At 54.0% G+C, this 61041-nt stretch overlaps 22 protein-coding genes across 22 annotated transcripts in view; 7 read left to right on the top strand and 15 right to left on the bottom strand.

Annotated features, from left to right (window-relative positions):
• Positions 1-122, bottom strand: part of BO66DRAFT_394029 (Arabinanase/levansucrase/invertase) — a 1506-nt gene extending 1384 nt beyond the window's left edge. Inside the window, exon 1 of the mRNA XM_025647890.1 lies at positions 1-122. This exon is cut by the window's left edge and continues 794 nt beyond it. Coding sequence (XP_025501053.1) covers positions 1-111 — 111 coding nt within the window. The 5' untranslated portion in view covers positions 112-122.
• A 192-nt stretch (positions 123-314) lies between these two features.
• On the bottom strand, positions 315-2082 carry BO66DRAFT_422355 (hydroxyacid-oxoacid transhydrogenase; the record flags this gene model as incomplete). Its single annotated transcript, XM_025650044.1, has 3 exons — positions 1478-2082; positions 1366-1424; positions 315-1321 (listed from the first exon to the last, which is right to left on the bottom strand). Exons 1-3 carry the CDS (start codon positions 1894-1896, stop codon positions 315-317), a joined length of 1485 nt encoding a protein of 494 aa, XP_025501052.1. The 5' UTR covers positions 1897-2082.
• Positions 2083-2371: 289 nt separating this feature from the next.
• On the bottom strand, positions 2372-3648 carry BO66DRAFT_473668 (kinase-like protein; the record flags this gene model as incomplete). The annotated part of the gene is made up of 2 exons (XM_025653075.1): positions 2372-2703; positions 2784-3648. The coding sequence occupies 2 exons, from the start codon at positions 3646-3648 to the stop codon at positions 2372-2374; spliced, it is 1197 nt and encodes a 398-aa protein (XP_025501051.1).
• A 770-nt stretch (positions 3649-4418) lies between these two features.
• BO66DRAFT_473667 (phosphotransferase family protein) lies at positions 4419-7254 on the top strand. The gene is made up of 7 exons (XM_025653074.1): positions 4419-4571; positions 4630-4725; positions 4787-4826; positions 5491-5786; positions 5864-6130; positions 6188-6218; positions 6284-7254. The coding sequence occupies exons 1-7, from the start codon at positions 4482-4484 to the stop codon at positions 7231-7233; spliced, it is 1770 nt and encodes a 589-aa protein (XP_025501050.1). The 5' UTR covers positions 4419-4481; the 3' UTR covers positions 7234-7254.
• Positions 7255-7967: 713 nt separating this feature from the next.
• On the bottom strand, positions 7968-10105 carry BO66DRAFT_355432 (putative MFS sugar transporter; the record flags this gene model as incomplete). The annotated part of the gene is made up of 3 exons (XM_025644853.1): positions 7968-8598; positions 8675-9945; positions 10012-10105. The coding sequence occupies 3 exons, from the start codon at positions 10103-10105 to the stop codon at positions 8437-8439; spliced, it is 1527 nt and encodes a 508-aa protein (XP_025501049.1). The 3' UTR covers positions 7968-8436.
• Positions 10106-12809: 2704 nt separating this feature from the next.
• BO66DRAFT_160789 (uncharacterized protein) lies at positions 12810-14620 on the bottom strand. The gene is made up of 4 exons (XM_025642221.1): positions 14088-14620; positions 13647-14019; positions 13471-13588; positions 12810-13418 (listed from the first exon to the last, which is right to left on the bottom strand). The coding sequence occupies exons 1-4, from the start codon at positions 14241-14243 to the stop codon at positions 12998-13000; spliced, it is 1068 nt and encodes a 355-aa protein (XP_025501048.1). The 5' UTR covers positions 14244-14620; the 3' UTR covers positions 12810-12997.
• A 1286-nt stretch (positions 14621-15906) lies between these two features.
• On the top strand, positions 15907-18195 carry BO66DRAFT_355425 (putative isoamyl alcohol oxidase). The gene is made up of 3 exons (XM_025644852.1): positions 15907-16503; positions 16580-16780; positions 16835-18195. The coding sequence occupies exons 1-3, from the start codon at positions 16250-16252 to the stop codon at positions 18075-18077; spliced, it is 1698 nt and encodes a 565-aa protein (XP_025501047.1). The 5' UTR covers positions 15907-16249; the 3' UTR covers positions 18078-18195.
• Positions 18196-18841: 646 nt separating this feature from the next.
• Positions 18842-20672, top strand: BO66DRAFT_473663 (arylsulfotransferase family protein). The gene is made up of 2 exons (XM_025653073.1): positions 18842-19849; positions 19917-20672. Exons 1-2 carry the CDS (start codon positions 19031-19033, stop codon positions 20595-20597), a joined length of 1500 nt encoding a protein of 499 aa, XP_025501046.1. The 5' UTR covers positions 18842-19030; the 3' UTR covers positions 20598-20672.
• A 477-nt stretch (positions 20673-21149) lies between these two features.
• Positions 21150-21608, top strand: BO66DRAFT_287659 (Bys1 family protein; the record flags this gene model as incomplete). The annotated part of the gene is made up of 1 exon (XM_025643146.1): positions 21150-21608. A coding segment is annotated over one exon (459 nt), but the record flags the coding sequence as incomplete, so codon positions are not given.
• A 215-nt stretch (positions 21609-21823) lies between these two features.
• Positions 21824-23314, bottom strand: BO66DRAFT_394019 (uncharacterized protein). The gene has a single exon (XM_025647889.1). It carries the CDS (start codon positions 23066-23068, stop codon positions 21965-21967), a length of 1104 nt encoding a protein of 367 aa, XP_025501044.1. The 5' UTR covers positions 23069-23314; the 3' UTR covers positions 21824-21964.
• Positions 23315-24202: 888 nt separating this feature from the next.
• On the top strand, positions 24203-25826 carry BO66DRAFT_379894 (zinc-dependent alcohol dehydrogenase; the record flags this gene model as incomplete). The annotated part of the gene is made up of 4 exons (XM_025645878.1): positions 24203-24353; positions 24405-24772; positions 24816-24894; positions 24943-25826. 4 exons carry the CDS (start codon positions 24203-24205, stop codon positions 25422-25424), a joined length of 1080 nt encoding a protein of 359 aa, XP_025501043.1. The 3' UTR covers positions 25425-25826.
• Positions 25485-27053, bottom strand: BO66DRAFT_329697 (putative C6 transcription factor; the record flags this gene model as incomplete). The annotated part of the gene is made up of 3 exons (XM_025644036.1): positions 25485-25823; positions 25873-26305; positions 26353-27053. The coding sequence occupies 3 exons, from the start codon at positions 27051-27053 to the stop codon at positions 25485-25487; spliced, it is 1473 nt and encodes a 490-aa protein (XP_025501042.1).
• Positions 27054-27241: 188 nt separating this feature from the next.
• BO66DRAFT_394017 (DUF967 domain protein) lies at positions 27242-28514 on the top strand. The gene is made up of 2 exons (XM_025647888.1): positions 27242-27692; positions 27812-28514. The coding sequence occupies exons 1-2, from the start codon at positions 27657-27659 to the stop codon at positions 28403-28405; spliced, it is 630 nt and encodes a 209-aa protein (XP_025501041.1). The 5' UTR covers positions 27242-27656; the 3' UTR covers positions 28406-28514.
• Position 28515: 1 nt separating this feature from the next.
• bipA (Hsp70 family ATPase KAR2) lies at positions 28516-31110 on the bottom strand. Its single transcript, XM_025653072.1, has 4 exons — positions 30638-31110; positions 30401-30565; positions 29239-30344; positions 28516-29185 (listed from the first exon to the last, which is right to left on the bottom strand). Exons 1-4 carry the CDS (start codon positions 30820-30822, stop codon positions 28620-28622), a joined length of 2022 nt encoding a protein of 673 aa, XP_025501040.1. The 5' UTR covers positions 30823-31110; the 3' UTR covers positions 28516-28619.
• An 805-nt stretch (positions 31111-31915) lies between these two features.
• BO66DRAFT_379884 (putative translation elongation factor EF-1 subunit) lies at positions 31916-35152 on the bottom strand. The gene is made up of 5 exons (XM_025645877.1): positions 34671-35152; positions 34504-34575; positions 33465-34250; positions 33232-33414; positions 31916-33174 (listed from the first exon to the last, which is right to left on the bottom strand). The coding sequence occupies exons 1-5, from the start codon at positions 34894-34896 to the stop codon at positions 31967-31969; spliced, it is 2475 nt and encodes an 824-aa protein (XP_025501039.1). The 5' UTR covers positions 34897-35152; the 3' UTR covers positions 31916-31966.
• A 212-nt stretch (positions 35153-35364) lies between these two features.
• On the bottom strand, positions 35365-39500 carry pan2n2 (poly(A)-specific ribonuclease). Its single transcript, XM_025653071.1, has 4 exons — positions 39073-39500; positions 37714-39011; positions 36543-37658; positions 35365-36487 (listed from the first exon to the last, which is right to left on the bottom strand). Exons 1-4 carry the CDS (start codon positions 39199-39201, stop codon positions 35557-35559), a joined length of 3474 nt encoding a protein of 1157 aa, XP_025501038.1. The 5' UTR covers positions 39202-39500; the 3' UTR covers positions 35365-35556.
• A 568-nt stretch (positions 39501-40068) lies between these two features.
• BO66DRAFT_473654 (putative glutathione S-transferase family protein) lies at positions 40069-41102 on the bottom strand (the record flags this gene model as incomplete). Its single annotated transcript, XM_025653070.1, has 3 exons — positions 40069-40737; positions 40815-40994; positions 41051-41102. Coding segments are annotated over 3 exons (901 nt in total), but the record flags the coding sequence as incomplete, so codon positions are not given.
• Positions 41103-41371: 269 nt separating this feature from the next.
• On the bottom strand, positions 41372-44222 carry BO66DRAFT_355397 (Zn(II)2Cys6 transcription factor; the record flags this gene model as incomplete). Its single annotated transcript, XM_025644851.1, has 1 exon — positions 41372-44222. The coding sequence occupies one exon, from the start codon at positions 44220-44222 to the stop codon at positions 41721-41723; it is 2502 nt and encodes an 833-aa protein (XP_025501036.1). The 3' UTR covers positions 41372-41720.
• A 216-nt stretch (positions 44223-44438) lies between these two features.
• BO66DRAFT_394013 (ESCRT-0 subunit protein HSE1) lies at positions 44439-47647 on the bottom strand. The gene is made up of 9 exons (XM_025647887.1): positions 47149-47647; positions 46988-47037; positions 46882-46916; positions 46722-46797; positions 46525-46623; positions 46336-46456; positions 45660-46277; positions 45405-45605; positions 44439-45351 (listed from the first exon to the last, which is right to left on the bottom strand). Exons 1-9 carry the CDS (start codon positions 47186-47188, stop codon positions 44774-44776), a joined length of 1818 nt encoding a protein of 605 aa, XP_025501035.1. The 5' UTR covers positions 47189-47647; the 3' UTR covers positions 44439-44773.
• Positions 47648-48585: 938 nt separating this feature from the next.
• On the bottom strand, positions 48586-51671 carry pakA (mitogen-activated protein kinase kinase kinase kinase STE20). The gene is made up of 4 exons (XM_025642220.1): positions 49392-51671; positions 49239-49338; positions 48845-49179; positions 48586-48790 (listed from the first exon to the last, which is right to left on the bottom strand). The coding sequence occupies exons 1-4, from the start codon at positions 51396-51398 to the stop codon at positions 48686-48688; spliced, it is 2547 nt and encodes an 848-aa protein (XP_025501034.1). The 5' UTR covers positions 51399-51671; the 3' UTR covers positions 48586-48685.
• Positions 51672-56389: 4718 nt separating this feature from the next.
• Positions 56390-58312, bottom strand: BO66DRAFT_355389 (putative nucleoside transporter). The gene is made up of 3 exons (XM_025644850.1): positions 57827-58312; positions 57088-57769; positions 56390-57027 (listed from the first exon to the last, which is right to left on the bottom strand). The coding sequence occupies exons 1-3, from the start codon at positions 58169-58171 to the stop codon at positions 56534-56536; spliced, it is 1521 nt and encodes a 506-aa protein (XP_025501033.1). The 5' UTR covers positions 58172-58312; the 3' UTR covers positions 56390-56533.
• A 2157-nt stretch (positions 58313-60469) lies between these two features.
• Positions 60470-61041, top strand: part of BO66DRAFT_160503 (putative RNA binding effector protein Scp160) — a 4437-nt gene continuing 3865 nt past the window's right edge. Inside the window, exons 1-2 of the mRNA XM_025642219.1 lie at positions 60470-60503; positions 60566-61022. Coding sequence (XP_025501032.1) covers positions 60650-61022 — 373 coding nt within the window. The 5' untranslated portion in view covers positions 60470-60503; positions 60566-60649. The remainder of the gene's footprint in view (positions 60504-60565; positions 61023-61041) is intronic.

Genomic DNA, 61041 nt, shown 5'->3' with positions numbered 1-61041 from the left:
TACTTGGTCTTGTTCTAAGGGGGTTTGCGGGGTGGTTCCAGTTGCGTGGGTTGGGAAGGGGGTGAGGAGGAGGGAGAGGGAGATGAGGGGGAAGGGGAGGGGAGGGCGCATTTTGTCGGTTCTGGGGGGGGGGGGATTGAATTGAGAAGAGAGTGAAAAGGAAAAGAAAATTAAGTTAGTAAGAGGCAGGTACAGTGCAGTACTACCTACTTATATGAAGAGATTGGGAATCGGTCGGATGATTTGCAGGCGTGATGGAATGCGGGGATGACCGGGGTATGCAACTAGTCATTCATTCAACCTAAGTAGTGCAGCTAATACTCCATCGACTCCTCCAACAACGCCCGCAATTCAGCCTTCTCCCCCTCCAACTCACTATTCAAGTTCGGCGCCAGATCCAACACGCGCTTCTGCGGTAGGGTCCCCTCCACTAACGACTCGATATCCCCCCGCTGGAACCCCAGATCCTTCAACCCCCGCGGCTGGTCGCCCAGCTTCACCAGAAACTCTGCCAGCGCTTCCCCCAGCACCTCGCCCGCGCTCTCCCGCTTCACGTTCGAGATGTCCACGCCGAACGCCTCCGCCGCCGCCAGGTGCCGGTCCGGGTTCGACGCCGCTGTGAATCGGAACACCGCCGGCGCCGTCACCGCCACCGACACCCCGTGCGGGATGATCGGGTGGTCGACATCGTAGCCCGCGTGCTTGTAGCCCGGGTTCTGGCTCGAGATCGGATAGCTCATCCCGTGGCACAGATGCACGCCCGCGTTGCCGAATCCCACGCCCGCCAGCGTCGCGGCCAACAGCATCTGGGACTGCGCTTCAAAGTCCTCCGGGTCTTTGACCGCCCGGGGCAGGTACTTGACCGTGCTGCGGAGGGCCTGCAGCGAGAAAATGTCGGAGATGGGGTTGGCGCCCTGGTACGCCGGGCGATTAATCGGGTTGGTGGGACGAGGAGTGCGCTCATTGTACGGGATGGCCGTCCATGACTCGAGCGAGTGGCACAGCACATCCAGACCGGAAGAAGCGTGGACAGCCGACGGCATGGTCCGTGTGTTGAGCGGGTCGCAAATCCCCAGAGTGGGCTTGAGGTTGCGGTGCGCAATCCCCGTCTTGGCTTTCTTCGAGACCAGATCGAAGATGGCGGTGCCCGTGGTTTCAGACCCCGTACCCGCGGTCGTCGGGACGGCGATCAATGGGCGGAGGGCCTTGGTGACAGGCAGGCCTTTGCCCAGTGGGGCGTTGACAAAGTCGAGAAAGTCGGCTTCGGGGTAGACGGTGTATAGATTCATCAGTTTGGCGGTGTCGATGACGGAACCGCCGCCTGCGAGGGTTAGCAAGGGATAGACAAGGAGGTGGAATACGAACCAACGGCAAGAAAGGCATCTGGATTATAAGGCTTGGCAAATGCGATCGCGTCTTTGACTCTGTATCACTATTAGATGTGCACGAAGGGACGAAAACAGTGGTGCGAGCTTACGAGCTATCCTTGGGCTCCACCCGCACTTTGTCAAAGACAGTGAACTCAATGCCCTCCCGCGACAAACCCTCGACAGCTTGTTTCATAGCATCCAACTTGGCGACATTCCCATCTGTTACAATGCACACCCGCTTGGCCTTCATGTTGGCAAAGTCCATGCCGACCTCTTTGGTGGCTCCCGGCCCGAAGCGGATGCTCGAGGCGGCCATCTCGAAGGCATATTCCTTCTGGCGCGAAGGGTCTGTCGGGGTGGCCATGTGACGACGAACATGTTCGCTGAGAGTAGGTGTGCGATGGTGGTGATGGTGATTGGGGTTGGAATGGCATGGACAGGAGGGCGGATGCGTGTACTGGACTGTGCGCAGGAGGTTGAGGGCGCGCGTGGAGGCCGAGGGGGCGATGCGGACGGCAGCGACCATCTTAGGAGGATGACTGTGTCGAATGAGTTGAGCAGCTTCGAGTGCTGGTTAAGCAAGCATGGAAGTATGAGGATGAGGGAGCTGTTTAGCCAGACAAGAAAGAAAGGAAGAAGAAGGAGGAGGAGGAGGAATCGGTGTGGAGGCGGAAATGCGGGGAATGCGGTCGGCGCGAATGCCGAGGTCGGGGTAATACTCAATTCCCCAATTTTGTGACCTTTTACTTTGGTGAGTATATCATTACTCGGTGGTTGACTCGATCTGACTGATGTCATCGAAAGTAAGTTAACTACCTCTCCTTCTCGTCCCAAGGTATAGAGGTACAGACTTTGGGTCTACATCATGACGATCTATACTAAGGTACAGTGCGCATTGCGCATTTTGGCTAGTCGCCCGATTGGGAAATGCCGAGGTCGAGCCTTCCCCTCCCAGTTCTACTATAATTCATGAACTAACTGTCTTACTAACTCATATTGGATCACCACAGTCCACTATCTACTATCCTTCTTAGTTCTGTTAAAAGCTCCTCCGCCGTTATACGACGCTTCCACTCTCCATCATCATCATGGCCCTCTTGCTCGCATAAAGATCTTGTAAACAGATTCAGCGGACCCTCTTTCAGATCACCACCAAACAAGTCTACCAAAGCTTGTTTGACCTTGGATGGCTTGGCGGCGTCGACCACAGTCCTCCACACCAGCATACGAAAGTCATGACTGGACATGCTATCGAAAGCCAACTGAAGCAGAGCCATACCAATCGCGAAGACATCAGAGCTCATAGGATCAAACGTTTTTCTCAGTAGGATTTCTGCTACGTGTTAGCGGTCTCAGCTGTTATCACGTACAACACTACCAGGAGAGAAAGAAGAAGGCAGAGTTGTCACCTACCCTGCGAGAGATACCCCAGCGTTCCCGCGCTGCCGCGAACATACCGCGAACGAGTGATCCGATCCAGGTCCGAGATCAGGACGCGCATCTCTCCGGTCGGTGTGCGGTCATATACCATGTTTCCGAGCTTTAGGTCCTGGTGCGCGAAGCCCTGTCGGTGGAGCTGGACCAGCGCTTCGACCATCTGCAGCATGACGGGCAGCGTTTGTCGTGCTCGGTTGGCGGGCGGCAGTTCGTTTGCCCACAGTTGCAGACTGCCGCGTACCCTCGGCATGACCATCGCGTAGACGGCTCCATTATGCGCCTGAGTGTCGTTGGGCTGGGGGATCGTGAAGGTAGCGGTGGCCCTGATAACGTGGTCGCCCTGCACCAGATTCATCACATGGGCCTCCCATAGCAGCCATGGGTCGTGCGAGACCTTGACTGCCACGTCCTGCTGACCCAGGAGATCCAGCTGGTGGTCGGATGCGTCACTCAGCGGTATCCAGGTGCCACCGTAGACAAATCCACTGGCGCCGTGCCCTAGGATATCCTCCTGGTCTATCTCGAGTCGGACTCCGCCAGTGAACACCGTCGTTTGGTAGGGATCCTCGTCTTCCACAAGTTCGGACGAGGGAACACGAGACTTGAGGTCCGCGACCAAGACCTTTCGGGCTGTCAAGCCGGTAGAGCTCTGGCGCCGCTGCCGATAGCTCCTGTATGTTTCCCAGGATTCGATGCACTCGGGCACTTTTGGCCCTGGTGAGATGCTTGAACTACTATGTGGCTCCGAACGTGAGGTTGACGATGCAGATCCGAGCCAACTGAGTGACAGCTTGGAGAGACCGATGCTGGTTATCAGCAGAAGCACAGACCGCTTCAGCATCTTCAGACAGCTGTAGGTTGCCTTTTCAAAAGAGAAAACAGCAAGTGAGTACGGGAGCTTGCCTAATCCCCTTTTCGGTCCTCAACAGCGGGCTTCATATGACCACAGGTCAGTCCATTATCGATCTTGAATAACCCGAGAGACCAGGCCTTAACTTATAGCCATATTGTCATAGTTCATCACTCTTGCAGGGACATGTTGATGAATGGCGCTCTCTCTTTCCCGGAAAGGTCGAGTTTGTGCTACTGATGCATCTTGATCTTTCTGAACAGGGTTGCTTGCCTTTTCGAAATTACTTGTGTCTCTCTGACGATCTGAAAACATACAGGATTTTCCGAGGTGTCAGATAGGAGAAGTCACATCCGCTGATCATCAGGAAACTGATCATGAGTCTCCGTACGCCGTACCCCGTTTTGAACTAGCATCTGCAGTCGTACGACTCGACAAGAAGATCATTGAAGTCAATCACTCGAGAGCACCAAGTACCGGTACTGTGCTTCGACCTACCGGTACTTCCTTCCCGAGTGCCAGGTGGGCGCATAACGTACCTACTGGCACGGTAGATACGGATACATATTCGATACTATGCATCGATGGGTCAATAATCAAGTATTCTCTGCATAAACTGCCGCGCGACATATTGGCACTATCTATGATCGACTTGTCATATCTCGTCGTGATAAGATTCCTCAAACATGACTGCGGTTCCTAGTATATGAAACACTGAAACTCCAGGAATTGGCAACTTCCTGCTTCACTTTCGCCGTTCACCCGTCCTCACTTCTCGTTCTTCATTGCAGCTTTCGTGCCTTTACCCACCGCCAACACACAAGATGCAGCTCGTCTATCTCGTAGTCATGCTTGGTGCGCTGGTAGCAGCCGGCTCAACCGACCCGCATGACCAGCAAGCAGACCACTCGCTGGTAAACCTCCCACGGAAGACGCCATGAGGAGATATGGAGCTGATGGTGTTCTTCATAGGTCCCTAACTCTGGTTACTTGCCGGAGACCATGGACTTGCCCTGCACCGAGGAGCCTAACATCCCTGGACCCAGGGTACAGACCGGAAAGCGATCGGTGAGTGAAAGGGGGCACAATTGAAGTTGACGAGAGACAAACATGTTAACTTTTGTAACAGCTTCTTAGTGTGAACCGGAAAAGGGATCCCCAGGTTATCAGTTTAGTGTTAAGCTTGAGCTAGCTCAAGCTCAAGGCCTAACCGCCTCTTCCTTTCTTTCTTTCCGAGCATTACCAACACGCGGATGAAGGAATCTCGTCACTGGCTGGAGCAGCGCTTTACTGAAGATTGTACAGTACCACAGAGGGAGGTGAGACATCTTACAGGGTGGTGATGCTGGAATCAACCCTTCGATCTATGTTCTGTACCTAGTAAGTAGTTAGCTATATGTAAAGCACGGAGAACAGTACAGTACCGTACGTAGTTGAATAAATGTCTGAACTCGATCTCTGAAAATTCGACGAGTGGCAAGCTTGCTTTGGTGTAGGGATAGAGAGCATGGCTGAGTGCCATGGGATTGTATATGCCACAGCACGTGACGGCATTTCCAGATTGGATTCGTCCGTTATCAACAAACCGGACAGATGAATCTACAACATTCTCACCAGAGATCCCCAAGAAATGCCAATACAAGCCAGCAAGTTTTCGAGTTTCCTGGTATTTCTCAATTGTTCAAGGCTGCATACAGTCGCACATCGATCATTGTCCACTACGACGGTCAAGAGGGAGCGCAATCCGAAACCACAAATAGCAGGTATTAACCCCCGTGTTAATTAGATGCTCTGCAGCGAGTTTCGACATAGCTCACCATCTCACACCCGTAGAACGCGACCCCGAGACCCTCTACATCTACTCCGCGCAACGCTGGCTCTGGAATGAAACCCAGCAGCTGCAGCGCAGATATCGTGCGTTTGACCTCCCTGCTCTGATCCACATCGCCGAGCAAGCCGCCGGCAACAATGCCGAGTGCGCCACCATCTCCAAACTCCCCGAAGGGAACTTCAACAAGGCACTCTTAGTGACCATGCGGGATGATCGGCAGCTCGTGGTCAAGATCCCCAATCCGAACGCCGGACCGGCCCACTATACCACCGCATCGGAAGTAGCTACGATGCGATATGTGAGTCTCTGTTCCGGATCCAATCACAGACCCAGCACATATGGTGAATCTAACGTTCACTATCAACTCCCACGAAGGCAAGAGAAAACCTCCACCTTCCCGTCCCGCAAGTCCTAGCGTATTGCTCCCGGGCCGGCGACAGCCAGCTAGACGCGGAGTACATCGTGATGGAGAAAGCCCGCGGGATCGAGCTGAGCCGCGTGTGGGAGACTCTCAAGCCGCGCGAGAAACTGTCTATCGTCCAGCAACTCGGCTCAATCACTTCTCGACTTTCTTCGGGGAGGTTTCCAGCCCACGGCTCGTTGTACCTGCGCGAGGACGTCGCCGAGTCCGAGGCTCTCGCCGTTGACGATGTCTTCGCGATCGGACCAACCACCGGCTGAGCATGGTTTGACGATCAGCGAGCGGAGGTGGACATCCATAGAGGCCCCTGTAAGCTCCACCCTCTACTAGCCCCCTATACAAAAACCCTCGCACATAAACTAAAAGCATCCCAGGGCCGAGCACGAAGGACACCATCCACGCCCTAATCCAGCGCGAACAAGCCTGCATCCACCATCTCCCCAGTTTTCCTCGAGACCACCATCAGGGCATCTTCAACGGACCTGGTGGATATCACCCCACAAAGCAAACCAAGTTATCCGTTCTACAAGACTTGCTAAGTATATATCACCACCTCCTTCCTAAAGATGAAGCCCTCAACCAGGGCATACTCTGGCACAACGACCTCCATCTGGATAACATCTTCGTGAGCCACGACCATCCCACCGAGATCACCGGCATCATCGACTGGCAAGCGGTCCCCATCTATCCGATGTTCCTGATCGCCCATCACCCGTCCCTCATCGAGTATGACGGGCTGAAGCCTGAGCGGTTTGTTCAGCCTCGGCTCCCGGAGAATATTCACGACCTGAGTCCCGCGGACAAGAAGGCCGCTGGTGAGATGTATCTCGCGCAAACCCTCTGGCTTTACTACGAGACGCAGATTTACAAGGAAGCGCCGGACTTGTTGCATGCATTTAAGTACTGCGAGACTGTGCAGTCGGATCTACTAGGTCTGGTGGGATCGATCTTCGACGATGGAGAGCCACATGTCCAGAAGCTTCTTGCCACCGTAGCCACGGACGAGGTCTGGAAACAGCTTGTTGGGATGGATGATCGTGGAGATCCAGTGATGGCGTGTCCCTTGAAGTACAACGAGCAGGACTTGGTGAGGCAAGCTGAAGAGTACGCCAGATGGGAGGGAGATGTTGAGAGGAAAGCCCGGGTGATCGAGGAATTAGGGGTGTATCCCGGGTGGGATGGAGCTGTTCCACCTGATGACTATGATGAGATGGCGAGAAGATTGGAAGTGGCCAAGAAGAGGTTCTTGGATCGGGAATCGAGGACCCCTGAGGAACGGAGAGTGTGGAAGAAAGCATGGCCGTTTGAGGATAAGGCTGAGTGATAAAAGTCTGTCTGAGTTGAGAAGTGATGACATCTAAGCTCATCCGACAAAAGTTTCATCAGGCCCAGTCGAACGCTCCAATCTAGCTACCTAGACTTACCGCTATAGACCTGCATTGTTTCGCCATCGGTGCTTCCCAATTCCCTGTCTACGGTGCTATAGTTCAATGCTCATGGACCCGCTCCCCCTCCCCCCCTACCGGGTCGGGTGTTATTACCCTCGTTACTCATCGAGGTATTTCGGTACCATCAAAGTCATGATTCCCTTCAATAGTGCATAGTGTGACTACAAGACACAGGGTACCGACACACAACACCACTAGATATCCCCTCGGAACTCAATAGACAATAATAGGTCGGTCTCCAATTTTCCATGGATCATTGACCCCCAATATCAACCGCCATCGGCCAACCAAGTCCTTTTCTCAGCTGGGATACAGAGATATATCAAGGCCCCCACCCCGAGAAGGTCAAGTTTGGATTGTGTTGCAATGCATGTACTGCGCGGTAGATGCTCAGGCTGCTGTTATTGACCACACTCATGCACTCTCTCCGAACCCACTCCCGGTCCAACGAGATACAATAGATGCGAGTGGTACTCAAGGACTTGATGTTTTACTTACAAAGTTATATCAAACCGCTTGCTTAAGAACCTCTTCTACATTAGGATTTCTGAGGGCCGTACTTTGAAAAAAAAAAGGCCGAAGGTACTTGCGATCAGAGTTCTTCGATACGGAAATACTCTCTATTGTTCCTTTATTACAAACCAGGCATATGTTGACCCCTCAGAGGAAAAGAGATGTAGACATCCTTGCTTAAACTGTTTGTTTCTTCTGTTCATCGCCTCACAAGGGTGGTATCGGACAAACGGCGAGTATCAAGAGCAATTGTCTCGGTTCACTTGATCGCGTTCGTAGTATTCAACTCTAATATCCATATTTCTGGGTTTCCAGTCTCAGCGGCAGTGAAATCCAGACCGATCACTGCGGATCCTTTATAGAAAGAGTAGCCGTACCTGTCGGGCACACTATAACTCACTGAAAGACGCGTGCGCAACAAGCTCGTTCTTTCCCTCGCAGCAAAAGCAAAGAGGATTAAAGTCCTCATTCAGTTACTGTCTAGATAATGAGATTTATCGAGCTCAAATTTGTCGATGACGGTCAGGAAGCATCCCCACCCATATGCACCCCCACTGACCCCGGTCTCATTCCACCTTCGGCGTCGTGACATGCGTGTGCCCACCAGTCTCCTCTGTTGCTTCTCCAGAGGCCCGGCCCGCCTCGCCAGTCTCTACGATCTTCTCAGCCGCAGGAGACCTATCTCCACCAAAGACATGCTGCATCTCCTCTAGGGAGTATTGCGAGGTCTACATCCGGAAGCAATGAATTAGCTTACTCGAGATCACACGCCGATTGGAAAGCCAAGAGACAAATAAAACGTACCTCTTTCAAAAATACATACGCGTAGACCACCACCGCATAATTGAAGATGGCAAACATCAGGAACATCCGCCACCCGACGTTGTCGATCGCATGCGGCGTGATCTGCGACATCATGAAATTGAACAACCACTGCGACGCCGCCCCCACCGTGACCCCGATCTCCCGCATGCGGCTGCTGAAGATCTCCCCGACGTACAGCCAGGGGAGCGGACCCCAGGACATGTTGTAGCTGAAGGCTTCGCAGTAGGTCATAAGGATCATGGCGATGCCGGCCGGGGAGGCGTGCGTAGCTGACGCGTTGGTCGGGTGGGTGGCGAGCACGCAGGCGATGATGAGCATGAAGGAGCCCATGGCGGCAGCGCCGACCATGAACGGCCAGCGGCGGCCGACGCGGTCGAGGACGAAGAGCTGGAAGACGCACACGCCAACCACTTTGACCAGCCCGAAGAAGCCCGTCACGAGCTTGCTGGAATTGCCGGCCCCGACCGCCGAGAAAATCTGGGTCGCGTAGTATGCCAATGACGTATTGCCCGTCAGTTGAGCGGCGAGCTGGATGGTGAAGGCGATGAACAGGCGGTACCGGTTGGCCGGGAGGAGCAGCTCGCGGAGAGTGAAGCCCTCCTTGATGCGGGCTTCCTCCGCGATGCCGGCCAGGATCTCGTCGAACTCCTGTTGGAGCTCTTCGGTCTCCTCGCCGCCGCGGACCCATTTGAGCGATTCCCGGGCTTGGTCAATCCTGCCTTTGGACGCGAGCCAGCGGGCACTCTCTTTGACGGCCAACATCCCGAACAGAAGGAGGGAAGAAGGCAGCAATTGCAGACCCAGCGCGATCTGCCATTGTTTGGTCGCGGACGGCTGATCCTTGGCCACAGCGTATGTCACCCAGTATGCGATCATGACCCCCAGAGTGAAGAAGAGCTGGAAGCATGCCCCGAGCCGACCCCGGAGCTCTTTGGGCGACATCTCGGCCGCGTACACTGGAATCAAGACAGTAGCAGCTCCAATGCCGAGTCCGGCGATAACACGACCAGCATAGAAGGTGCCCAGCGTGTGGGAGTTGACGACCTGCAGGATGGTGCCAACAGTAAAGACCAAGGAGCTAACAATGAGCCCAAGTCGTCGACCGAGATACTTCGCAATGGGAGTCGTGAAGAAGCAGCCGAAGAAAGCGCCCGCTTGAAGGATGGAAACAGCATTGGAATTCACCGAGGTCTTCTGAGCTGTAGTATATCCGAAATCATTCTGAAATGAGGATAAGGTGAGGACGCCGCCTGATGTAGGGAACTGTATGAGTATCCAAAGATTAAACTATTGAGCTTGAGCATGGTATCACCCACTGATGACACCGGTGTCAAAGGCAAAGGCAAAAGAGCCCATGCAACTAGCAGACACCAGGCAAATAGCCCGGAAGAGACCAAGCTTTCGCCCCATCGTGATGGCTCAATCGCTGGCCGGCTGGTTCGTGTACAGGTCGAGATCAACGTGCCCAAGCCGGAAGAATCCCGAGAGAAATGAGAAGCAGACAGCGCAAGAACGGTGGTTATGTAGAACCGGCCGAGAGGCGGGACATAATGGGAATCTCAAGTTATACCCCTGTCATTCCGTGATTGTCGCTTGCGCGTTCCTCGTGCCAGGGCTGGATTGGGCGATGATAGTAGGCTAGGAATCCGTCCATTCATCCCAAATATCTCTTGCCTGTCGTGCAATCAGATAACAGACCACGCGGTGTCAGTGCGGGAAGGCCCCTGTGTATGACTTGTCTGACCAGGCCTTGTCTGCCGTGTCCCCCGCTATCAAGTCATAGACGCAGCTCTAGTGTAAAAAAGCTGTCAGTGAGAGTTCAAGCTTGAGTCTTGATGCGCTCGACTCTGGGCTGGTGGTTGGCTCTGGATTGGCACAATCTGGGTGTCGATGACGTGATAGCCATCGTGACGGTTGCACCGAAGAGCCTTGGCCAGGATGACAGTGGTTCAAAAGGGTTGCGACGAGTTTGTGGCTTTTTCGCGTCTGGATGGACTTCCAAGCCAGAGCTTCGAAATCTTAGCCATCGAAGCAGCGACCACCTTTGGTCTGGGATTGCTTGCTGGCATCGAAAGAGATCACGATTGATAGGCTACCCCGCAATCAGAAGATCGACATGTTAGATGCACATGATTGGCGGGACTGAAGTTGGGGCTGAATCAGCTGGAGTGGATAAGAATCATCGATTCTGTAGCTGCATGTACTCCGGAGTAAGATCACTGAAATGGAGGATGAAGATAATCATAATCAAGATGGTGAAGCATAGTAGGCGGGTGTCTGGTGGCCTGGCAGGAGAAGCCTTCTTCCACCCAATCGAGGCAAAGGTCAAGATATGACTCTGTGGTTATTTGACTGTGACATCACGATAGTGAGCCAGAAGCTTCATCCAGATTTGTAATAAGTGAGGTGAAATGTCCTACAAACTTGATGAACAGTAGGGTGATTGATTGTGGATTAGTATGACTTGGGTACATGAAGGTTGCTGCCTATTTGCACATCCTCTTCCAGAAAAGGTTAAGCTTATCACCTGATCTTCAATTTTTGATGCCTAAGGCATGAAACCGCCAGGCTGCAATGGTGCCTCGGCTCAGGGGCGAGGATAAGAAAAGGTCCGCGGAGTCTTCACCATCTACTCTCTGCTCCGAGGCTGTCGGCGTCAAGCAAAGACAGTCTAGACTAGTCCGGATGCCTCCGAGAAGGACTTGAGTCTAGTCAAGCTTATTATTAATTTATTTCCTGCACGAGCTCACCAACGTGAAGCGCACCAGGATTGTACTACTGCATCCTTGCAGGTTCCACCTCTGAGAATAGCATCGTCGGGCCTAGCCCCCAAGTCCCTAAAGCCGACTGCGCAGAGAAAGCTTTGTCTACGAGGATAAGGGTGAACCAAACGGGAACAGTCAACAAGCCGAAGCCATCAGTACGGGTAATACGATGGATGCCGAGCTTTGTAGCACAAGACACTTGACTCAATAGCTCCCTGGATGGAGGCCACACTCCAGGAACGATACGATCGAGTGACACAGAGAAATTGGAAACAGTGCCACCAACAGACCGTCCAATGCTTCGGGGTCGGAGTCATCATGACTCGTTCAACATGATCGGGAATTCCGGCGCGGATCTGCATAACATGGGTGATTGACCTCAGATCCAAAACATAAACACAAATATGGGTTTGAATTTGGACGGATTGAGGTTATGTCCCGAAAACCAAAATTGAAGCAACTATGGATGAACGGTGGTTTTGAGTATGCTTCACACGCGAAGATCGTCACTTGCACCACATGGGTGCGGGTCTATCTCGTCATATCCAGTCGATTAGGCTTGAGGTGCTTTTGCAGTTGAGTTTGCCTCTGTCGACGCTTGATGCTTCCGTCCGTTCCAGAAGGCGTTGCTTCCAGAGACGCTTCGATTCACCGGCCAGAAAGACAAAGGAAATTTTAATCGGCAATTTGGCGGAACTCTTTTCCCTTGCCACCTTGCGCAAACTGGGTCCCTCGAGAAAAGAAAAAAAAGTCTCTGGTTGCTCGATCACTGTTCATTCTGTATCCCCAGTCACCGGGGAACTGAAAGCGCTGAACTCCGTCCCCGGCGAGACCGACCAAAAAAGCAGATCATGCAGATCGCAGGACAGAGGAGATAAGATAGGGACATCCTCCGCAAACCCCAAATTCAGGTCCTTGTCGAGTTGTCGCAGCAGAGACGGGCCAACATACCGTTCGGGCAAGCACCGGCCGGTGCAGAGCCGGGTTCAATCGATGGATTCATGGATGCTGGCGCGCAGTGGCCACTGCGTAAAAAGTTTAATCAGGCCGGGTGGAGACACCGCACGCTCTCCCTTGAACCTCCCTCCCTCCCTCCCTTCCTCCCTCGCTCCACGGTTCCGTATGCCAATAGATCGCTACTGTTCCATGGTTCACCACTGAGACATCCTGCTTTTCAGGGCATCGGCTGGCTGTCACTTGCTCTTGGGAAATGACACGGTGGGGGTGGCTTTCAGCCAATCCCGCTGCCATCACCATCTCAATCTCCAGGGCTGACAAGCAGAAACAGGGAAATGGCAATGTTAATGCCTCAGGTATATAAATTTCTCCCAAAAGTGAAACCAAATTCATTAAGTATAGTCGTAGACTGCCTACCATGACAGTCGTGCCCGTCGTCATCAGTATGGTATTCTAGATACCGCACATGCCCAGAAGAGGAAAGACATTATCGGAAAATAGGGACCGAAAAGGAAGAGAAAGAAAAGATAGAAATCTAAAGAGAGAATGGTCTCGTCAAAGTAGGTTGTTCAGTGCTCGATCATCGTCCAAAAGATGACCCATCAGACACTACCGAGATGTCGACTTGTTTCGTAATACCACGGCCGGCCTCCAGCGCCGAGTTCTGCTGGTAGGCCTCACGCAGGATCTGTTCGACGCTGTCGGCGTCATCATCCCTCCGTTCCTGATTCTGTGATGGCGCAGTGCCATTTTTCGTATTGCCTTTGTTGCCGCTGAAGGGTCCAGTGAGCTCGTAGGAGCGTGACTTGGCATTGCTGGAGAATTTCCTCACAGAGGAGATCAAAAGTGGTCGGATACAAGGGATGGATGAGGTCATGATGATGATCACGTTCTCAGTGTAACCCCAGCGGATCAGTTCCACGCCTCCGGACGCGCCAATATTGGTCACACTGGGCACTTGGTCGAGTTTGGTGGTTTTGATAATAGACGCAATCATAGCGCTGGTGGTGCGGTCTTAGCGCGAGCCGATCAAACGAGGGATGGTCCACTTACACAATACCCAGACTCAGCAGGATGATCAAACTGATCTTGATGCGAAGTTTTAGATTCAGGTTCCAAAAGATCACAGTAGGGAAAACTGCCAGGAACAAGTCGGTCGCGGTATTGATGGCTGGTTCAAACAATCAGTCCAGAGTTTCGGTCAAATGTGTAGGGGATCAGATGCGTACAGGACTGGAAGTAGGCAAAGTGAATGACCGCAACCGTGTTACCGCAGGTAGTCTCCGTTCCGGGAACCCACAATGCTCGGACATTGCGGCAAATACTGAGTGGTAAAACGGCGGCGATGATGTTGCAGACTAGCTGCAGCATCATGGCTGTCCAGAGCGCGATCTGGTATGGTTTCTTTCCGCCAAGGATTCCGAGCAAGTAGAGAACGAACGAGGAACGGGCAATTCCGGTGCTGAACGTGACGAGCGGTACCTGGATGGCAATGTCCTTCAACACTGCTTCCAAATCTGACAGTTCCAGAGTCTCGAGGTCTTTGCCAAAGCCATGCCGGACGGAATTGGTTAAAAGCCCCATGGAAGAGAGGGTTAGGATCTGAGACGGAGACAGACATCGCATTAGAGGTAAATTGATAGCAGAAAGGCCGCAGGTGAATCACTTACCAGGGCCGCAATCATCAGCACATCGTCAATGTGGAAGTGACGAATTTTGATTTTAGCAGCGATGCGGAGAATGAGGATGAATGTGGTGATGCCGACGGCCGCCCAGAGACCACTCAACAGGGCCGGGCCGGCATTCGAAGAACTGTCGGAACTCATCTTGACAAGGAGCACATCCTGGCAACCCTCATTGCTTCAGTGCCAGGTACGAGGTAGATATATCTCCGGAGGGTTGAAAACGCCGAATTTGGGGTTGCAGTTTTATAAGCTTTCGGGTCCAGGGGAAATACGGTTTTGTGGCCCTGTCGACGGTGACTTGGCGAGGACAAGCAAGCAGGAAGCAGACGAAGCACTGCAGTGGCAGCAGCCAACAGCAGTCATGGCAGTAGTTAAGATAATTTAAGACTGGCGTTGCCAGAGAACCGTGGCGCGGACTGGCGAGCACCCAGCCAAAATTTTCGTTCCTCCTCCAATTTCTGAGTCTAACCCTTCCCTTCCAATTCCGACACAGCCAATGTAACTCCAGCATGGCAGCTGCAACCCAGCGGCAATGCGGTCCCTTTCCCAATGGGCGGCTTGGTCCGATCGATGGGCAGGTCAGGTTCGGTCACTTCGATAGTAGTCTAGTGGTTCTGGGCTTCTGGGCTTCTGGGTTAGCGCCACGCTTGTGGACACAGTCACCACGAGGAGATGAGAACTTTAACCTCCCCCCTGCAGAAATGATCATCACTACCACATGGCATTGAATCCAGTAACCATGCGCAAATGACGCCAATCTAGTCTATCTTTAGGGCGCCGTTAACGACTAAGTTAAATCTTAGTCTTTTAGTCGGTGTGTTCGATCTGCAGTGTCTGCCTCCAGTCTGGATGATCCCTTGCCCCAAGCGTTGGCTTCGACAGGATGCTGGGTCCATGGAGAAGTGTGGGAGGGGGGAGGAGGAGAAAAGAGCAGTGGTGGGTCAAGGTCGAGAATGCGGCAGCTGGTAGGCAGACACATCGGTGACTTCTTTCGCTTGGAAGTTTTCCGCTGTCACTCGGAAGTCCGTGACTATGGGTACGTGGCCCAGAGGGAAGCTATCATTAGTAGAGATATCATGACCATGGTTTTCAAAATCTCTTTACCCCTGAACGTGAACACGAAGAGAAGGTCCTGGCGCTGAGCAGCTGGAAGTTGTGGTCTAGCATCGTGAGACAGGTGCCTTGCCCAATGCGGGTGCCGAAACCGATAAACCGATAATATTATTATTCAAGGGATGACCGGATGAAATTTCAAGCCCGCCTTAGCCGGATGGTGAAAGAGAAGCCCTAGCTAGTAGTAGCCAGCAGCCACCAATGACGCCCAAGGAGTTTGGCTTTTGGAATGGTGTAAAGCCTATTATGGCAGCATGCCAATTGTAGGGCTCGGAAGGCGGCGGAGGGATGAAAGAGTGGAATTTTGGCAATTGATGGCTCCTTGGCACAGTGCCACAGCGAGAGAGTGAGTGGGAGTCTGGGAGAGATAGACTAGAGATAGGAAGCCAAAGATGGAATGGATGGAGGCAAGAAGCAGAGCCACTGAGCCAGACACTGCACTGGCAGTGGACAGTGAGTGCCAGCCAGGTGGGCACTGGCAGACCTCGGTCACCACTGGAAATTGTCCCCACCAGGCCGAGTGCGGCGCTTTGCCTCTTCCAGTTAGCCTGCATCCATCCAGATTGAGCGACTTCCGATTTGCCGAGCTGCGGTACACCTTCTGGCCTGAGTCCCGCTATCTAACTACTACTAGACTCCTGGTAGACTCCAGGCTCCATCCAGACTCTTCCTCTACGGTCCTCGGTTCTACCACTCCCTCTCTCCTGGTTGATTTCGTTTGACTAAACTCACTAAATTCACTAACTCACTAACCTGACTCCTGCAACATTATTGTTATTCTCTGCCTGGCTGTGTGCCTGCAGCGCACCACGGATCTTCCCCACTATTCTCCGTTCCCCTCGAACTAAACGCTCTTAGGGAACATCTCCGAGATGGCCTGCTTCCAATAGCTCAGCTCGTTGGATGGATCGTGATATGGTCTGTCCGTTTAGTACTCGCCAACTAGAAGTATAAAGTACCTCTACTCCCTTAATCATCTTCAACTTCACATCCCAGTCAATCTTCTAGCAGTCCTTCTACTTTTCGTCCTCACAATGAAGGCTTCCTGGGCTTTGGCAGCAGCCACTGCTGCTCTCACTTCCACGGTCTCCGCCACCGACGCCGGCGATTGCCACTGTCTGCCTGGTGATGACTGCTGGCCCTCCACGTCCAGCTGGGATACTCTGAACAGCACGGTGAACGGTCGCTTGATTGCGACTGTTCCCATTGGTACTCCTTGCCATGCTCCCAACTACGATGCTGCCGCGTGCAAGGAGTTGCAAAGCAACTGGTACTACCCGCAGACCCAGTAAGTTCACACCCCTCCTAAAGGACATGCACACGTCTTGCCGCATCAACCAAGCTAATTCCACGCCGCTTTAAAGTATGGACACTTCCTCGTCTGTGATGCAAACCTACTTCGCCAACCAGAGTTGCGATCCTTTCACCTCCGTGGATAGACCTTGCCTGCTTGGCAACTATGTGGATTATGCCGTCAACGTCTCGTCTAGCGATGAGGTTGTTGCGGCTATCAACTTTGCCAAGTCCAACAACATCCGTATCGTCATCCGGAACACTGGCCATGAGTGAGTTTCTCTGCACGTTGACATATGACGATCCACGGCTAACAGCAGCATTAGCTATCTTGGTCGTTCCACCGGTGCTGGTGCTCTGGCCATCTGGACCCACCACCTGAACAACATTGAGTATGTTGACTGGTCCGATTCCACCTACACTGGCCCTGCCTACAAGCTCGGTGGCGGTGTCATGGGATTCCAGGTTCTTGATGCTGTCCACGCCAACGGCCACGTTGTGGTCGGTGGTGAGTGTCCCACCGTCGGTCTTGCCGGAGGTTATCTCCAGGGTGGTGGTCACTCTGCTCTGAGTACCTCGTTCGGTCTGGGAGCCGATCAGTCTTTGTCCTTCGAGGTCGTCACCGCTGCTGGCGATGTTGTCACAGCGTCTCGCACCAACAACACCGACCTCTACTGGGCCCTCAGCGGTGGTGGTGCCGGTAACTATGGCGTTGTTCTGTCTGTTACCGTCAAGGCCTACCCCGATGCCACCGTTTCCGGTGCTGGCGTTCAGTTCACCGCGGCCAACGTCACTACGGACGTCTTCTTCGAGGCCGTCGCTCGCTTCCACGAGCTGCTGCCCGCTATGATCGATGCCGGTACCACCGTCATCTACGAGATGACCAACAGCATCTTCCTGATCAACCCTTTGACCGGTTTCAACAAGACCAGCGACGAGGTGAAGACCATCCTTGCACCTTTCCTCTCCGCCCTGACCGACCTGGGCATCACTTATGCTGTCTCCTACACCGAGTACGATTCGTACTATGAGCACTACGAGAAGTACATGGGTCCTCTTCCCTACGGCAACCTGGATGTTGGTACCTACAACTATGGTGGTCGCCTGATCCCCCGTTCCGTTCTGGACTCCAACGTGACTCCCTTGGTCTCTGCTCTCCGCAACATCACCAGCGAGGGTATCATCGCTGTCGGAGTTGGTCTCAACGTGACCAGCTCCAACGACGTCGCCAACGCTATCTTCCCCGAGTGGCGCAAGGCGGCCGTGACCATGCAGATTGGTGCTGCGTGGAACGAGACTGCCCCTTGGTCTCAGATGGTCGAGGAGCAGTACCAGATGACCCACCAGGCTGTGCCGCAGCTCGAGGCCGCCACTCCCGGCGCTGGTGCTTACCAGAACGAGGCGGATTTCAACCAGCTGAACTGGCAGGAGACCTTCTTCGGCTCCAACTACGACAACCTGACCCAGATCAAGAACAAGTGGGATCCTGACCACGTGTTCTATGTTCTCAAGGGTGTGGGCAGTGAGTACTGGACCGTGTCGGAGTCGGGCCGTATGTGCAAGGCTTAAATGCCTGTACATGTGTCTTTAAGGATTGCCTTGTTTTCTGGGATGTATATAATGATCGACGTGAACTATAGATTAATTAGTTATAGACTCGGATTGCATTTGTCGAGACATTTTTGTCATCAGAGGGATTCAGTCGCTTGAATTTTCAATATGCGTAGGGCATGCTGGTAATCTATACCGTCGATCTACTCTTCCACGTGAAGACGTACTGTTCAATGCCATGGTTTTGAGCTTGAACGTACTCTGCAATCATCCAAAGATAGCGAGAATATGCCAGAATACATGGGATACGTAAGTCTTGTGCTGTTGCTGCTGCTGCTGCTGCTGCTGCTGAAGTGGTGATTAATGATATCATGGGCGGCTAGGGAAAGCATGCCGGACATGAGCTGTCAATTCCACTGCTGAATTGTAAGCCACTAGTCAATGTAATCCAACATCATGCAGAAATATCGAGTGCCTGCCTTCCTGCAACATACGTCAAGGGTCCAAAGCCATCAATAAACGATTGTTCTGCATGGTGATCAGCCTCAATTAACCGAAATGGAAGACAGGAGATTAAGAGGACAATCCATTGCGCGTCCGGTGGCCATCGACCACCAATCAAGGGGTCTAGCCCGCTCTCCGCCTACCGGAACAGGCAAGAACCATCACCGCCCGGGGGATGATCCGACAAATCGAGTCCACTCAACTATACTGCCTTGAGGCCAGTCCCTCCTCTTCTTCCCTTCTCTGTGCCGTCCCTGTCTTAATATCTCTTTGCCCCCCCCGCTTTCTGCGATGTTTTATATTCTTCTTAACCGTCGCTGTCTTCTCTACAGTTGACTTCTGTCATTCTTTCGACCAGTCCTTCCCTCCGCCCTCTGGGGATACGCTCTTTTACCCCCCTCCCCCGTATATAACCATCTGTATATACACCATACCCACAAATCGCCGATGATCGATAATCGACCAGCATGATCCGCACACTCGCCCTCGCCAGCAGCGCGGCGCTACACCTTCTCCTCTTCCTTGCACCCCCCACCGCGGCCGACAATTTCCCGTATGTCGGATACCGAACCGCGGCGTTCCTGCCCCCCCAACTCAAAGTCACCAAGACCGGCGCCACGGACCCGGGGTACATCTTCGTCGGGCCGCGGGGCAACCAAGGGCTGGGGACGGCGGCGCTGATCTACGACGAAGACGGGCAGCTGGTGTACGAGGGCCCGCCGGAGGTGACGGCCAACTTCCGGACGCAGCGGCTGTACAACGAGGACGTGCTCACCTTCTGGGCGGGGGACATGACGGACCTGGGGTTCGGGTACGGGACGGTGCACATCCTCGACAACACGTACCGGGAGATCTACACGGTGACGCTGGGGGGCAACTTCGTGTCGCCGTTCGCGGAGCCCCGCGACTCGTACATCGACCTCCACGAGAGCCACATCACGGACCGCAATACGCTGCTGGTGACCGCGTACAACGTCACGCAGCACGACCTGACGGCCATCGGCGGCGCGCCGGACGACTACATGCTGGACGGCATGTTCTTTGAGATCGACATCGCCACGAATGAGATCGTGTATGCGTGGAGCGCGCTGGAGCATCTCGCGGAGATTCCGTTGGAGATCTCGAAGCAGGGGCTCGGCGCCGAGTACGGCACCAAGGAGAAGCCGTGGGATGCGTATCATATCAACTCGGTGGAGTTGATGGACGAGGGGTATATCATCTCGTTGCGGCATTACTGGTCCGGGTTTTATATTCATAATAATGGCACGGTGATGTGGCGGCTTAGTGTAAGTGCATCCTGATCTTCGTGCTTGAGTTGAGTTCCTTCGATGTGTGAGGTCTAACCTCGTCCAGGGGGAGAAGAACACGGGCGACTTCGAGATCGACGACAAGGCGGTCTTCTCGTGGCAGCATGACATCCGCGTCTACAACCAGACGGCCGAGGGCATGGTGCTGAGCCTGTTCAACAACGCCAACACGCCGACGGAGACGGTGGCGGCGACGACGGGGCTGAGCTTCTACGTCGACCTGGTCGCCCACAAGGTGTCGACGCTGCGCGCGCTGTCGGACGCCGGTGACGTGATCCACAGCGTCAGCCAGGGCAGCTTCCAGCTGCTCAGCCCGGAGTCCGGGCATGTGGTGCTGGGGTACGGGTCGATCGCGCGGGTCAAGGAGTACGACGCGCAGGGCCGGGCGGTGCTGACGGCGCAGTTTGGCGAGGACAACGCGGTGGCCTCGTACCGCGGGTTCAAGTGCCCGTGGAAGGCGACGCCGTTCTGGCCGCCGGCGGTGGTGGCGATCCGCACGTCGGACGATCAGGCGACGGTGTCGATGAGCTGGAACGGGGCCACAGAGTATGACAACTGGGCGATCTACGAGGTGGCGACGGACGGGGAGGCGAGTTTCGTGAAGAGCGTGCCGCGGGCGGGGTTCGAGACGACGGTGCATTTGAGCGGGCTGACGAGTCGGTCGATGCAGGTGGTCGCGCGCGAGGGGAATATCCCGTTGGGCATGTCGGCGGTGATAGATGTGTAGGGTGTATAGATGCATAGCTAGAGCTAGACTCGCTGCCGCACAGTGTACATTAGACTGTACCTTTTTATTGGAAAGACACATTAGATATTGCTTACCTTTTCTGTTATACTCTGCCCACACTCCTATGCTTGTACTCCAGTATAGCTTCTGTACAACCGATGAAGGAGCACAGTCGAACCGACAGTTACAACTGACGTCGGCCATGTCGTAACCGCACATGAGTAGATCGCACAGTGATCCGAGCCGTCCGACGTGTCCAGCTGTATAGCATACGCATACACTATTCACTGGAAAGAATGAGCTAGACGTACGGTACAGTGAAGCTATATAAACACCTTCGCCTCCAGCTCCTACACAATACACAATACACCTCATTCCACCACCAAGCCCTAACCAACCAACCTTCAACACAACAAGCACACAACTGAACCACCCCCCTCACCTCCTCGTTATAAACCCAAACCGAACCCAACCCCAACCCCAAAAATGCACCCTCTAACCCTCCTCCCCCTCCTCCTCCCCCTCACAACAACCACAACAACAACCGCAACCCCCCTCCCAAACCCCCCAATCAAACCCGCCAACGCCACAATCCACAACGCATGCCTCTTCCCCATCTACCTAACGCCGGTCTCCTCGACGACGCCCCCGGAAACCTGTCTGCCCCAAAACACCACCTGGACGGAACCGTACCGCCACGACGCGCAGACCGGCAGGATCAGCCTGAAGCTCACCACCGTCGCGAACGGGCTGTACACGGGCGCGCCGCAGACCATCTTCGCGTACAACTACCTCGAGCGGCCGGGCCAGGTGTGGTTCGATCTGTCGGATGTGTTTGGGGATCCGTTTAGGGGTTATAGAGTTAGGTTGGGGCCGATGGGGCCGATGGGGCCGGTGGGGCCGGGGAGTGGGAATGCGTCGGAGATGATTGTTTGGGAGGATGGGGTGCCGCCCCGGGGTAGTCAGGTGAGGGTTGTGGGCGGGGAGGTCGGGGTGGGGTTGGGGGTTTGTGTTTGATTCTCTCTTTTTATAATATCTAGCCTAGCGGGGGTTTGGGGGGGGATGGTCTTTGGGGATGGTCTTGGGGAGTGGGGGAGGGGGCTGGGTTGTTTATTTGGACTTGGGTTATTGGGGTTTGGATTTGGATTCTTTGTTTGTTGATGGTTGGGAGGTTGGAGAGGGAGATTGATAAGTACTATAGTCTTTGGTTGTAGGAATGGATTGTGGTTCAGTCTGGTTTTGATATTGAGCTGTTGGGCGACATTACAGTAAGCAAGATGTTGATGTATGAAATACGGCAAAGGACGATCTACCTCCGTAACGTCGCTTCAAAGCTGGCTACGAAAGCTGGCTACTACGGCTACAACCTAAATGCCCGCATGCTCCGCCGTCTCAATCATCCGGTCCAATGCCTCCAATATCTGGCCCCGGTCCTCCGACTCCACGCAGCCCAGCGACCGCCGGCACGTCACGACCGACACATACCGCAGCACGGGACAGACCTCCTTCATATGCTTCAGCACCTCCGACCACAGCGTAGCACTGCCGTGGGCGTACGTCACGCAGATCTGCACGCGCTCCAGCGTCGGGCCGTACCTTCCCAGCCACCCCATCAGGTCCTCGAGGTTGATGTACGAGCCCGCGACCTCGACCCGCCTGAGCGGCGCGGGCGCACGCAGCGACGGATCCTCATCGGCCCAGATCGCGCAGCGCAGGGGAATCACGTAGGAGCGGAAGAACACCCGCGGCGAGACGACGTGCTTGAACTCCTCGAGCTGCGACGCGTTCTGCAGGATCGCCGGCAGCAACACCCGCAGGTACTCGATGGCGCCGTTGTCCTCGGGCTCGTAGACGTGCAGCTGGCGCAGCTCGGTCCAGATGCCCGAGATGTTTGGCGGCAGGTACGGTTGGGGCCAGTCGAGGAGCTGGATCGCGCGGCGCTCGGGCGCCTGTCGCCGGAACAGCACCAGGTAGCGGAGCGGGATCTGGCTGACAGCCAGCATGCGGCACAGCGCGTGCAGGCTCAGCATGTCGTCCATCCGGTCCACCTGGTCCGGCGCGCCGTAGTAGAGCACCATCTCCCGGCACCGCGCCAGCTGGTGCTCCAGGGTCTGGCCCAGCTTGCGCAGCGCCGCATCCGTCCAGAAGCTGTCGCACGGGGCTTCCGGCGGATACACAGCCAGCCGCTGAGGAAATCTGTGGTAGAACTCGTGGTTGGCGATCTCGTCCACCTTGTCGTAGCCCCGCACATCGAGGGTCATCGACAGAGTGCGCAAGCCGCACTGCGCGAAGGGCTGCCGTGCCTTGGCGCTTACCTTCCGGGATACTGTGCGGAGGCTGGTCAGGGTTTCAACCGGGAGGTGCTGCGCCATCTGCCAGAACAGCTCTACGGGCATATTCTCCAGATCGGGGGGAGGGGCTGACTCGCCCGGCTGCGGATTGGGGGGGCTTGCAGGTCTACTAGACTCCATTTTGGGATTTCTACAACACGTATGCGTAAAGGCGCCAGAAGGGTGTCGGCAGAGGTGTCAATAACAGAGGTGTGAGGGAGATGGCGATGGAAGTATGGGCCGGCGAAGCAGAGTGCTTCGGTAGCGTAGCATTTATACTCTCCATGATTGCCTGCAAACTGGGATTGATGTCTATACTGTCGTTAGTTCTTGATAAACACCGATCAACCGAAGGAGGACAATAAGATTGTATGATTTGACAAAGAGCCGACCTTTGTCAAGTTGCTGTCCCGGATCGGATCCCTTCGAAGTAGACCTTATGCTTTGTACAGCTCTGAAAAAGCCCACTATATTCATTGTGTCTAGAGGGGCTGACGTTCGTCTCAGCCATCTGCCTTGTCGAATGATAGAGCTGAAGAAAACAAAGTTGGACACAGACATAGATTGTCGAAGTTTGAGTAGATCGAGCTGAGATGTATGACCCATAGTCGCAAGGCAAGCCTGGCATCTTGATGGCTTGTGTTAGAGACAATCGTAGCTGTAGAGACAATCATTGTGTCCTATGACAATGAGCGTTGAAGGCGATGGAGAAACCGCTCAGGTCAAAAGAGAGCCATCAATTCAAGTGGCTATCGCAGCATCCAAGTTTGGAATCTCGAACCATTGCGTAGGGTGTGGGGTGAAGAGCCAGACAAGACTCCAAAAGTAGTCCTGAACAGCATGCACAAAGCCTGTCATTGCTTGGTAAGGCAACCGGAGAAAACCCTCGGAGAATTGCTGCATGATGCATGCATCTAGCCACCGTGAGGGGTAGTTCACAGATAGATTGGTAGATGGGAAAGGAGTATGATGTGCATGGAGTGAGGAGAAGAGCAAAAGGCGGGGAAGAACACGAACAGACAAAGCAAGCAACCATCAACCACCCCGTGACTTGACCTCTTCTCCGCATGCAATGCTTGGGCCCCTCGGAGAATTACACAGTCTGCAGAGCTCAATCAATGCAAATAAAAGCCAATCGGAGAAATAGCATCATAGGCCCCAAAGTCGAACCAGATTGAAGCTCAAATTGGACGACCGCCAGGTCTACTTAAACCTCCCACCAGGACACATTCTCACCGTCAGCTCATACTAAACAATCTTCTTGTTGAAACAGCAATGACCGTGGAATCCATCCCTCAAATCCAGACCGTAGCTCTGGTCAACGAACTCGGGGGCAGTGTCGAGTTCCGCGAGGACTACCCCGTCCCTACACCGGGCCACAATGAGGTTCTAGCCAAAGTGCTATACACAGGGGTTTGCCAGAGTGGTGAGTACACTGTTTCGATGATGAACCCATACTAAAATCCATGAAATGCAGACTTGCACACGAAGAACGGCACGGCTGCTTCGTCCGAGGGCACACCCATCACAAACATCAAGATCCCCCATGTGGGCGGCCATGAAGGCGTGGGACGGATTGTGGCGCTCGGCCCAGGGTGTGGAACAGACCTAGAGGTCGGAGGGCTTGTCGGAATACGATTCTCAAGTCGGATCTGCAGACGATGCGAGTTTTGTCTAGCCGGAACCGAGCAGTACTGCCTCAAAAGCACCAACCACCTCCATCATGAGGATGGAAGCTTCCAGGAGTACATCGCGTTGGATGCTGACTACTTGACGATCCTGCCGGATGATATCGATCCTAAAGTCATTGGCCCCGTTCTGTGCGCTGGTGTGACGGCTTACAAGGTACTTCACCTCACTCGCCACAAGTATATCGCTGACTGTATAGGCTGTTCTCAATGCAAACATCCGGGCGGGCAATTGGTTAGTGGCGGTCGGCGCAGGGGGAGGCCTCGGGCACTTGGCAGGTGAGTTGTATCGGAGCAGAGCATCCTCATAGAATGCTGACTGGTTAGTGCAATATGCGAAAGCACAAGGAGCACTTGTCATTGGCGTAGATGCCGGTGACAAGCGGGACTTTGTCCTCAAGCTGGGCGCTGTCGAATTCATTGACTTTACCATGACGGACCCGGTTCAGCGCGTCCATGAGATCACTGGACTTGGTGCACATGCCGCAGTAGTAACAGCAGGCAGCGCCAAAGCTTTCGCTCATGCGTGCGAGATGCTACGAGTCGGAGGGGCTTTGAGCTGTGTGGGAATCCCGCCAGGACGGCCAACCTTGCAAACGCCGATCGCCACCATCGTGATCAAAGGGCTTCGGATCACCGGCAACCTGGTCGGATCACTGAAAGAATGTATGGAGGCAGTGGATCTAGTCCGTCGCGGGGTGGTGAAGCCTGAGATCAAGGTCAGACCGTTCAAGGATTTGCCTCAAGTTTATGAGGAGATGGAGAAGGGCGATATTGCGGGGAGAATTGTGCTCCAGATATCAGAGTGAGCCAGCATCTTGCTGAAGGTGTGAATATTCTGTGCAGCATAGGTAGACAGCCACTTCAGATCAGATGACCGATTCAATCCGACATGGAGTGGTGAAGAAATCTTCCACATTAGCTTCCTCAGACTCTTCCGTCTGACAGCTCAAGATCTGCTCCTCAAGCCTGTTATCATCATGCCCGAGGCCCAACAAACGCGCAGGAGCTTTGACCAAAGCTTCAGCAGTCTTAGCCCGGAGCAACGCCTTCAGCATGGGGTCTTGCTCCAGGAAGGGCAGTAATCTCTGGTACAAAGCATGCAGAAAGTCCTGCGGCCTCCACTGCAAGGTCGAGTGCACTGCGCTCGACCCAGCCAGCAGGATGATATCTGCTAGTGAGTTCGTCACCTCGAAGCACTTCAACAACTGCCCGCTTTCAGCGTGATTCTCGGTCTCTGACACGGTCAAAGCTTACCTGATCCCGACCCAATGGGAGCAGGTCCGACTCGGTAAACCCCTGCAGAGAGCAGAGGAGAGAACGGCCGACGACTGCAGGAAAGCGGAAGGTCATGAGCTCCGTGCCAGAAGTCGACGAGAGCAGCCGCTGCGACAGTGCTTTCTGCCAGATCATCGTGCGCATCCATTCTTTAGTGATGCAGTAGTCCGCCAGACGCGTTGACGGGCCACCCTCTTGCCCTCGAGATAGTACTGCCAATGTTGCCTCGGCCTCTGCCAGACACTCCGGAGTGCTTGCACTCCCACGCCCGCTGCAGGTCACATCGAAGGTTGCAAACAGCCGGCCCAGCTGCAGTAAGCCCTTCACCTCTGCACTACCCTCGGAACCGAGATCAGGGATCACGACGGGAAGCGTATTGGACGGTTGTAGCCCTAGATGCATAGCATAGCCCCTGCGAGCGGTCAATAACAGCAACCCTTCGGCAGACAGCACCATTACCTCTCCGAGATCCAGAGCAGGAGAAACACCACCTCCTTGTTGGCAACCACATCAACATCGCAGGCCATGCCCCCGGCATCCAAACCCAAAAGCCTAGCCCCCCGGATGGCCTCCTGTATGAAGGTCATCGCCGTGTGGCGTCGGTTGATCTTGGCGTGGTACACATGCAGGAAGAACGAAGCGAGGACACTTCGCACGTCGGGGCGCTCTCGATAGGAGCTCGCGTCCCGCAGCCTCATGCACTCGGCTGCCAGGGTCGTGCAGTCGACGGTGGCGTTTGAAGTGTGCAGTGGTGACAGTTGCAACTGAGCCATGGTGGCGGCAGAGAGGGCCAGAGCTAGACAGAGAGTGTCGACTGGCGGTGCTGATTTGAGCTTCTCGAGGAGAGCGGGGGCATCGATGACCGGCCAGACGCCGTAGGAGGATTGCCGGTATAGCTGAATAACATACGCCAACGCTACCAGAGGGACTGTAGTGTGGTGCTTTGGGGGAGCATCGTCGGGACTTGGGGACTGGGGGACTGCATGTGTTTTGGGACTCGACAATCGTCGCACCTTGGGACCTCTGCGCCGGACGGGCTTGAGGTAGGTGCAAATGACCTGCTTGGGGTTCTGGCGACAAGCGTCGCAGGGACGAGCGCCGCTGCATTTGATTTTGCGGGCAATGCATTTATCACAGGCTTTTTTGACGAGGTGGCGCATTGCTACCGGAGATGATTGAGCGAAGCGTTGTGAGGAGGGGAGGAGAGGAGAGGAGAGGAGAGGAGAGGAGAGGAGAGGAGAGGAAAGAGGGGAAGAAGCGGAGCAATGCAGATGATACTATGCAACCTTTTCTTTCCTTTCGTTCCCTAGTAACGTTACTACACATCAACTTCAACTACTACATACTACACTACTAGATGCACTATTCATAGACACATACACACACAATTCTCTAATCTCACCGAAGACCAGAACAAACAAAGTCCACCTTCCAATCCCGAACCGCGGAACCGCAACTCCGACGTCATCGGCCCTGATCCACTTTTCTTCGTGTTGGACCTTCCCTCCTCCGGTACTCCTACTGCCTACTCCCTTTTCTTAGCAATTCCCCGCGGGCGAACCCCGATGCAGGCCTGGGACGTGGAGACAGGACACCGGTCCTCCGTACAATAGGTATAAAACCCCTCATCCCAGCTTGTCACTGTTGACTTCACCTCTTACCCCCCAAACAAAAAAACCCTCCCCACCAATCTACCTTGAACCTATACCCAGACCCAAACCACCACAACCACCACAACCACCACAACCACCACAACCACCAAAATGGAAGACCGACCCCTCACCCAAGTCAGCACCGACGTACGTAACCAGCCCTCAACCACCTCCCCTCAAGCCCCCAATCCCAATCCCAATCCCCCACCCTCAATCCCCCCTTTCCATCCCTCCAAAAAAAAAAATACTAACACTAACCAAAAAAGCCAATAACCCTAACCGCCCACGAAACCTCTCCGGCCTTAATCTTCAGCACCTTCACCGCCACGACGGCCTTCAACCTGGGCCTGGCCCTCCGGGACCGGATCCTCAGCCTCCCGGCCAGCTCGCGCAAGCCGGCCCTCATCAGCATCACGCTGACCACGGCGCCGCTACCCTCCGCCTTCACCGACAACCAACCGGTCCCGCCGCACGTCGTCTTCCAGTGCGCCACGGAGCCCGGCACGATCCCGGACAACGAGGTGTGGGTGCGCCGGAAGCGGAACACCGTGCTGCGCTGGGGGGTGAGCAGTTGGTTGATGCGCAACAAGCTCCTGTCCACGCTGGCGGACGCCGAGAAGGGAGGCGTGGAGGCGGCGTTCGTCAGGAAGTATGCGCTGCGGTCCAGTAATGGCGGGGCCGTGGCGGATGATTATGCCATTCATGGTGGGGGGTTCCCGGTGCGGGTGCGCGGGGTGGATGGGGTGGTGGGCGTCATTGTGGTCAGTGGGTTGAAGCAGGAGGATGATCATCAGGTGATTGTCGATGTGGTGCGGGAGTTTATCTCGCAGGGTGGTGGGGGAGAGGTGCCTTCGGCTTAAAAGGTTGTATGAATGGACTATCAATCTCAAATACAGTCGGACTTTTAGTCTGGGAGTCTAACTCTATTCATTCAAGTAACGGATCAAGTAGAGAGCATCGATGAGAGCATCTAGGATAGGTATCATATTTAAACTATCAAACCAAAAGGTTGGTTGGTCTTGAACAATCAAGCAATGCAAACTCCTTAAACAATCCCTCTAAGAATAACTTATTTTACAATTCGTCATGGCCATACGCCTCGTCATCCTCATCCGCCGGGGCAGAGCCATACAGCTTGCTAGTGATGGGGTACGCCACGTTGGACAGCTGCTCCTTCTGCTCCTCGAAGTCCTCCGTGGTGGCAGTGGCAGCGTTGTCCTCCAGCCAGTCAGTCACCTCCTTGACAGCATCCAGAATGGTCTGCTTGTCGTCCTCGTCGATCTGGCCACCCAGCCCGTTCTCGTCATTGACCTGGTTCTTCAGGCTGAAGGCATAGTTCTCCAGTCCGTTGCGGGCCTCGATCTTAGCCTTGATGGCCTTGTCCTCATCCGCGAACTGCTCCGCCTCGGCCACCATGCGCTCGATCTCCTCCTGGGACAGACGGCCCTTGTCGTTGGTGATGGTGATGGACTCGGCCTTGCCGGTGCCCTTGTCGCTGGCGCTGACCTTCAGGATTCCGTTGGCATCGAGGTCGAAGGAGACCTCAATCTGAGGAACACCACGAGGAGCGGGGGGAATGCTGGTAAGCTCGAACTTGCCGAGCAGGTTATTGTCCTTGGTCAGGGAACGCTCACCCTCGTCTAGAACCCGGTTAGTGTCCGACGGACCAAAACATCAACACGATTCAACTTACAAACTTGGATGAGAACGGTGGGCTGGTTATCGGCGGCGGTGGAGAAGATCTGGGACTTGCGGGTGGGGATGACGGTGTTTCTGGGGATCAACTTGGTCATGACACCACCAGTGGTCTCGATACCGAGGGTCAAGGGGTTGACGTCCATCAGAACGACACCACCGGTACCCTCCTCACCAGACAGAACACCACCCTGGACGGCGGCACCGAAAGCGACAGCCTCGTCGGGGTTGATACCCTTGCTGGCCTTCTTGCCACCGAAGAACTCCTCCAGGAGAGCCTGGACCTTGGGGATACGGGTGGAACCACCGACAAGGACAATGTCGTCAACCTCGGACTTCTTGACCTTGGCGTCCTTGAGAACCTGCTCAACAGGCTTCAGGGTCTTCTTGAACAGATCCATGTTCAGCTCCTCGAACTTGGCACGGGTCAGGGTCTCGGAGAAGTCCTCGCCGTTGTGGAAGGCCTCGATCTCAATGCGAGTAGACATCTGGGAAGACAGAGTACGCTTGGCCTTCTCGACCTCACGCTTGAGCTTACCCATGGCCTTGAGGTCCTTGCGGACGTCGACGTCGTTCTTCTTGTTGTACTGCTTGACAAAGTAGTCCATGACACGGTGGTCGAAATCCTCACCACCAAGGTGGGTGTCACCAGCGGTAGCCAAGACCTCGAAGACACCGTCGTCGATCGACAGAAGGGAGACATCGAAAGTACCACCACCAAGATCGTAGACGATGACCTGGCGCTCACCATCGGTCTTGTCCAGACCGTAGGCGATAGCGGCGGCGGTGGGCTCGTTGACAACACGGAGGACGTTGAGACCGGCAATGACACCGGCATCCTTGGTGGCCTGTCTCTGGGCGTCGTTGAAGTAGGCGGGGACGGTGACAACGGCGTGGGTGACCTTCTTGCCGAGGTAGCCCTCAGCGATCTCCTTCATCTTGCCCAGAACCATGGCGGAAACCTCCTCGGGAGTCAGGATCTTGGGGGTCTGGTTGACCTCGACCTTGACAACGGGCTTGCCATCCTTGTTGACGACCTTGTAGGGGAAGTTCTTGGCGTCCTTCTGAACATCGGTATCGTCGAACTTGCGACCAATCAGACGCCTAGACAGCATATTAGCACAATAGATTCCACTCAATCAACCAGACAATAAACTCACTTGATGTCGAAGATGGTGCGGCGGGGGTTGGCGGCGTATTGGTTCTTGGCGGCGTCACCGACGAGACGTTCCTCATCGGTGAAGGCAACGTAGGAGGGGGTGATACGGTTTCCTTGGTCGTTGGCGAGAATTTCAACCTTGCCGTTCTGCATCACACCGACACAACTGCAGGTCATCCGGTTAGTCTCAGTTCGCGTCACAAACACCGCACATGCTCCTTCGGTAGGATCAACTCACGAGTAGGTGGTTCCCAAATCGATACCAATGACAGTGCCGTAGTTGTCTTGTACTGACGAATCATCCTGAGCGTGTGCGGTTCCGAGGAAAGCCAAAGGCGCAATGAAAACAAGAAGCAGATAGAAAACGGTGGTCCAAGCCGTGAAGGGCTTGGCCGCACCCTGGCGAGCGGAGACGCGCGCCATGGTAGGTATGTGTGTTTGTGTATGTGTCTATGTGTGTAGTTACAGTCCTCACCACAGGACACGTAGCGATGGTTTTTTCGAGATCACAAAATGTGAAACTCCCTTTTCTCTCGTCAACAGTGCGTGCCTGTCACGCGAAGAGAAAGAAAAGAAAGAGGATGAAAGGGAGAGAGGGGAGGAGAGGTTGGGTGAAAAGAAAGGCGACGAGGAAAGGGAAGAGAAGAAAGAAAGAATGTCTGGAGGGAGCTTCAGCCAGCTTTGTATGTTCCTTCTTGTATGGGATGGCGGCGGCAAAGAAAGCGCAGCGGCCATGCTGGCCTTTTCGCGGGTATGGCATTTAAGGTTACTTCTCGTGCTGTGATTGGTGGAGAGCGCGTTCAGGGCACTGGCTGACTCAGCAATGCAGGAACACCGCCCGGGATTCTGCCAGCCCAATTTTCCAGGCGGTTCGTCGAACTTGCTAGAATCGCATTCCGATTTGTTCGCTTGCTCCGCCTTCCCGAGGTTCGTCCTTGCATGGAGCCAGACACTCGAACTTGTCCCGATCTGGCCAGTTGGTCATTTAGGTGTAGTACTAGAGACCGTATTCTCCGGTCCCAATCCTGCTCATTCCGCTCATTCTTGCGCCGTTCCATTGCTATCAACCTACAGGAATCAGACAACTGTCCCTTTTTCCTGTCCGCGGGGTCGGGTGGCTGTCCACTATCCCTACTCCGGCCTTTTCTTCATCCTCATCATCAACACCTTGACTCATAAACAAGCCACCAGGGTCTCGAGTTTGAGGAAAGTGGATACCTCTCCACTCAGGAGGCTTCCCGGCTTCCCTTGCTTTCAGTTGCGGCCACTCTGTCCAAGACCCGTGAGTCCGTGACGCTTAAGGCCAGTTTCAGTTGGTTTTGTCAGGATGACACAGGGTCTGACAGGGCTAGTCTAGAAGGGACTACGACGGCCACGGCAGTCGTGGCATCTCCGAGATCCTCTATCTAGTTCAGGCCAGGCTGGCAAAATGGACATCACACATGGATACTCAGGGCGAGTCATTGTCCAGTATACCCCCTGAGACTTCAGAAAACAGTAGAAGAAATAAAGAACTGTCTATGTAGTAAATGCTGCATCTACATGCGTTATAACCGTCTGCTTCTATCTACTCCAACAAGCCAGCGGCCACGGTCTCGCCTCCGGCTCGAAGAACAATCCGCGTAGGCGCTTCTAGAGGCACCGCTTGGTCCATTTCCACGACAATCCGCGCCACTGTACCTGGCGCCACAATCTTGGGCTTCTTCTTGAGAATGTTGCCAGATTGTTTATCCAGAGTGGCCACGAGCCGACTGATCCGTCCCGGCACATGCAGACGACCCCGGTGGATGTCCACCATGCTAGGCAGCAGGTGGTCGAAGGCCAACACTTTGCACGTAAAGGAAGTGACATTGGCAATCGGCGCGGACGCCCGGCAGACCACATCACCCGATCGAAGGTGGATGGGATCAATGTTGGCCAGGTTCAGGACGACGTTCTGACCCGCCACGGCCCAGTCACTGGGTTCTCCGTCTACTTCCAAGCTCCGGATGGTGGCAGTCTCCCCGCTGGGCATGGTCAAGATTTGATCCCCCACTTGTAAGCTACCCGCATCTATGCGGCCAGATATCGACAATGGGTTCTGAACGCTACCACGGAACACATCACCAATCGTCATTCGAAGGGGTTTGTCAACCGCATGGGAATAAGGCTCCGTGGCCTCAAGCTCGTCAACTAGGGTGCGCCCTTGGTACCACGACACGTTCGGGTCATCGCTGCGTCGGGTGACATTATCGCCGCTGATACCAGAGCAAGGCACAAAGTTGATGTTCTTGGGCTGGAAGCCGGCAGTCGTCAGGAAAGACGAGACCTGCTGCTCAATCTCGTCGAAACGCTCTTTGTCCCACTGTACAGAGTCCATCTTGTTCACAGCCACAATGATCCTCTGCACGCCCATACTCCGCACCAACAAAGCATGCTCTTTGGTCTGTCCCTTCAACCCGGACTCGAAGTTGCCGATACTGGAGTCGATCACAAGGACGGCAAAGTCAGCCTGACTGGCACCGGCGATCATGTTGGGCACAAAATCACGATGGCCGGGAGCATCGACAATCGTAAACACCGTCTTCTCCGTCTCGAACTTGTTGGTGGCGATGTCAATAGTCACCCCTCTCGCTCTCTCTTCCGCACCTTGGTCCAGGACCCAGGCGAGAGCAAACGATCCTTTCCCAATCTTCTCTGCCTCTCGCTTGTATTTATCGAGCGTGCGCTGGTCGATCGCCTTCAGATCAGCAAGCAAGCGGCCCATCAACGTACTCTTTCCCGCATCAACATGGCCTATCCTGCTATTAGCAGGCGATACCATCGAAACCGCTGGGGGCTGAGTTTACTCACCAATAACCGCGAAATTCATCGCTCTCTTCCGTTCCGCTTTGCTATACTCTGACAAAACATCTAAGTTCTTGCTCTTGATATTCACCTTCTCCTCAACGCTGAGGTCATTCATCCCACCCGTCAGGTCAGCCTGCGCTTTCTTGTTACCTGCCGATTTGGAAGCAGGCTGTTTCGATTTGAAGCCTGCACGTCCATTAGGGGGAGATCCTATATCTTGCGCCGAATAGCCAAACCTTTAGCAGAGCTTTGTGCGTTGATGACAACATCGTCGGGGCTGGGGCCTGCAAAGTCAAAGGGTTCAGCGAGATCCTGTCCGTAGATTCTGATCAAGTCAAGAGTGTTTGCGGATAAGTGGCTGGGCTCGGTCATCTTCGGCCGGGTCGCAACCCCGACAATGGCGCTGGCAAAAGTGGACGGCGGTGCGCGGATGTTCACGGCAGCCTGCTCTGTCTCCTTGCCGGTCACAGGTAGCTTCGGCTCTGGGCTCGTAGTTGTAGCTTCCTTCTCCTCCTCCTTAGGGCTTTCTTGCGGCGTCGGCTCCGGTGTAGTCTTCTTGCTCGACAAGGAGCTGCCCTGACGAGATCCTTTGCCGAGGGAACGCAGGGATTGCAGCCCCTCCGATGCCGGCTTCTGCGACTTGCCACTGGCCGCCAGCCTCTCGCGTAGAGACAACGGAGCACCTTTCGGTTCACTAGGGGCCGTCGGAGGGGCTTTCTCAGCATCAGGTATATCCGCAGCCGCAGGTGGGGTCGCAGCAGCAGCAGCAGCAGTCGCAGCCTTGTCACCCTCTTTCTTCCTGCGTGCAGCAGCCAACGCAGCCAGCTTCGACACTTTCCCTCCACCCGCGCCCTCGGGCGCACCGCCCAGAAGACCCAGTCGAGGGTACAGCGGCTCCACAAGGATCTCACCCTTGCGGTGTGCCGGGACATTCAGCCAGGGAGCGTCGCGAAAGAAGTCTGCCGCCGAGAAGTGTGCCGCCGGGGAAGGAAACATTAGGGGAGGAGCGGGATAAACCGGCACTGGAACAGAAAAAAGGCCTGTTAGAATAAAAACCGTCCCAGAGCTTTGTGGCGAGGAAGACAAGAAAGACGTCAGTTTGGACCAGTCGCACATACACCCAGTTTAACAAGAAGGACACTTCATGTACTCACATTCCAAAAGGTGAAGATATCCAAATAGCCCAGAAGAACACCACTGCTATGTGGGCCCGAGCCCAACCACCGACGAGAAAGAAATACAAAACGATTGAAGAACGTCGCAAGAAAGGCTTACCTGATGTCCCTTTCGTCTTCGGGGCGGCAGGAGGAGCGGCTTGCTTCTTCTGAAGTTCCTTGAGCTTCTTGCCTGGAGCGAAGTAATGCGGTAGTTAGTTGGGTCTCTGCAACAGAGATACCAGCCCGGGGAGGAGGAATTCATCCTCTGGCAGCAAAAACACGCACCTCTAAGGTAATTCACCGACTTCTCAATATCATCGTAGTAGTGGTAAAGTGCATCCTGGACCTCGCTGCGGGTGGCGGTGACCGAGGGATCCCCCGCACGCAGCTGGTTCAGCACCTCGGTCGTGCACTGCTCTAGAAACTCCTGCTCTTCGGGGTCGGGGGAGTAGTATCCGTCGTCATAGTCATCTTCATCGTAGCTTACAGCCTTGACGCGATGGCGCGACATGGTGAGATTGTCAGATGTGCCTGTCGAGAGAGGCGGGGCAGCTTTGCGGAAGGAGGGGTTTTCGTTCAGAGGGGGAAGGCGAACTGAGTGAGTCGGATGGATGCACCGGTGCGATGAACAGATCTAAACAGGTCAGATGTTCTAAGAACTTCGGCCGTTATTTGCAGAAAATTCTATTTGCCCATCAACAGGCTGGTTGATGAGAGTGAAGGGGGAGATAGTGAAGAGAGAGAGATTGGGCAGGGAGTTTGTGGAAGCCGCGAGCTGAGCTGAGTTGAGTTGAGCTGAGTTGAGTTGATCTGAGATCCTCCCGCAACCACGTCATTCCCCACCCACCACCAGTTCTTCCAGTCACCGAGGAGATATTCGTCAATAATGTTCCAGTTTGATGGACACGTCGCTTAGTTCTAATAAAAGCAATTACCCATGTCACTACAGCAAACCCCAATGAGAATATTGAATCTAGGTGTAATTTCTATTTCTGATTAAAGCGCGAAGCATGGCAAGCCATGTGTCAGCGATACCCAACTGCGACAGTCAATTGGGTCCCCTCAATCAAGGTCGCCTTCTATCAAGCGATGCATGGTATAAGTGTAATCAAAAGCAAACATGTCCTGATTGGAAGACCGTTGTCGCTTCCTTCAAACAGCCGACGACTGCCTACTTCAGCGGGCTGGCACCAAAAATGTCGCTTGCGGCAGGGCTCGCAAAGCTGCCGTTACTCGGAGTCAACGCGATCGAGCGTCGAAACGCTTGCCGCGGGGTTGCAGGGGCGCTGCCGGCGGGGACTCCAACGTCGGGGGTGCTGGGAGTGTTGCGGCCGCTGCCATTCTGCATCGTCACCGCAGTACCGGGACGAGAAAGGACGGTCGTGGTGCCGTTCCTGGGGGGCGGCCGGAACCCAAGCTTGGACCCTTCGCGGAAGATCTCCTCCAGAATCTGGGATACGACCCCGGCGTCTTCATACTCCTTGAATTTCTTCCAGAGGCGCAGCGCCATCCGCGCATCCTCGATCGAGTCGTGTCCTTGGTTGTTGTTGTCGGTGGGCTCTTCTTGAATGAATTCCTTGAACACAGCCCAGGCGAGGTATCGGAGACTCAGACGCCGATTCTTCCCAGGGTGGAAGAACAGATACTGCGTGTCCACCGTTTGGTTCTTGGGGACCTGAATGTTTACTTTCCGGAAATCGGAGGCCAGGCCGTGCCCGACAAACACACAGCCTAGATTCAGAAGCAACCAGAGCTTCTTATATGCCACTTTCAGTGGAACGAGATTGTGTGGGCTAGTTCGGGGATCGAGGTCCCCGGGCTTAATGCCGGAATACTGCGTAACGTAGTCCACAATGGGTTCTTTGATGTTGATGTAATCGTCGATGAACGGAACGCCCTCGCGAAGCCCGGAGCCTCGGAGAACAGACACCCGAGCCAGGCCACTCTTGTTCGGCCGTACCACCTCTTGCGAGCCGTCTGCCTTGACATCGATTTCCGCTTTTTCGAGATCGACGAACTCCGTATCCAGCGCAACAGGGGTGCCCGGAGTGGGCTTTTCCTCCTCGGTAAGTGTCACGCGCGAATCCACGGCTTGGCCAGCACTAGAGAGGGGCGTTAATGAATGAGGCGCCACCAAAAATTCGAAGGTAAACTTACTTCATAGACCAATCACGGAACAAAAGGGTGGTATCAAGCGATTTCTTCCAGGAGTCGTCCATGGAATGACGTCCATCCTTGATTTGGTAAGCCAAGACACATGGTACTTTCCACGGTTGATTGAATCGGAGGGCTTCATCCCTGTCAACCTCCGTCACGAGGAAGTCATTGAATAAATGCCACTTGTTCGTAGGGTCCGCCTCGGGTGATGATATGGAGACATTGATGAAGGAGACCAGATGAGCTTTCTGATGCTCAGGGATGTCGATCTCGCAAACCAACCCCACCAGTTCATACACCACAAGCCCAGCCATCTTGGACTGGAGTCGCAACTTGAGCTCATCGCCCTCAAAGCACAGAGCCTTGCCATTGTCGACCGCAATTCCGATTTCTTCCGGCAGCCAGCCAGGAATAGCCCACAGGCGGCGACAGATGGGGTTACTCAGTGCTGCGTTGAGCATTAGGACCGGAGGCATACGGTGTATGCTTTTCCGGATCTTCACTTGTTGGTACCGCCGACACAAATTGCACCATCCTCTATTCTGGGTTTCTCGCTCTATGCTGGCTCGCAAGATGTTGGAAAAGCGGAAGGCAGGGTTCCGGCGAATTTGCTTTAGGTCAATGGCGGGGTACACCAGCTCGTTGACCAGGGAATTTCCAGGCCTGACGATATCGTTCTGGCAGCACATGCATCGTATAGTCTCAGAGGCAACGGTGTTGAGTCGCTGATCGAGTTCTTCCGAGCTGGGTAAGATCATCCGGTGGTCGTGAGAGATTTGTGTCAAAAAGAACCTGTTGACCGCTTGGATGGCCGTGGAAAGAGACTTGGTCGTCAAGTTCTCCTCAAATAGACCCAGACTGGACGCTTCACGAGAGCTACTGAAGGTCTTCAGGAGATTGGTCGCCTGGCAATTCTGCCCGTTGGCTTTCTCGAGCATATCAAATAGATAACCCATCTCACACAGAAGACAGCTCTCGAATATGCAAGAGCTAGCAGCGTGATGGAGCGCAACATTGCGAATCATCGGGATGAACTTGAAGAGTTGAAGGAGAGCGTTGGTAAAGGAATTCGCAATGTGTGTCTCGAGACCAGAGAAGGTCGTCTGGTTATAAAATCTGAGCTACGTTAGTCCTGCATGAGAGTGTACCCAGAGATGCTTGTCTGACATACCGGAAGTCGAAGTCATCAACACCAAATCGACTGTACTTGATTTCGACGTTACTGTATTTAAGAAGCGGGTCATCTTCAGCTTCGCCGTTGAGCTTCGCACCAGCCAAGGCCTCCGTGGTGTCGCTGACGGAACCATCGGACTTGACCTTGCTCTGCTCCCTGGCCTTCTCACTCAAGAATTTGGGAGCGATGAGAGCCGTGTCCGCTGTAGATAGTGCGCGGGTGTTCTCCACCTGATACCGCCGCGTCTTCTTCGGGTTCGCCGCATAATGGCCGATCTCGGCCGGGCGTAGGTAGGCGAGCAAAGCCTGGTCGACGGGGGCCGGGGGACTACCGACCTCGAAAACGAGATGACTCGGCCACGCTGAGAACAGCCGGTCGTGGTAATAAGGCATCCCGATCATATTCAGGGGCGTTTCCGGAGACCAGTCGACCGGCGGCGCCCGCGGCGTGACATCGGCAAACTCGGTTTCCTTGCTCATCTCGTTGAAATGCACCTTCGCCGGGGAGCCCCACAGATGAATCTGGCACTCCGCATCATTGATGGCGAGCGCTTCTCCCGACGGCGAGAGGTCGATGCCCAGCATGAAAGAAACATTCGCCTGCCGCAGGTTGATCGCATTGGGGTTCATCAGATCCACGACCTGCAGCTGGCCCGTCTGGGAGGCGACAAAGCTCGTCGTGTGCAGCTTCGGGTGCATGCGCACGTAGGCGGCACCCGCGTGGAAGGGGATCGGGGGTAACGGGGAGAGGGTCTTCAGGTCGTAGACATTGGCGAGGGGGTCCACGATCGGGGCCCCCAGGTGTCGGACCGAGAAGCCGCAGGTGACCAGCAGATCGTTCCGCGCATCCATGTCGTTGACGGCGGTGCCGTGGGCTTTCCACGACTTGACGACGCTGAAGTCATTCAGACTCAGCGCGTTGACGGAGCCGGTGTCGGTGGCCGCGCAGAGATACCGGCTCTTCTTCATCATGGTGTAGTTGTAATCCGTCGGCAACTTGTCGACAATAATCCCCTTGTCGATATCGATGGTGAACATGACTTTCTGGCATCCGGCCACGATGATCCGGTTCGTTTGTGCGGTGAAACTCATGCAGCGAAGGTCGGTCATCTCTTCGTGGGCGATGTGCCACTGCGTCAGGCCGCGTCGGGTGATCATGTGTGCACTCTTCGAGGAAATCGATAATACGCCTCTCTCATGGAAGAGGATCTGTCGCACCGCGCCTTCGGACACAGGATGTGCCCGAACAGAGGTATACCTCTGCATTTCGGGACCGTAGAAGGAGGTAATTCGGCCCTAAGCAGCCAGAAGCTAGATCAGTATCGCCAGCGGTATGTCAAGGGTCGATCGGGCGTACATATTCATTTCCGGCCCACAGAAGTTCCATCACATCGTCAAAGGCTATTGTGGTCGCGACCGTCGGCAACCCGTGCGGACTTGGAGGGGGCACGGGTATGCGCGACAATTCATCCCAATCAGCTTCCATGGCTTGACATGGCACCCGGGCAGATACCCGGGCTTAAGGATGTTTGGGGGAGGTTTGAGCTGGGTCGGGATGTTCAGCAGTAGGTTTGGGGGATGTCCATCTGGGAACAGGCGACAAGGTGCATGGTTCGGCGGAAGCGCGAGTGCGGGGGATAGAGCTTTGGTGGTGGTGGTGGATGGTGGTAAAGGTTGAGAATCTGGGGTGTCGTGACACAAGGCGCAGGGGAAGAATGTCGCGTCGAGTCTGTCGAGCAGCTCGCAGGCTCTCTTAATCAACGGCGACTTAAGAGACGAAGTGCCTCTGGGGTCGAGCGGATTTGACGAGGTCTTGAGAACGGCAATGGAGGGTGAGGGAGACCAACACATCATCACGTGAGCGAGGCAGGCGGGACGAGGAATAAAGAGTAACTTATTGGCAGCAGCAGCAGCAGCATCATCCATATCTCATCAGTGAGTCACCTCGAGATGTGATCAAATATTTACTATGTTCTCGGGACATATCCAGTAAGTACTGCATACTGACATGACATCCTCCGCGAATTCTCAGTGACGATATATTGAGCCATGAGATAAGTTAGTGTATAAACCGAAGCAATCCCACCACAAAGCCGTAGTAGAAAACAGTATAAAAAGCTGCTCTGTACGTTGTACACATTAGAGCAATTCCTGGCATACCTGTGTGTATACAATGTATAAAAGGTTACATCGGTCATATACAGCTACAGGCAAACCGAATTAACACAACATGTATAACTTCAACGTGCATACATATAGCTGGATAAGGGCGGTATACTGTAACCATCGCCACGCAGCCCACCATCTCGCTACTAGCAAGAATGATAACCACCTCCCAAGCCTACAGTGTAGATCACGTCCGAATAACCAACTCAGGTGACGCCTCCTCATCATACGCCTCCCCAAACGCGCCCCTCTGCACCGCCGCCCGCCCGCCAACCCTATCCACCCACGCCGCAAGCGCAGGCAACCTGTCCAACTCCTCCTCCTCCAGCCCAACAGCCCTAAAATTCCTCACCCACGGCCAAGCATTCATATCCGCCAACGTATACTTCCCCCTCCCCTGGCCCGCCAGGTACTCCCTTCCCAGTCCGGGATCCGCATACCGTCCAGCGAGATGCGCTTCGAGGACGTGAAACACGCGGAGTAACTCATCGTGGAATCGCTTCTTCGCGTCTAGGGCCAGCATTAGAGCCCAAGCCGTCGAGCCGAACCCCCCGATTTCAAGGGTCAGGGCGAAACACTCACGATCATTCTCGACCTGGTTCCGCCGGAAATAATTCCACTGCCCCTGAACCATCTGCCCCGACGCACCCCAGAAGACCAGCCACTGCAGCAGCTGACTCTGCTGCTGCGGATCCGCGAACCCAAACTTCTGGGAATGATCGACCTGATGGAACAGGTACAGCAGGATAGCGGAGGACTCCATGACGACGTGTGGGTGCGGGGTGGTGGTGTTGTCGATTAGGAGGGGGATGCGGCCTATCTCACGCAGAATTAAGGATGAGGTTAGGGGACTTTGCTTGTTGCATGCAGTGCAGTGCCTGGTGCATGTGGAGTTTTGGGATTGTTGGGGGTTGGGGCAGGGCAAAGGCAAACAAGCAAGCAAGCAAGCTGGCCATTCGGATTCAAGCGCAGAAACCATGGTTTCTTCTGCTCGTTCGTGTCGAGGTCGATGAGGCTGATGGTGAAGGGGAGGCCGTAGGTTTCTTTCAGCTCCTCGAGGTAGATGTGGGCTTTGCGGCCGTTGGGGGTTAGGGCGGTGATGAGGTGGAGGCCCTTATTGTGTTGTTAGTATTTGGGAGTGTTTGGATAGCTAGGGAGGAGGGGTGTACGGTGGCGTTTTTGATGCGATCGGGGGTTTCGGGGGCGTAGAATGGGGGCATGGCTTTCTATCTTGTATGTTGAGGGTGGTGGTAGCAATGAGAGTGATGGGAATGTAGGTACTCGAAGGACTGATTGACTGAGATGACCAGGGTGCACAGCTTACTGCAAGCTAGCTATCGCTGTAAGCAGCGCTAATGGCGTGCTTACTGGCCTTGTGATAAGACGGTATATCAAGGAGCAATCGATGCTGATGCCCACAACATGCGCTACGTGTAGATTTTTGTTTGCCCTAAACAAGCTTGATTAAGTCTCTAAACTAGAAGCAAATGCCGCAGGAGCCTTACTTGGGTTGGGTCAAGCTTCAGGGCTATCGGTTGCAGTGCAAGTTGCATACCACCAATTCCTAGCAGTCCTTTGTTTTGGATTCTCGAGTAGAAAGAGCACACACAATCCATGTACGAAGTACGGTTGCCGATGCTGTGGCTGGGGATGAATAGGTATATACGTATACATACCTGTATACGATATCCCGCCGGATCTCCGTGGCGCGACGGAGGTTTAATCAGCCATGGAAAAACAACCCATACAAAGTCCGAGCAGCGTCAGCTTACAACCTCCTCAGCAACTAATACCGAGGACAGACATCTACACCGACAACACCATCCAATACACGCCTGCTCAATGAGAGGCGCTATGTGAGCGCAACTCCCTTAATCGCTTCGTCTTCGGTTCCTCTACCCGGCTCATCCCCAACGCACCCCCCTCCTCCACACCGCTGAGAGCGTTCGACGATCGCTTCCTCTGGCTCTCCTGGCTGCTCGGACCAAGACCACCCAGCGAGACCGACGACGGCGATGGCATGACGCTCACCGGTTGAGATACAGAATTCATGATTGCATCGTCCCATGACAAGCTAAATGGCATAGCAGTCTGGCCTGGTTGAACCAGACAGGATGGCCCAGTCACGCCGGGCAGGGAGTCAAGCGGATTCAATGACAGAACGGGGACGGGGTTGGCCAACGATGCGAGGGCGAAGTCTCGCAAGTCGGACGCCGTGGTTGGGGGGCTCGTGACGTCTTGCAAGTCCAGCCACTCGAAGTCCGCATCATGGGCGACGGGCACGAGCGACGAGCACGAAGACATCGGCGCTGTGGCAAGATCGCTCGCGGCCGGTATCTGCTGCAAAGGCAGATTGAGGTCCAATGCACCAGAAAAGCTGTGGTAGGACTGATCTCGGAAGCTGGAAATCACCCCCTCGAGTCTGCTGCAAGCGGTCTTGAGCTGACGGTTTACTGCGCGCCATCGGCAATCCTTCAAGAGAGTCTCGTGATCGAAGAGCTCTTGCATCATCAGCCCCCCTTCTAAAAGCCTGAGAAGCCTATCCCGCCAGAGCTGCTGATCCACCGTCGTGGCACGGTCCCAGAGAGTGAGGATATACATGAGAGCTCGACTGACAGCATCCAGGCCAAGCATGTAGAAATGAAGCGAGGCGGAGTCCGTGCTAACTGCGTGGCCAAAGTGATGTTGCGAGAGGGCTTGAACCGCGGGGAACAGCTGCTTCAAATCATGCATAGAGGTTGTGAGCCGTTCAAAGAGCGACTCGCTGAGGACAAGAACCTGTGCGGTGTCGTTCCCCATCTCTTTTCGTGGGAAGAGTAGATGCAAAGCAACAGCCTGGTAGAAAACACGCAGTATCGGACCACCCCAGCTATCACCCGATTCGTGCTGCACCGTCGCAACGACGTCCAGTAGGGCGTTACGGGCCCCCGCGCAAACCTGCGCCAGACTGCGGCCTTGGTGCAGGAGGCGATCGAGCCGGTGCAGTATCGACTCTTGCCACGGTTGCGGCACCGGCGGGCTGCTTTGGGGTCGTGGATAGACGGCGTACAGACGCGCGCTCAAAGAGGTGACATGTGCCAGCAGCCACACCGACTGCAAGGAAGAGAACTGCGATTTCAGGGTAGAGAGGTTCTCGGTTGCTCGATCGAGTTGGAGCAGCATCGACTCGGCCTCTGAAAAGGCAGGGAGTACCTGCATGAGCCGCGCGGGCAGGAGATCTACCAAAGGCATATCCATCTGGAGATACGACCATAGCGTGAGGGCCAAGATCACCCAGCATATGTTGTGAATCAGCTCTGCCTCGACTGCGCCGTGATCAACACCATTGATGTGCGTCTGCCCGGCTGAAGACGACTCTGACAGCTGGCACTTCAACGTCGTGATGATACGGCCTGCGTATCCCACATAGCATAATGCCCGGCGCGAGTGCCCGCGGCAGGCATGGTACCAGCCCAGAAGTAGGAGACTCTGCGCGGTGGTGAGATCCCCCTTCCCTGCAGGAACACTGGGTAATTGCGCGATGGCCCACTGCACCAGGCGATCTCCCTTGCCAGATTCCTCGGCAAAGTGATGGGCGTCCGCCAGCAGGATCGCCAACAATATCCGATTGGCCTTCTGGCTGCGCAGGTCGCGGAGAAGAAGTGACTTGGAGATGAGGATTGATAAGGGATGATTACTGAACCAGACCTCGAGATACTGGGAGGTGAGATGCGGGTTATAGTCATCCCATATATCCAGGTCTGAGGAGGAGGCCGGGGGACTATCGAACATCGCCTTGATTGTGTCCTGCAGCATGGAGGCGTGATAAAAACTCTCCCCGGGTCCGAAGAAGGGATGGCAGCCTAGGTTGCTGAATTTGACGGCGACAGTTTCAATCAACTCTTGCATGACCAGAGCTAAAAAGCCCGAGTAACTGATACTCCCTATCGGAGCGGAGGCAGAGCGCTGAGGGCTGTTGGTCCTCCCTGCCATAAGACGCCTATTAAAGGTGGCTACCCGGTCTTGGAATATATTCGATGGAGCAGGGGCAGTGGAGTCATCATCACTGAAGTTCTCGCGAAACATGACATCCAGTTCTGCTGCCAGGCTGGTGGTAGTGGTGGTAACAGCAGCAGCAGCAGCCGTAGTAGGAGCAGGAGAAGCAGCAGCAGCAGCAGCAGCAGCAGCAGGTATACCTGGCGAGGTTTTACCCAGGCGAGGACGGCCCTTGGTCCCCTCTAGGCCATAAACACATTCAATAGATCGATCGCGACATGCCGTGCAAATGCGCTCGCCAGAACAGGCGATCTTGCGGGCGCGACAGAAGGTGCAACTCCGCCGTAACTCAGCTTTCTTGACCATGATGATTGTTGAGGCCGTTAAGGTGGTGAAATTAAGAAGGCTCCAAAGGTTAGGTAGCTTCTCTTCCACCTTCAAGTGCGTAAGCACTGAGCCTTAAGTGGTTAGCTGTAGTGCACTTATGGATTGATGCAGTGTCGCGCGTTTGGACTTGATTGGGCCACTCCTGAGCTACATCCCGATTGACCTGATCGGATAGACTACTAACCTAAGATCTGCGTCACTAATAATCCATACCGAGATGTAGAGCGATGACCAGAATTCCACCCTCTACATGCTACGTGACATGTTGGGTCATTCTTCCATAAAAACAGCCACGATCATCAAAACCAAATGGAAAATCATTTGCAACAACAGAAAACAAACGCTATGGAACACAAAGTGGTATGAAACTGGAAAAGCTCAAACATCTTCTTGCTAAAGCTCATACTACTGGAACAGTTCCAAACCGCCTCTCCATTACCCGATCTCGAGCCTGATCAACAAGCAAGGAACACCAGGAGGAGAAAACCTCCCATACCACAACAGTCCGTCAACTCAATATCAAACATGCTTTACCGGTAGTACGAAGCAGGGTTGGACACATCGGTTTGCGAGGGGCTGTATGCCTGGTAAGAGCCTCCGCCGGGGGTCAGAGAAGGGTAAGGTGTGGGAGTGGATGCTGTGCCTGCCACTGGAGGAGGCTGGTGCATCGGAGCTGGTTGATGGGTGGGATAGGGGGGCTGTGCTTGGTGGTGGGGGGCGCTGGCTCCGGCTGGAGGTCGGTTGGCGTCTTCAGGAGGGTAAGAAGATGGTGGGAACTCCGGCTGCTGCTGCTGTTGTTGCTGTTGCTGAGCCGGGAAAGGTGGCTGCGCAGAAGTTGGCGGTAGGACTTGTCCGGGATACTGAGGGCGATGTTCGACAGGAGAGTCGTAGACAGAAGTGCCCAATTCTTGGGGATTGTCATATGTCGACTCGGGGCGGTGGTGTGTGGGCTGGTAGAACTCATTCGAGGACTGGCGCTGCTGTTGCTGATACGGGGCGCCCGCGGGAGGTGTGACACGCGGATCAGGGGATTGTGAAGTGGGAGGGTACGCGTGAGCTTGTTCTCCTCCATAGTAAGGGGTAGGAGTGGACTGCGCAGGTTGGGCTTCTGTTCTCATGTTAGATGGCGGAATCACCCGATGGGGGAAGTAATAGGCGAACCTGAAGGACGAGGACTGAAGTATCGCTGAGGGTCAGCCTGGGGCGGGGCTTGCGGATATCCTACTGGAGCTGGATATCCGTATGGAGCTTGAGCCGGCCGTCCATACTGGGGTTGTGCAGGGTGGGACATCGACGCCTCCAAGAGCGATTCGTAGTCGCGGCGGGCTTTGATGAACTTCTCATTGAGCTGCGTAAACTCATCTATAGTCCAATCAGCAAGTGCAAATGCCAAACACCGGGTGCAAGAACACCTACCCTTCTTCTGGGAGTATTTGCCAATGAGCTCGATCAACTTCGGCCGGATTGCCAAGGTCGAGTGGTATAGAGTCGTAATTTCCTCATTGTCCTGCACATTGAGCTCGGAACTACGAGTGCTCAGAAGTGTGAGGAGCTTCTCGACGTTCTTGATCTGCCCGAAGACCTCCCCCTCCATCTGAGCTTCGCGCTGCAACTCCTCGACCGTAGGGTCGGGCAACTTCTCGACATAGTTGAGAGGGAAAATTCCCGTCTGGCCCCTCAGGGAACCCTTCCACCAATCCTTGTAGACCGATTCCAGAACAGCAATAACATCTCCCTTGCGGAACTGCAATTCACCGGGCTCGGAGGGCTGGAAATCAAATAGTGCCCGTACCCGCGACACCGTGGCCGCGGAGGTTCCGGAGGGAACAGGCTGGGCTGGAGCGGCCACCGGAGACTCAGTGACGGGGGCTGCGGCACTGGAGCTGCTGGCTTGCGGCTGGGTCTGAGGAGCCGCGGAGGGCTTCTCCCTGATCGAGAGCGCAAGCGCCATCTGTAACTCCTCTTCTTCCTTCTGGCGATCTGCCTCGGTGATCTCTCTCTTGCCTGGTTTCGAAGGAGGTTGCAAGTTCGGATCTAGAGCCAAAGCCCATATAAGCCTCCACGTCATCCCGACTAGTTTCCCCTGACTTACTCTGAGTCTTCAACTTCATGTACGCCTGCTCCATGATCCCGAAATCGGGATTACTAGCAAACATCTCCGTCCAATCGTGCATGCGCTCCAAGATCTTCGCTTTGACCTGTTGATGTGTGTTCTGTCGGGCGCGCCAAACTCATCAGTAACTTTTCCAGCGATACACAGCAAACCTGCGATGTAACTCACCCGATCGCCCGCTAGACGTAGCAGGGCATCTGTGAAACTTCTCGACGCAAGTTCACGGTGAATCTTCGGCCCACAATTCTGCGCCAAAGCGTTCGCCAACTAAAAAATTCGAGCAATACAAGCGTCAGCATTGTATGGCTCGACCGATCAAGCCCTCCCACCACTCAGCAGAATCAACCGTGTCAAGGACCGCGAACCTCCAAAGTATATAACTGCACATTGGCATTTCTATGCGCAAGCCTCTTGATCAAAGCGGCCACGGCATCCTTCGCACTAAACAGTCACCCCCAACCCACTCGTCAGCCCCAATCCCTCTTCGAGAACACAACTAGGAGGGAAAAAGAAGCGGAACCATACCCAGACTCCTCCGCAGCGACCTTGTCACAAACATCCTATGCGCCAGATTGTCAGAAAACCTCCCGGGAGACAAAATAATCTAGCGTGTTGCCGGAGAAAAGCGTACCAGAATATACTCCCAGTTTTCGGCGGTCAGGTTCTCGTCGGTCGCCTTGGCTATTGCGGGAAGTTGTATACGTCAGCGACATCGATCAGAGAGGGCTTAAGCGAGGTAGGTGGGTGTAATGAAAGGCAAAGTGAGAGTGAATCGGACAGGCTGTTACTGACCGACTGCGTCGTCGAAAGCGTTCTGCTGTGCGCGGAACATTTTGAGTGTTGTGCCTCAGAGCACCACGGTGAGGCGATCGGAGAGAGGTAGGAGAAGTGGCGGGGATGCGCCGTTCGAGTAGCGAGTGGAAGGGTATGAAGGCAGCGCTTGCGCCACAAGGAAACGAGATGAAGTGAATGAAGTAGTAGTGGTGGTGGAAGTAGTGTCAAGGAAATGACTCGTGGTTTCGGTGGAGCGAGTGGCTTTGCTCGTTTACTGGAGTCCGAATACCCAATTGCGGGGAGGTACAGCCTCGATGATGCAGTTGCGGAAGTGTTGTAAATACGTAGTAGGTATGAATTAGGGGGGTGACGAGAAAGCGGTAGCAGTGGTTGGAGCCAGGAGGTGTAGTAGATGTATGTACCAACACTGCAAGTATGAGCACTGTAAGAAATTATGAACACCACTGTTAGGTGAGCAGGACAAGAACGGGGGAACAAAGTGAGAACTGGAAGCACAAGCACGAAGGCTGCAACCTGATGAATGCTCAGCAGGTGACGACGGAGGGATCGCGCCGCCCCAGGGCGGAGAGCTGTCGCCTAATCGGGTCTAGTGCGGTCCTGGTACTGCCCTGAGCTCCCGATGACGATACCAGTATGGATAAGTTATGCTACTACCTAGGTAGTAGTACTAGTACCAAGTACGAAGTACTACAAAGAAGATCCAGACTAAAAACAAAACACCCTCAGTCCACATATGGCACTGAACTCTATGAACACAATCCATTATTATTCACCCCACGTAGAACGGTACAAAAGGAGCCGTAGCAAAGTTATCTCGGGTTTCCGAGGGTAATATGGCTTGGAAGCCAGCCGAAGCAGCAGTAGGGACTGTCGCTATCTGAACAGAATCACAAAGCAGATCAAACAAATCGAATCGAGTTCATGCTTTTGTTCTTTTGTCATGAAGAATGGATGCCAGAAAATGCCTCATAAATCATCACCGGCCTGCGCGAAAGCAAGAAAACCCCGAGGGCACCATCGCATCGATATGGAAACGGGAAGACGCTGCTAGTACATGCAAGTGCAGACTGGTCACTCGGAATGTGGCACAACGACATATTCGACTCGAACCGTAGTTGGAGAAGCAACCCGGTAAGTTCACTAGTATGAATTTCGCACAAGGACAAATGCCGGAAGTAGAGAAATTTACAAACAATTTTTCCACCTTTCCACTGGCTGACCTGGGAAGACCAGCCATGCCGTCGAGGTACATGTGCATGTGTTCGATGGGCGAAGGGTCCAGACCTCCAGCTCCACAAGCACCGCAACAAAAGGTAGGATGAAAGAAAGATCATCACAAGAAGAATCCATCGCCGTCTAGAAAATCAAGGCAGATCCGTAGGAAGAAACAGAGAAGGATGAACAAGGCGTTGGTCATTATGCGATGCCAGCATAAGATGTCCAGCAAATATGAAAACATCGGGAGTCATGGGTATCTGAGAGAGAGAAGACAGAAGATATCGACGTATATAGTAACAGTGAAAAGTCACGGTACCTAGGCACCCCCCTTTTGAGCCTTTTCTTGCGCTCGGTTGGCTCGCGCAGCCTTCACCAGCGGCGACAGATGTGACAGAGGGGCGCAGAGGGACATGAACGGATGCTGACACTCAATTAGCAAGGGCTCAAACAGCCGGAGAAAAAACATTCGACATACTTTAAGCAGGTCATGAGCAGACGCTCTCTTCTCGGGGTCCACCTTGAGTGCAAGGTGCAGGAAGTCCCGGAAGACAGGAGACAGGTTGTGTTCGTCCTTGATCGTGGGCGTTCCGTTGGTTGCGATCAAGTACAGCGCTCGCAGAGGCGACTCGGTCAAATAAGGGGGCTCGCCCTCAATCATCTCAATTGCCATGATTCCGAGACTCCAGATATCGACCTTGCGGCCATACTCCTTTCGGGTAACGACTTCTGGTGCCATCCAATACGGCGTGCCCACCATAGTGTTTCGCTTGTTGTGCGAGTCGTTGATCTGGGCACAGAAACCGAAATCGGCTAGAAGCAAAGTTAGACAGATCGTCCGGTTAACACCAAACATGGAAGAAACAACTTACTCAATTTGATGTTGCCATCCAAAGATAGCAGAATGTTGTCCGACTTGATATCACGGTGGATGACACCTTTGGAGTGAAGATGCTGCAGACCACTCAGAGTCTTACAGATGTCAGCCTTTGAAACAACGACTAGCAACAGACGTTGTAGCTTACCTCTCTGCACACGGCAGCAATCTGCCCTTCACTCATGATGTTGAACGTGACCACATCTGTCAAGCTGCCACCTTCCATATATTCCATCACCACCCATAGGTCCAGACCGTGAAGATAACTGTCCAGGAAGTTGACGATGTTCTTGTGTTTGCTGTCCTTCATGACCAAGATTTCGTTGATGATAAGATCTTTCTTGGGCTGCAAGTCCAGATTCATCTGCTTGATAGCGACACAACTATTGGAGTTATTTTCATACGCAGTGAAAACGCCGCCCGATGCTCCCTGGCCAATCTTGTTAAGGTGGTGATAAAGCTTAGTCGGGTCGCCGGGAGTGCAAATCGCGAGTAGTCGTTGTCGAACGTCCATGATGTTACTCTGGCGGGCCCGTTGCCGAGGACGAGCAGCGGGGGCGGCGCCGACGGCAGCGGCAGCGGCAGCGGCAGCGGCAGCCGGAGCAGCACGTGCCTGCTGCATCGAAGCAGACGTCTCTTCCACGGGAGTAATGTGCTGAGGAGGTGCTTGCTGCGATGCTTGCTTCTGAGCGGCCTGCTGCTGACGCTGACTGCGGCTCCGCTCAAGCTGTTTACTGACAATCGCCTGCTGGGCTGCAGCCATGGCTTGCTCCTGTTGTTGCTGATACTGAGCCGGAGATGGCGTTGTCCAGGGCACGGGCGTACCATTTGCCTTGGAGTTGGATCTGCTGAGCGGGTGTTGTTCCTTGGGTAAGGGCTCTGCCTCCGGAATTGGGGGTGTTGCATAGGCCTGAGCATAAGCATCCTGAGCTGCGCGGACCGGTGCTGCAGCGTAGGTAGCGGCGGAAGGAGGTTGAGGAGCGGGGCGAGCTGGGGTGATCGTGCCTGTGCTTGGGGGCTTTGGCGGGGCCCGGTTGGGAACGAATCCACCCACCGATGGTGACATGGCTTGGCCTGCTGCAGGAGCACCGCGAGGAATCGGAGGTGGCGCCCGGGGGTTTTCGAAGCTGCCTTCATGGTTCTGAGGGAATCGAGGACTTGTTGGGGGGGAGACTCGCTGCGCGCCAGGACCATAGGAACCCGTGCCGGAGGCCGGACTGGCTGCTGACTGGTGTTGCGGGTATGCATGGTCAAATTTGTGCCAAACCTCATCATCACCCCGGGCATTCTTCTCATAGAATCTCATGATATCAACCATGGTCTGGGGGTGCTCTTCCTGCTCCTTCTTAGAGATACCGCTCTCCTGTAATAATCGTTGCCATTCTTTCGGGAGACCAGTAAACTGGCCGGTCTGGTTATCGTAGCCGACATGAGTGACGTGGACGGGGTTCTCCGGGGCGGAGATTTTGATGCCTCGTGGGGAGCCGAGCATACTGTTGACAAAGCTGGAAAAACTGCTCTTCTTGCTTCTGCCCGCAAATGGCCTGGTCGTTGTGTTACCCTCGTCGGAGAGACGCTTCGGATTTACCGAGCGGTCATTGTCGGTCGCCCTGTGCACAAACGTCTCCATTCGGCTCTGTAAGGTAGCCAGGCTAGCCGACTGTCTTAATCCTCGGGTTTCAGGGCTTGTGGCCGACCGCAAGGTCGGGGGCTTTTCGGAAATGGGATCAGACTCGGTCGAATTCTCTTTCAAAGAGCTGAGCATGCCCCGACTATCAAATGGGGTGCCAATCAGTTCATCTGAGCTCTGCTCACTGAGAGAAAATCGGCCGGCGGGGGGAGGGCGGGACTTGAAGGAATTATTGCTGGTCGGAAAATAGCCCGACTCGTTGCCGGAGTGTGCTGGAGAAGGATTGCCGCTGTTCTGCTCGAGGGAGGATGAGGATGATCCGTATGCGTTCGATCTCGTCCGAGTGTGCTCTCGACCTCCGGCAGCGGCAGCGGAACGAGGGTAGACGGGGGCTGAGGGGTGACGTTTGAGGGAGGTGTTGCTCTGCTGACTCTTCAAGATGCGGGACGTGAAGCTTGGAGGGTCTTTGTGAAGCTTGCTTGACGACCGTCGAAATTTTAGGGAAGAGAAACTATCGTGATTCATGACGTGCGGTTTAGGGGGGGGAGGGAGGGAGAGGTGGAGTGACAGTTCGAGCGACTGGTGGCAGCAGGGTTGAGCGACCAAGACTGAGGTTTGATTGGAGGAAGAGGGGAAGCCACTGAGTGAGGCGGTGCGCACTGTGCTTCTTCACTACCGATCACCTTTTGTCGACGATAGGTGTCGAATGGGGACTTCTGGCGGGGAGGGGAGGGGTGGGTGCAATGCTGCACGGTCAGATCGATAGCCCCAACGGGGAGAAGGAGGGGGGGGGGTTGTGAATTCTGATGGAGCAGCGACGGAGGAATCAGATATGTGAGAGGGATCCAGAATACTTGGACAGACGCAAGGGAGGGCGCGAAAGAAGCTGCCGCGGGTTACCGTCAACCAGTAGTTAGCACGTGGAGAGAGAGCATTAACTAGGCGGTGACTGAGGTTGACTGACCTGTCTTGTCTCTGTGTCTGTTTCTGTCTGACTTGTCGGTGGTGGTGGTAACGGGTAAAAGGAGAGAGGGAGATCAGACAACGCAGACAAAAGAGAAAGAAAGGTTTGGTATGGTAACAGAAACCTCACGGAATGATTCCCCAAAAAAATCGGTGAAATAAAAAAAGTATCAAGAACAACAAAACGTCAGTGATGGAATTTAATTCTGTTGAATGCAGGATGCACTGCAGATAACCGACAGCTCAGCACACAGATCTGCAGTACCAAGAAAAGTAATAACATAACAGTCACCGAGAAGGACGGCCAGCGATGACGGTGTAGAGAGGAAGAGGGAGAGGGGGGGTTGGGGGGTTGGGGGGTTAGAAGGGGGGGAGGTGGGCGATTCGAGAGCGAGGTGGAGGGAGAGAGGAGGGGGGAGGAGCAGCAACAGCAGCAGCAAGAGCAGCAGCAGCAGCAGCAGTAGCAGTAGCAGCAGCCGGTAACGTTAGACTAGACTGAACGGTGGAGGAGGGAAGCAAGCGATTGATTATTGAAGCGAGTGCTAAAACGGCCCGTCGTTCTGTATGATTTTTACAACAACGGGTCCAGCCACAGATGGCAGCAGCTGGTATTAAAAACTACGGTACTGACTTACGGAGTAGACAGGGTAGTCCTAGACTCCTGAGTCCTAAGTTAGGTAGTATAGCAGTGCCACTGCACCTACTAACTACTACATACTAAAAGTAATCGGGCGGTCAACATTCCAATCATAATCCCAGCGCCGTGGGAGGACAAACTGCCAGGCTTCTTGTTGTCCCTTGTCCAACCCATACAACTGCTGGGAGACTACTCCGTACCCCGTACCTAGTACCTATCTCCTATCAATCACAACAAGCAATGACGGATTGTCTAAAAGGGGATATCGGTACTCCGTAACGTAGGTAGGTACCTTAGGTATTTGCACTGCTGCCAGTATAATGTAAACCCTAATACATACAATACTGGCCGTTACTTTTGTTGTCCCCCCGTAAAAAAGGCGTACATCATCTGTCTCAGACTCAGATATACTGTGTAGTGTGTAGTGAGCAGTGCCTCCGAACGGGCAACCAGAGAAGAAAAATTCTAGACACGTCCTTTCGACCCCAGTTGCATGTTGAGATGTGGAGCGCGAACTGACTGATTGATGCTCTTCCCATTTTCTCTGGTACAACTCCACTCCTTTCCGTCACTTTGGACGAGAAAAAGGCCCAGGAGGGTAGGTATAGCGCTCCCTACGACTCAGGGAGCCGAAGGTCTCGAATCTGGTCTTAATCATTTCTGGGTTCCCGTCCCCGGCCGGAGACTAACAACAAATTAGCATCATCGTAATTAAGTAGGTCAGATAGATTAAAATGTCTGAGCTGCCCCGGACTTCGGTGATTCACTGGGAATAAGAAGAATGATCAGTAGTGGGAAGTGGGAAGTTTGCAGGATGGATGATGGTAATAATAATCAAACCGACAAGAAATAATGAATAATAATAATATGATACCTTATTACCTACAGGATGGAACGGTTAGTGGCGCGCTAGGAAGGGCGGGGCACAAAATCAGTTCCAGTCCAACCAAATTGTGTGCCCAACATCAACCTGCCCTTAAAACCGACAACTATTATTGTTCCATGCCGCAGTGGATACTTTTTCCCCTTCGACCTCGACGCCCACCGATATTGCATTACTTACTATTGATTGGGAGGCAGACAGAGCATAGCGTCATCGCTTTTGAGAACCAAGCTAGAAGTATCAACGTCTTTTGAGGTTGCTTCCCAACCATGTGCTGTACTCAGTATACTCTGTGACTGACATGAGTGAGCGCTGAGCTCAGCTCAGCCCATGGGGAGGACTGCGCCAGGGAGGTTTCCTACCTCAGATCTGATGATCCTGCAGGTACTGTGCGTGAATTTGAGGACGGTTGCCTCGATCATACTCGTACCAACACGACACACACGCGCGCACCACGTCCATTCGGAAATCCCATTAGATTATTGACCACTTTCCGACCCCTGCACCTGCAGCAAAAGACTTGTTCTGTTTCCAGACCAGAGAGAGAAAGAGAGAGTCACACATCTGTTTCCGGGCTGCCGCTGCCTGCCCCCTTGATGCACACCAATCTCAATCTCTGGTAGGATAAAAAGGAGAATGAGTGGGCTGAGGGCAGATCATATATGACTGATCATCATTTGAACTGACTATAAACCACGAGAAAAAAAAAAGTCCCGAGAACCCTTGCTAGGGGGGAAGGGCAAAGGCGGGCTGGAAGAATCGAAGCATAGAAGATTGTTCTATAGCGATGGACAGACGACGATCGCTAGAGCCTCGTTTGAGCAGGACATGGGTAGTCACCACAATACATTAGTAGACACAAACACGCCCCGCGACGGGGAGCTCCTTTTCCTCGCTCATTGTCATTTCGATATATCACGGCTAGAACCTCTTATGTGAAACTTGGCTGATTTCATCCTTCTTCGACCAGTCTCATTTAGACTTTTGGTTGGGGCGGGGACCGGCAAATCCCGTCCTCTTCCCTTTTCTGCAACAAAAATGACGTCTAAGTGTCCTTGATGCCAGGTTTTCCGACTTGACCATAAGTTATCGGCTGTTGCGATCGGGTGGTTTGGATGGGTTGGCTCTCATCGTTGTAACAACCACTCAGTACTAAGTTCTTGATACAATGGAAGGGGCGCTTAGACCGTCAAATTATCATTCTTCTCGCACTTGAATATTCCGTACTTTCAACTCCCCTCCCCCTTACCCCTGGAACTCGATGGCAGAGTCGAATCGACCTATGTCCAATAAAAGCTGCAGTATTTCGCAGATTATTGATTGAATGAAGTGTCACATCATACTGACCGGAGTGAGAAGCGGCAACAGCCTTTGCTGATGGTGGAATGGAGATCCAGCGATAACGTACGGAGCCTCTCGGGATTGGTGGTCGTCGACCCAGCGAGGGGACCACTTGTGTGCAGGCAGCCGGGCTATAGACCCTGACTTTCGAAGTCGACCTACCGTTGAAAGTATAAATCGCGAGGGGTTGGTTGCTCGGTGGAATAGGGAAGGGTAGGACGGACATATTGACCTTCCAAGAAAGCTTCAATGGTTGCGGTGCCAATTCGACCATGCCCGAGATCAGATACCAACGCTATGAGTATGTGCACCGTGATACTGCTGTGGTCTAGGAATTAGGGTCTAGAACTTGGGCGCCATCCAGGTACAGTACCTGGACTGCTCAGCTGGAGGTCCGGCTTTCCTCTTTGAGAGCTTTGAGCCGGTACAGGTACAGTGCTGATGGGCATTGATAGCCCTACTTGCCTATTGCACCTGGTGTGTTAAGACCACAGATGAGTACTCGATGTGCGTAGAGAGAACATGTCCGTCTGCCTGGTGTTTAGCATAGGCGTCAACCTAAACAGTCCTCTTCGGATTATCTGTATACCTCCCACGGATACACCTACCCCTCCATCCACCAACCAGCAAAACCACAACCAACATCAACAACAATCGCAGTGGTCCAGCATATCCCCAGTCCTTACACATACCCAAGAGAAATATCTCAGACGACCCAAACAAAGCCCCTTCTTCGATCTACAAAATCCAAGTGGATAACATCCCAGGCTCGGACCGGTACTGTACATTCTGAATCCCCCCGCACACGCTCGCTCACGATGATCGTACCGTCATCTGGCCCCAGGTTTCTGTTGCCACTTTGCGGAATGGAGGTTGGCGATTGAGCTTCCAAGCACGCTCCCTACCAACAACCGCGCCGTTTCATAATGCACATCTCACGTCACTTAGTGTGGACGGGGCTTTTGGGGCCTATACCGGCGGTACTTGTATACATCCATGTGTAAGTGGATACAGCTGCTGCTGCATCCCCGAGATACCTATCTTGTATGCGTATGATAGCGTTTCAGCGGTCTTTCTCTTTCTCATTTTTTTTTTAGCTCGAGTTTAGCGATGATGCCATGTTTCTGCGCCCATGCGTCACTTGCGAATACCAGGTGCCTTGTTCTCGACGGTGAGATGTGCATGGTGCGCGTATTTCTGATCCGGCTTTGTGGTCGAGAACACTATCGTCGGCACGGGAGAGCTTCCGTCGATGGGGAATTGATTTTTGACACTCGGAGGCTGCGGTAGCAACGCTATTTCCCAGAGAGTGTTGGGGCTGAAGAGAAGAAGACTTTCGTGGCTGTCGCTGTATGTACTGTACATACTTGCACCCACTGCAAGTGGAGTAGATTCAAGCTTTGCGGGGTGTTGGCCACCTGCAAGTCAGGGTGGAATGACATGGCCGCTTACCTACCCCCCGTCCGCTTTCCCCCGGGAGGAAGCGAGGGGGATAAGGTTTGAAATGTAAGGCTGTTCTGTGCTGTACATAAACGTCCTGGATGGTATAAGCTTCAATGGGGCTGGCGAGACTTGTACCTGCGGGATTGGGGAGATCCATCCCTGCCTTGCGTTTTCTGGTGGCATGCATGCACGCATGCGAGTTGTAGATGGGATGGGATGGAGTTTGAGAATAAGGTGATAGAATGAGTGGTGAATATATGTATTCCTATCAAGGTGTCCCAACCACCCTCTCGGGCATTATGTCTTCGTTATGTATGTATATATGGAGATGACAAGAATCTCTCTAAAAAAAAGTCCCAACCCCAAACAAACTCAATCCAATCGCAAAAGCCTTCACCGTCCGACATATTTCAGTTCGAGCCATCTCAATGGGATGAAGGAGATGGTGGTGAAGACTAGCGCTAGCTCGTTGGCGATATCACCGCCGTCCTCGCCGATCAGCTTCGCCAGAGCGCCGACGTAGTAGGTCTCATCCATTCCGACGATCCAGCCTGCGGCGCCGCAGAGGAAGGAGGTCAGGCCGGCGAAGCCGATGGGCATGCGCGAGGGAGTGTCCCAGGCGTCGAGGTCGTAGTTGGCTAGGTTGCCGCCGCGGAAAAGGTAGTGTTCGCAGAACAGGATGACGAAGAAGGAGGTGTTCCAGTAGCCCAGCAGCGAGAGGAAATTGTTGAGCACAGTCAGCAGGTGGTCGCGACCGGCGATACCGATGGCGATAATGCAGCCGAAGACGATCACCGTCCAGATGGTGCGGGGCACCTTGCGAAAGGGCGGGGCGAACAACTGCGCGCTGATGGAAGCGGCGTAGATGTTGATGCAATTCATACCGACTGGGACGGAGTCAGTATCGGGGTACCGTATATTTGGTACGTGTGATGGGGAGAGCTTACCATTGGCCAGAACCATCAGGACTAAGCAGAATTTCGCAAACTTCTTGGGATGAATGAGCTCCTGCAGCATGTAGCCGATGCCGCCGTCATAGGCAGCGGCCCACTCCTCGTTCGTGTCTAGCGCCGAGGCAATGCATGCGCCCAGCAGCAGGCCAATGCAGGTCGGCAGGGAGATACCCAGGGTGGTGAAGAAGAAAACCTTGACCCGGGAGGTGTTGACCGGGTAGTGCACGTAGAAGTCGGATACGATGGAAGACCACGAGGCACTGGATCCGTAGATGACACTGATCAGACTCAGGACTTGCCCGGACTTGGTCAAGCCGGAGACTGTAGCAGGTTGGGCGAGGTTGGCATGGTTGCCTGACTGCCCATAGACGATCATAAAGATGATGAAGGCGATCAGCCACATCCACTGCTCAAGGCTCATCACCACTTTCAGGCCGAAGAAGACGATGGCCAGACTGAGGCAGGCCACAATGATGACTCCCACGACGATCGAGATGTTTCCATCTGCGACGGCGACGAGAGCCTGGCCGGCGGTGATACAACTGACAGAGGACCAGCCCAGCTGTTCGACCACGTTCAGCGCGGCGATGATAGACGATGGGTAGAATCCTAGGGAATATCGAGAGATGGCGACTTGGCGAAGACCAGTTCCGGGACCCAAGGTAGCACACCAGCCCTATTGGAGAAAGACGTAAGCACTCTTGACTGCCTATCAAGAGAATGGTATGCGAACCGTGATTGCCCCGCCCAGAAGTGTCGCGCAGATGATGATGGGGATGACCTGCCCCAAGCTGAGGCCAAACTCCCACCCCAAGAATCCCGTACTGAAACAGCTGAGGTTCATGGTCGCAGACGCCCAGATCAAGCCCATGGCCAGAGTGTTGGGAGGCTGCTTCTTCTCCGGCGTCACTCGCTCGATACTGTTGGATTCGATCCCCAACTTCTTATCCAACAGAGCCTCATAGTAGAGGACCTTAGGGAAGAATCCCGCGGGTTTCACCAGGGATTGTTCCTCCACCTCAGCTGTTGACAGCTTCGGCTCGACCTTGTGGCCCTCTTCCAGTGTGGGGTACTCCATCCTTTGGAGGCTTCTTCTTGCTGCTTGCTGCTTGCTGCTGTTTGGGGGACAGTTCGACCGCTCGCAGCAAGAGGAAGAAGGAAAGAAACTTTTTTTTTTCTTCCCCAGAAAAATGCCAGGGCGTTATTTATATGTAGCACGGCTTATTCCGAAAAATTAATAAGAGAAACTGGTGTATGGCATTAAAAAGAGTCCCAGAAACTGCAGGCGGCGCTAGCCGAGGAATGGATGGGACCGTTTGGTTCGAGTCGGCAACTCCCAGGCACGCTTTATCTTTTGCCTTCCAGAATCTTTGGAATGTTATTTGTGGGACACGGTTTTTTCTCTTATCAGTTGGCGATTTGCCCCCCCTCAGTCTAACCTCAAATCAGCAGAACCGCGGATCTCATGATATTTCTTGGGTGATAAGAAGATGTTCCGCCGGCTAAAATCCGTTGAACTTCCCGAGTCTAGGGTTGGGGCAGCACGTGGCAAGATACCATTCTTGTCTTGTTTGGGTCATGATGAGGCTGTCAAACCTGAGAGCAAAATTCAAACAAGCAATCTTTTGTCCATCAGTGCAATGGCAGGCAGACAGGCAGGCAGAGACAGTCTACCAGTCTGGGTTAAGGTTGCGATCCACATCGGCCCATGTGTCTCTCTCTGCAGCACGCTCGGAGCGGAGTGGGTCGAGAAGTTTTCGACCTCGGTGACCTTGTAGAGCACCACCAAGACTATGAACAGCGTTCAGTCTACTGTCAGACGGCCTGATTTGTACCCTCTCCGGCCTACATGCAATCGAGAAGAGCATTGTGTAGATAGGCGTATCTACAGGAGGATCCTTCGCGGCGGAGGGCCAAAAGAGAAGAGGGGGAGCGGGAAAAAAAAGTGCAACCCTATGATAAGCTTGTCTTGGCAGAAACTCCCGCAGTGACCCTCTGCTTGAGTGGCGATTGTCCAATCTCGCCCGCGCGATAATATCTGTCTCGGACTCTGGGCCAAACCCCGGCGGCCTATCGGACATCCCGCCACACCTCACTACGTAAGGGCAGCCCGTGCAATGTTCACCTCCGCAAGTTGAGAGGATTTTGGCAGAAGCTAGCAGCCATAGGGTATACTGTGTCGCTTGTCTGCATGAGCCTTCAAACAAAGGAACGAGAGCTGGGGGTCAAATGATGGTCGTCATCAACTACACTTCCGCAGTGCGGAAGTAAGTTAATGGCCGCCATATGAAAAGGCCATGCGCCGCATTTGAGACCGAGTCGAGGCCTATACCCAAACAATAGCTCAACTGTACTTCGTGACATGATTCGGTTCAAGCAAATACGTTCTTCCGATCCCAAAATCTCTCCGCATTCTGGTTCTCATTAAAAAAGCTTTGTGAGTTCACGTTTTGTGGGGTATTGCTGATTACCGTAACGTCAGTAGCCGGAGTCAGGCAAGACCATGGATGTGTCAGCCTTTGGCTCTCATTCGTTCCTCTCAGCCTCATTCAGCATGAAAGTCGAAGTCAGTCGGCTGTCATTAGAACAGACTCTAGCTTGGACAGCCTTTCAAATGAGAAGAAAATAGCAGCTGGAGTGTCGACAGGCCATTCAGAAGCACGGAAAAGAAAAGATGATATTGTGTGGTTCAAAACACTGCTCAATAATGATCTGTGTGGTTATAGATCCAACTGGATGGAACGGCAGTCATCTATGCCATGATGGCATAGTAGAGACAGCAGCAGCAGAAATTGAAAGAGAGGGAGCAAGTGAGGGAGAAAGTATTGTAAGTGGTGAGTGAAAGGCGGCTCTGGGCGGTGGCACTCCAGACCATCGCCCAAAGAGGAATAATCACTACTGCATGCTTTCCCTCCTCCGGGCAGTTGTCTGTCCTCTTCCCGAACTTCCATCTCTTCTTCCATTCCCTTCTTTTCCCTTTACCTTTACCTCTTCTCATTCTATCCTCACCACCCTCATCTTTACCTACTACCTCGCCATTGTGTCAATTCGTTGACCCTCTCTCCCTCCTCTCCCTCTCTCATTCACCTCTCCCCCCCTTTCCCTCCCCTCTCTCCTAATTCCTCATCTCCCCCTCTCAGATCCTACCTCTTGTTCCGCCTTCCCACTTTTTCCGAAGTCCTTCCCCCCTCATTTTCAGTCCTGGGATGCAATAGCGCCTGCGATCTTGACTTTATTCATCGTTTCTACAGCCCTTAGCCTCAGCAGATAGCAATTGACTTTGTTCGCTTCTCAGCTGCTCCTTTTTTGGCTCTCGCATTTAGGGATTGGTGTGATCAAAACAATCAGTCCTTTCCAACCCCCGCTACTCGACATCCAATTATAATTACACGGACGCCTGCGTTTAGCTGGTATACTGTGCCTCTCTCTCCATTGGTCCCCCCTTCCTAATCCTAACGTCATCGTCTGCTAGTGTCCGTCTGTATTCTTCTCTCGGCCCAATCGCCTAATCGCTATCTGCGGTGCAATTCGTCCCATTTCGCTTTGTCCTGCTCTAATGGCTTCCGAAGCAGTCGCAGTCGATGTCAACGGTGGCACCAAGTCCCGGGCCGCTATGTTGGAGGAGCAGCACGCTCGCGATGAGGCACACAAAGTGACCGTGGAGGATGTAGTGGATGAGGAGGATCTCAAGCACCCTCCCCCATCCTCGGTGGTCGAGGCCTCCGAGTCCAATGCTTCCTCTCAGCCTGCGACTCCTTCCATCCCCAAGGCTGCCCCCAAGAATGCCCCTGCTTTCGACGTGCAGTCCGAGGAGTTGTTCCCTGCTCTTGGAAGTGGGCCCAAGCCCAAGGCTCCCGCCGTCTCGGCCTGGGGTGCTCGCGGTCCTTCCGCTGCTGCTGTCGCTAACGGCGCCAGTGGTGCACAAGCAGGTATGTGTTCAGTGGCCAG

Source organism: Aspergillus aculeatinus (genome assembly GCF_003184765.1).
Source record: "Aspergillus aculeatinus CBS 121060 unplaced genomic scaffold BO66scaffold_44, whole genome shotgun sequence".
Lineage (NCBI taxonomy): Eukaryota > Fungi > Ascomycota > Eurotiomycetes > Eurotiales > Aspergillaceae > Aspergillus > Aspergillus aculeatinus.
This window is presented reverse-complemented; position numbering and strand designations above follow the sequence as displayed.

What these genes read in the sequence shown, in the direction of transcription:
- BO66DRAFT_473667 (XM_025653074.1), top strand. Translation starts at nt 4,482, where the DNA reads ATGCAGCTCGTCTATCTCGTAGTCATGCTTGGTGCGCTGGTAGCAGCC. An exon ending in AGCAAGCAGACCACTCGCTG is followed by an intron (nt 4,572 to 4,629) that starts GTAAACCTCCCA and finishes TGTTCTTCATAG; the next exon opens with GTCCCTAACTCTGGTTACTT. An exon ending in AAGTAGCTACGATGCGATAT is followed by an intron (nt 5,787 to 5,863) that starts GTGAGTCTCTGT and finishes ACTCCCACGAAG; the next exon opens with GCAAGAGAAAACCTCCACCT.
- BO66DRAFT_160789 (XM_025642221.1), bottom strand. Translation starts at nt 14,243, where the DNA reads ATGAGTTCCGACAGTTCTTCGAATGCCGGCCCGGCCCTGTTGAGTGGT. An exon ending in TGCTGATGATTGCGGCCCTG is followed by an intron (nt 14,020 to 14,087) that starts GTAAGTGATTCA and finishes TCTCCGTCTCAG; the next exon opens with ATCCTAACCCTCTCTTCCAT. An exon ending in CTGCTGAGTCTGGGTATTGT is followed by an intron (nt 13,419 to 13,470) that starts GTAAGTGGACCA and finishes CCGCACCACCAG; the next exon opens with CGCTATGATTGCGTCTATTA.
- BO66DRAFT_355425 (XM_025644852.1), top strand. Translation starts at nt 16,250, where the DNA reads ATGAAGGCTTCCTGGGCTTTGGCAGCAGCCACTGCTGCTCTCACTTCC. An exon ending in TGGTACTACCCGCAGACCCA is followed by an intron (nt 16,504 to 16,579) that starts GTAAGTTCACAC and finishes GCCGCTTTAAAG; the next exon opens with TATGGACACTTCCTCGTCTG. An exon ending in ATCCGGAACACTGGCCATGA is followed by an intron (nt 16,781 to 16,834) that starts GTGAGTTTCTCT and finishes CAGCAGCATTAG; the next exon opens with CTATCTTGGTCGTTCCACCG.
- BO66DRAFT_473663 (XM_025653073.1), top strand. Translation starts at nt 19,031, where the DNA reads ATGATCCGCACACTCGCCCTCGCCAGCAGCGCGGCGCTACACCTTCTC. An exon ending in CGGTGATGTGGCGGCTTAGT is followed by an intron (nt 19,850 to 19,916) that starts GTAAGTGCATCC and finishes AACCTCGTCCAG; the next exon opens with GGGGAGAAGAACACGGGCGA.
- BO66DRAFT_394019 (XM_025647889.1), bottom strand. Translation starts at nt 23,068, where the DNA reads ATGGAGTCTAGTAGACCTGCAAGCCCCCCCAATCCGCAGCCGGGCGAG.
- BO66DRAFT_394017 (XM_025647888.1), top strand. Translation starts at nt 27,657, where the DNA reads ATGGAAGACCGACCCCTCACCCAAGTCAGCACCGAC. An exon ending in TCACCCAAGTCAGCACCGAC is followed by an intron (nt 27,693 to 27,811) that starts GTACGTAACCAG and finishes TAACCAAAAAAG; the next exon opens with CCAATAACCCTAACCGCCCA.
- bipA (XM_025653072.1), bottom strand. Translation starts at nt 30,822, where the DNA reads ATGGCGCGCGTCTCCGCTCGCCAGGGTGCGGCCAAGCCCTTCACGGCT. An exon ending in GATTTGGGAACCACCTACTC is followed by an intron (nt 30,566 to 30,637) that starts GTGAGTTGATCC and finishes GATGACCTGCAG; the next exon opens with TTGTGTCGGTGTGATGCAGA. An exon ending in CACCGTTCTCATCCAAGTTT is followed by an intron (nt 29,186 to 29,238) that starts GTAAGTTGAATC and finishes ACCGGGTTCTAG; the next exon opens with ACGAGGGTGAGCGTTCCCTG.
- BO66DRAFT_379884 (XM_025645877.1), bottom strand. Translation starts at nt 34,896, where the DNA reads ATGTCGCGCCATCGCGTCAAGGCTGTAAGCTACGATGAAGATGACTAT. An exon ending in GTCGGTGAATTACCTTAGAG is followed by an intron (nt 34,576 to 34,670) that starts GTGCGTGTTTTT and finishes ACTTCGCTCCAG; the next exon opens with GCAAGAAGCTCAAGGAACTT. An exon ending in GAAGACGAAAGGGACATCAG is followed by an intron (nt 34,251 to 34,503) that starts GTAAGCCTTTCT and finishes TTTCTGTTCCAG; the next exon opens with TGCCGGTTTATCCCGCTCCT.
- pan2n2 (XM_025653071.1), bottom strand. Translation starts at nt 39,201, where the DNA reads ATGGAAGCTGATTGGGATGAATTGTCGCGCATACCCGTGCCCCCTCCA. An exon ending in GTTGATGACTTCGACTTCCG is followed by an intron (nt 37,659 to 37,713) that starts GTATGTCAGACA and finishes AACGTAGCTCAG; the next exon opens with ATTTTATAACCAGACGACCT. An exon ending in TTCCGTGATTGGTCTATGAA is followed by an intron (nt 36,488 to 36,542) that starts GTAAGTTTACCT and finishes GCCCCTCTCTAG; the next exon opens with TGCTGGCCAAGCCGTGGATT.
- BO66DRAFT_394013 (XM_025647887.1), bottom strand. Translation starts at nt 47,188, where the DNA reads ATGTTCCGCGCACAGCAGAACGCTTTCGACGACGCAGTCG. An exon ending in GTCGCTGCGGAGGAGTCTGG is followed by an intron (nt 46,798 to 46,881) that starts GTATGGTTCCGC and finishes GTGACTGTTTAG; the next exon opens with TGCGAAGGATGCCGTGGCCG. An exon ending in CATGAAGTTGAAGACTCAGA is followed by an intron (nt 46,278 to 46,335) that starts GTAAGTCAGGGG and finishes CTTTGGCTCTAG; the next exon opens with ATCCGAACTTGCAACCTCCT.
- pakA (XM_025642220.1), bottom strand. Translation starts at nt 51,398, where the DNA reads ATGAATCACGATAGTTTCTCTTCCCTAAAATTTCGACGGTCGTCAAGC. An exon ending in TTGCTGCCGTGTGCAGAGAG is followed by an intron (nt 49,339 to 49,391) that starts GTAAGCTACAAC and finishes GACATCTGTAAG; the next exon opens with ACTCTGAGTGGTCTGCAGCA. An exon ending in GGATGGCAACATCAAATTGA is followed by an intron (nt 49,180 to 49,238) that starts GTAAGTTGTTTC and finishes CTTTGCTTCTAG; the next exon opens with CCGATTTCGGTTTCTGTGCC.
- BO66DRAFT_355389 (XM_025644850.1), bottom strand. Translation starts at nt 58,171, where the DNA reads ATGGAGTACCCCACACTGGAAGAGGGCCACAAGGTCGAGCCGAAGCTG. An exon ending in TTCTGGGCGGGGCAATCACG is followed by an intron (nt 57,770 to 57,826) that starts GTTCGCATACCA and finishes TTTCTCCAATAG; the next exon opens with GGCTGGTGTGCTACCTTGGG. An exon ending in CCTGATGGTTCTGGCCAATG is followed by an intron (nt 57,028 to 57,087) that starts GTAAGCTCTCCC and finishes ACTCCGTCCCAG; the next exon opens with TCGGTATGAATTGCATCAAC.